This window comes from Monodelphis domestica, chromosome 3 (genome assembly GCF_027887165.1).
Source record: "Monodelphis domestica isolate mMonDom1 chromosome 3, mMonDom1.pri, whole genome shotgun sequence".
Lineage (NCBI taxonomy): Eukaryota > Metazoa > Chordata > Mammalia > Didelphimorphia > Didelphidae > Monodelphis > Monodelphis domestica.
The window spans coordinates 35,232,116-35,304,204 of record NC_077229.1 but is presented as its reverse complement, the minus strand read 5'-3'; the positions used below and the strand labels follow the sequence as shown (position 1 = coordinate 35,304,204).

General features: G+C 44.2%; 1 long non-coding RNA gene across 2 annotated transcripts; it reads left to right on the top strand.

Moving 5' to 3' along the window:
* The first annotated feature begins 15,740 nt into the window (after positions 1–15,740).
* LOC130458209 (uncharacterized) lies at positions 15,741–45,578 on the top strand. 2 transcript variants are annotated; one of them, XR_008917301.1, is made up of 3 exons: positions 15,741–16,604; positions 29,255–29,646; positions 44,592–45,578. It is a non-coding gene; the product is annotated as an uncharacterized LOC130458209 (long non-coding RNA). The 2 variants fall into 2 exon arrangements; XR_008917302.1 differs by lacking the exon at positions 15,741–16,604 and adding an exon at positions 22,978–23,897.
* Positions 45,579–72,089: the final 26,511 nt, after the last annotated feature.

Genomic DNA, 72,089 nt, shown 5'->3' with positions numbered 1-72,089 from the left:
CACAAGACCTTCCATCTCTGGACCTGGCTCTCTATCCCCTCAGCCACCTACCTCACCATATTTAAAAAAACCTTTACCTTCTATCTTAGAATTGATGCTTAGTATGGATTCTAAGGCACAAGACTGGCAAGGACTAGGCAATGGGAATTAAGTGACTTCTCAATCCACTGAGCTACCCAGCTGCCCCCTGGACTAGACAATGTCTAAGGTTGTTTCCAGATGAAAATCTTAGTGATTTCCTACCTGTCTCCATCAAAAACTCTTTATTCTGACTAAATCTATCTCTTCGTTACCCCTGTTGTTGTTGTTCAGTCATGTCTCACACCCTGTGACCCCTTTTGGGATTTTCTTGGCAAAGATCCTGGAGTGGTTTGCCATTTCCTTCTCCAGCTCATTTGGCAGAGGAAGAACTGAGGTAAACAGGGTGAGGTACTTGCCCAGGGTCACATAGCTTGTAAGTGTCTGAGACTGGATTTGAACTCAGGGAGAGGAGTCTTTCTGATACCAAGCCCAGTACTTAGCCACTGCTCCACCTGCCTGGAACCTGCCATAGTAAAGACCTAATAAATATTTCACTCATCCATCCATAAATTAATTTGTTCTTTCATTCATTTATCCCTTGCCAAGGCATGCCATATGAATTCTAGATTCTCCATCTTTCCTCATGAGATTTCCTCCCACTGGTGAGGTTATACAGTCAAATCCTAGGCAGCAAGGCACAATGGAAAGAATAATGGTTTTGGACTCAGAGATCCTGAATTCAGGTCCTTTTCCACTCACCACCTGTATGATTTTAGGTAAGTCATTTCCTCTCTCTAGGTCTTAGTTTCTATTTCTGTAAAATGGGAAAGGGGATGAACTTAAATATCCTCTGAGGTCCTTTCCCAGCTCGAAAAATCTGACTCTCTGATTCTAACCATCCTTCAAAGTATAGCTCACATCTCACTTTTCCCCCCAAAACTGCCCACAGATTCCATTCCACATAATTTTAGAATCATCTGAACCATTAGGAAGATATACTTTTCTGAGAGGGATGGGGAGGAAGGGGAAAGAATGCAGATCAGGTTTCCCCATATGTCACACACTCACACACACACACATATACACACACACATTTTTTAAACCCTTTCCTTTCTTAGAATCAATACTAAGGATTAAGAGCCAGTCCTAGAGATGGGAGGTTCCTAGATTCAAATTTGGCCTCAGACACTTCCCAGCTGTGTGACCCTGGGCAAGTCACTTAACCCCCATTGCCTATAAAAAAAAGAATCAATACTAAGTGTATCAGTTTCAAGGCAGATGAGCAGTAAGGGCTAGGCAATTGAGATTTGCCCAGGGTCACACAGCTAGAAGTGTCGGAGGCCACATTTGAACCCAGGACCTCCTGGCCCCAGACTAGGATCTCTATCTACTGAGTCACCTGGATGCCTCTTCCTTGTATTTCCTAAATAGCTCAGGGTTCCTGTCATTCATTTTGGTCCAAACATTTTTGTATCAGACATTAATGGTTTATATAATGTCAAAATCTCCTCAAATTCTTGGGAAGGAAGTGCTTGGAATTTGGGTCTTTTGGCATCTCTGTGAAAGCATTGAAGGTAAGCCAGCCCCATGGAACCACAGCATGTCAGAGACAGAAGGCAGCCGGAGGTCCTTACACATCCACAGAGAAGAATCCCCTTCATCCAATGGCCCCTCACAGTTCATACAGTTCCTACTTGAAGGCAATGCTCAGGAAATACTTGCTGGATGCCCTGAATTAATTAGTTAATCAATGGCCCCAGTGAAAACTTGGTTGATGCCTGTCCAGAGAGCAGTACCCAGAGAGGCAGGAAGATGAGGAGGTTTTGCCTCTTGAGAGAGGCTCCATTGAATGAACTGGACATGTTTAGCCTTCCCCTGGACCCAGAGGCAATCATTGCATCTCTACTGGTTGTACCCTTGTAAACCCAGAACCCAATGCGGTGCCTCACAAACAGTAAGTGCTTAGTATAGGCTCTTTTGGTTGATTGAAAATATTTGAAAGTTTGTCAGGGAAAGAAAGATTGAGAGGGAGATGGATACAGACAGACACAGAGACAAAGAGAGACACACACAGAGACAGAGAGGGAAAGAGGAAGAAAAAAAGAATAAAAGGATGGAAGAGAAGGAAGAAGGAAGAAGGAAGGAAGGAAGGAAGGAAGGAAGGAAGGAAGGAAGGAAGGAAGGAAGGAAGGAAGGAAGGAAGGAAGGAAGGAAGGAAGGAAGGAAGGAAGGAAGGAAGGAAGGAAGGACCCCAGAGGGGCCAAAAGAATCACAGAACTCTGGATGTAGAACTGGAAAGGGTATCAGAGGTCATCTAGTCCAAGCCTCCCATTTTATAGATGGAGTAACTGAGGTCCAGGAAAGCTAAGTACCCTGTCCAAGGTCACATAGGTAATAATTGGCAGGGACAATTACTCACCTTGGAAAAAGGATTCTTCATTTTACAAAGGAATGAGATTCCTTTAAGACTCAACTCTAAGGCCTGCCTGCACATTTATATAACAGGCTGCTACATTTTGTGAAGTGTGTGTACCCATGTGCTCCTGAAAAGTGGATTATAAGTTAAAATGTTCTAAGTGGAGTCCAATTTTAATTACTCTGGAGGAGTTTTCTATTTAAAGGCAGCTGTTAAAGGCAACTAGGGGCACAGCAGAAAGAGGGCTGGGCTTGGAGACAGGGACACCTCAGTTCTAATCTAGCCTCAGATACTAATTAGGTGACCCTGGGAAAGTCATTGAAACTCTGTATGCTGGATTATTGTGAAAATCAAATGGAATAATATTTATAAAACATTTAGCACAGTGCCTGGAACACAGTAGACATTTAACAAATCCTTCCTTCCTTCCTTCCTTCCTTCCTTCCTTCCTTCCTTCCTTCCTTCCTTCCTTCCTTCCTTCCTTCCTTCCTTCCTTCCTTCCTTCCTTCCTTCCTTCCTTCCTTCCTTCCTTCCTTCCTTCCTTCCTTCCTTCCTTCCTTCCTTCCTTCCTTCCTCCCTCCCTCCCTCCCTCTCTCCCTCCCTTCCTCCATTCCTCCCTCCCTCCCTCCCTCCCTTCCTTCCTTCCTTTCTCCCTCCCTTCCTTCCTTCCTTCCTTCCTTCCTTCCTTCCTTCCTTCCTACCTTCCTTCCTTCCTTCCTTCCTTCCTTCCTTCCTTCCTTCCTTCCTTCCTTCCTTCCTTCCTTCCTTCCTTCCTTCCTTCCTTCCTTCCTTCCTTCCTTCCTTCTTTCCTTCCTTCCTTCCTCCCTTCCTTTCTTCCTTCCTTCCTCCCTTCTTTTAAAAATCTCTTTGTCATGACTTTCTCAAAGGAAAGAATTCACTTGTTGGGTGAATAGACCATTCATAATTTATCCATGCTACAGATTAAATTAAGCAATGGAATAAAGGCTATACATGGAATGAGAAGACTTGGGTTTGTATTCTGCATTGGGCATTTGTTGATTCTGTCACCTTGGACAAATGACTTCACTTCCTTGAGCTTCAATGTCATCCTCTGTAAAATGGAGCAATTGGACAGACAATATAGTACACTTGAAAGTGCAATTTGTCATTTTAAAGAGTAACTAAGCTTATTGAACTACATGACAGGCAGTGTGGATCAATGGAAAGAGCAATTTATTTACTGTTGGATGACCTGGTTTGTTCTGCCATTTGCTAGCTTTGTGCCCTTAAGCAAATCTCTCATTTTCCTTCTCTATAAAATGGGGGACAGAAGGTTGGGGGCAACTCGGAGGTTCAGTGGATTGAAAGTCAGGATCTGGTCTCAAATCTGGCTTCAGCCACTTCCTATCTGTGTGACCCTGGGCAAGTCACTTAACCCCCATTGCCTAGCCCTTACCACTCTTCTGCCTTGGAACACAGCATTGATTGTAAGATGGAAGGTAAGAGTTAAAAAAAAAATAAATGAAATAAAATGAGGGGGGTTAGACCTCCCAATGTTCCTTCCATCTCTAAATCTATTACTTTACACACCTGAGATCCTTCCCAGGTTTTTTTATATAACAGGATTTTTAGAGCATATAATCCTTTAATTTTTCTAGAAATCTTATTGATACTCTCAACCAGAAGTGTCCATGGACCAATGTAATCTGGAATGGGAGCATCAGCTCATCCTAATTCTCCCAACAAAGGCTTGGTGGCACTTCCTGAAAGTCCTTTAGAGGTTCCTGAAATAGGGCAATTTTCCTGGACAACCAAGGGGACCCATACAGATTGGAGGAAAATATAACCTCCACAGTTCTGAGATCCTGCAGATGGGCAGCGCTGCCTCTCCTACCAGAAAATACGAACAGTGTTTAATGAATATGCACAAGGATTCATTAAACATGTCCCCATGTGGCTGAACAAAAGACTGTTCAAAACCCCCAAGCCATTTTTTAAAAGGAAAAATGTTATAGTGATGAGCCATGGAAGCTAAATATGCCACAAGCAAGAAACAGCATATATATGTGTATACACACACACATAATTAAACACACACATATATACAGACACACATATGAAAATACTTATATTTATATATATATATATACACACAGAGATACACATCTATATTTTCAGCTTTATGTCCTTGTTATTTAATGAGGACTTAAAGAGGTCATTGAATCTCTTTGAAATGAAGGATGAACAACAACATTTAATGAGGATTAGAGATTGTAATGAATGATGGTGGTGGTCAGTGTAGTGGTGGTGGTGATGATGATGATAATCTGATGATGATGAAGGTGATGATGATGAAAATGGTGATGGTGGTGATGGAAGTGATGATGTTGATTTTAATAAAAATGATGATGATGGTGGTGGTGATGAAAATGGTGATGATGATGGTGGTAATGAAGGTGATGATGTTGATTATAATAAAAATGATGATAATGGTGGTGGTGATGAAGGTGAAATGATGATGATGATGGTGGTGGTGGTGGTGATGAAGGTGATGATGTTGATTATAATGAAAACAATGATGATTACGATGATGATGATGGTGGTGGTGGTGGTGATGAAGGTGATGATGTTGATTATAATGAAAATGATGATGGTGGTGGTGGTGATGAAGGTGATGATGTTGATTATAATAAAACAATGATGATGATGATGGTGGTGGTGGTAGTGATGGAGGTGATGATGTTGATTATAATGAAAAATGATGATGATGATGATGGTGATGGTGGTGGTGGTGATGAAGGTGATGATGATGAAAATGATGATGGTGTTGGTGGTGAAGGTGATGATGTTGATTATAATGAAAACAATGATGATTATGATGATGATGATGGTGGTGGTGGTGATGAAGGTGATGATGTTGATTATAATGAAAATGATGATGATGGTGGTGGTGATGAAGGTGATGTTGGTGTTGACAGCTATAATGAAAATGATGATTATGAAGATGATGGTGATGAAGATGGTGGTAGTAATAAAGGTGATGATGATGTTGAAAACTAGAGAGCGACAGTGCTCTTCTGTTCAGCCCTAACTCGAGAGCCCAAAGATCATCTAGACATTGCTGTTTTCTCTCTCAGTGTACCCTTCAATAAAGGCTATCCTAGCAACAAAATCTCAAGTATGTTCAGTGATGCCAGGCTACAGGAAGCCTTTGAACTCTGGACACAGGGAGGTTAACAGACTGGTCACATAACTCCCCTCTGGGAGGGATAGACCTTGAGCATACATCTTCCTGTCTCTCAAACTGTTCTAATATCTAAACAGCTATAAGAAGTCCTACATAGTCCTCTTCCTCAGTCTTGGAATGCAGTGGAAAAAGCAGGGTAGGTAGATTATGGGCAGTTAGTGGTACAGTAGCTAGAGTGTCAGGTCTGGATTACTAAGGCAATAAATAGGAGACTAAATTTGAACTCAGATCTGCTTGACTTCAGACCCAGAATCCCAAGAACCCTCTGGGGAGCAGTTTCTTCATGGATAAGATAAAGGGGTCAGACCCAGAGGGCCTCTAAGGCTCCTCTTTGTATTAAATCTCTGATCCGATGATCTTTGAGGTTCATTCCGAGATTATGTGATTTATCAGGATCAAATTATAACGGATGGGCCCAATGTCCAAAATATCTGTAGCAAATGAAAGATTTCACGCAGGCTCTGAAAATGCACTTGTGAGAGTGTGGCTGTCAGACCCCAGAACACCCCTCCTCCATCTCGCTTCTGCTCATGGAAGGTCATTTTGCTGATCCTAAAGAATCCAAGTTATTTGGACTTTATTTTAATAAAGTCCCCAGGCCGCCTTGTAGGAAACCACCGTCATGCAAAACAAGATGTTGAGTTTGCATTGAGGATAGCAACAAGATAGGGGGAAACTCTTATTCATCCCAATGGGGTGTTTAACTTGGAAGATTGATTTCAATTACTTTCCAGCACCTCCTGGCTTCCCGAGGAAACTGCAAGGGGCTCCAGACCCTCCATCCTACTCCATATGGGCAAATATTTGCCCTTGCAATTATGGCTAATGCTACTACAATTGCTATTCCTCCATTTTATTATCTATTAAGAGCCTAGCACAGGCTAGTTAACCAACTAATTGCAGGCCCAAGTGACCTCTTGAGTCTCTGAAATAATGGGGCAAGTGACTGGTGACACATTTAAGTCATTCATTTCTGGCATATATTTGCCACTCAACTGTGTCCTTCTAAGCAAATGGTACCCTTGGTTTGTCCAAGGGCAAAGAGACATGGCGCTGAATTATGAAACTGACCGCCTGAAGATTTCCTGTGTACCTAGTTACAAGATTAAGAGCTACGTGGGTTCGAGTCAAGAACACATGTGATAACCAGTGGCATCGTGCGTCGGCTATGGGAGAGGGAAGGGTGGTGCGGGGGGAGAAGGAAAAGAAAATGATCTTTGTTTCCAGTGAATAATGTATGGAAACGACCAAATAAAATAATGTTTAAAAATTAAAAAAAAAAAGAGCTACATGGGACCCTGAATATCATCAGTTCTATGTAACTGGAATGGGTCTCACAAGCCAGTCAATCCAACCCCTCCTTTTATAGAGGAGGAACGCAAGGTTCAGAGAAGGAAAGAATATCCAAGGTCACGTGGATATATTAAGGGCTGGAGCTGGGATTTGAACTCGAGTTGACTAAAGCAGCCCTTCTCAAGACCACTTTTTACTTTTTTAGAACCCTTACCTCCTCTCTTAGAATTAATATTAACTCCAAGGCAGAAAAGTGGTAAGGGGTAGGCAATGGGGGTTAAGTGACTTGCCCACGGTCACACAGCTGGGAAGTGTCTGAATTCAGATTTGAATCCATGACCTCCCGTCTATAGGCCTGGCTCTCAATCCACTGAGTTACCAAGCTTCCCCCTCTTTGAGGTTTTCTTGACAAAGATACTGGAGTGGTTCACCATTTCCTTATCCAGCTCATTTGACAGATAAGGAAACTGAGGCAAACAGGTTTAAGCGACTTGTCCCGGGTCATACAGCTAGTGTCTAAGGCTGGATTTGAACCCATGAAGATGAGTCTTCCTGACTCCAGGTCCAGCACTGCTCCAGCCACCTGCTTTCCCCCCTCCAAAGCCACAATGGATACTGTGTTTTCCCACTTACAACCCTAACTAGAGCAAGTTGACCAGGGCTCTGTCCCAGACATTGAATTTAAAGAGCACAGAATGTACTTGTAGTTCCTTGGTGACTTCCACCATCTCATCCTAACCAAGAATCCCTCAAAGGAGTCTCCTTTAACAGTGGTCTTGAGTCAAGGTCCTGGGGTCTCTATTTTCCTACTATGGGATAGCATCATTCTCCCTACCTCCACTCAAGTGAAGGAACTTTTCCAGTTGCCCCAGGCACAGTTCTTGGGTATGCTCTGCTTCCATCTTTGTGTCTTAGCTCACAATGTTCACTATAATAGGACCTCTTCTCTCTCTCTGTCTCTGTCTCTGTCTCTTTCTGTCTCTCTCTCTCTTTCTCTGTCTCTCTCTCTTTCTCTCTCTGTCTCTCTCCGTCTCTCCCTCCCTCTCTCTCTTTCTCTCCCTGTCTCTCTCTCTGTCTCTCTTTCTCTCTCTCCCCCTTCTCTCTCTCCCCCTCCTGCCCTCCCTCCTTCCCCCCTCTCTCTCCCTCCATCTCTCTCCCTCCGTCTCTCTCTCTCTCTCTCTCACTCTGTCTCTGTCTCTCTGTCTCTGTCTCTGTCTCTGTCTCTCTCTCTCTCTCTCTCTGTCCCTCCTTCTCTATCTGTTGAGATCCTCCCTTTAAAGTCTAACTCAATTGTGGCTTTTGTCCAGGAAGCCTTTCCTCATATCAGTCTCACTTAGCATAGTGCCTGGCCCTTCAATAAGAACCTCATCCTTTTTCATTCTTTCATGCCCATGGTAGTAACAACCTTTCCCCTTAGAATTCATATAATGCCTTCTTCTAAAGCACCAAACTGGTGACATTATACATCAGAATTAAGATGGGGTGTGTTATCCCTCTACTTTACTATCAATTCTGTGAGGGCACACACTGTATTTGATCTAAGCTTTGCATCTTTTCCAGGTATCTGCACATAGTAGGTGCTTAATTTTGCTCTGTGTGTGTGTGTTGAATTATAGAGGGATATGCTATAGTCACCAATGGATCACAGGGGCAGCTAGGTGGCACAGTGGGATAGAGCACTGTGCTTGGAATCAGAAAAATTCAACCTCATGAGTTCAAATCTAGCCTCACACATACTAGCTATGTTACCCTAGGCAAGTCACTTAAGTCTCAGTTTCCTTATCTGTAAAATTAGCTTAGAGAAGGAAATGGGAAATCATTCCAATATTCTTTGTCAAGAAAACCACAAATGGGGAGGGGGCAGCTGGGTATTTCAGTGGATTGGGAGCCTAGAGATGGGAGGTCCTGGGTTCTAATCAGGTCTCAGACATTGTCTAGCTATGTGACCTTGGGCAAGTCACTTAATTCCTTTTGCCTAGCCTTTGCCTTTCAGTCTTAGAGGCTAGATTTAGCAAGGGGGGGACCTGGGTTTCAAACCTGGTTTGGACACTTATTAGCCATGTGACCCCAGGCAAGTCACTTCACCCCCATTGCTTAGCCCTTATGGCTCTTCTGCCTTGGAACCAATACACAGTCTATTCCAAATTGGAAGGTAAGGGTGAAGAAAAGAAAAGAGAAAAGAAATGAGAGAAGAGAAGAAGAGAAGAGAAGAGAAGAGAAGAGAAGAGAAGAGAAGAGAAGAGAAGAGAAGAGAAGAGAAGAGAAGAGAAAGAGAAGGGAAAAGAGAAGAGAAAAAAGAGAAGAGGAGAAGAGGAGAGGAGAGAAGAGGAGAGGAGAGGAGAGGAGAGGAGAGGAGAGGAGAGGAGAGGAGAGGAGAGGAGAGGAGAGGAGAGGAGAGGAGAGGAGAGGAGAGGAACAACAACCTGAACCATAGGATCATACATTTCAAGTTGAAAGAGACCACACCAGTCATCAAGTGTAACCACCATATTTTATACATAAGGAACCTGAGACCCAGAAGGGTGAAGTGACTTGTCCACAACTGGAAGTGTCTGGGGGCAGAATTGAAACTCGAGTCTTCTTGACTTCAAGTCTAGCCATTTATCCGGCCCCCAAGCTGCATCTCAAACCTGGACTCAATGGTCTCTGAGGTCCCCCTCTTGCTCTGTGACTGTGTGTCTGAGGCAAAGAATCAGATGACTCCAGGACTCTACTATGTGCCAGTGTTTCAGCAAAGTGCAAAAAGAAGGCTTCTCTGATAAGAACAACAACAGCTCCCATCCCTGAAGCATTCTTTTTTTTTTCTTTTTTAACAGTTTCCAAAGTGTTTTCCCCAGCACCAGTTTGTTAGGGAGTTTGGACCAGTAGGGTTAGCCTCCAGGGAGCACAGGGAGTCAGCCATGCCTTCCCATGGACTCCTGGGCTGGACTCTGGGGGCCTTCTTTGGTGAGCACTTAATTAATTAGTCCTTTTGTTGTAGATGGTGCCTGATGGTGGGAAGGGGGAGTTGGTTGGAAAGTCCCTCTGGTTTTCTTTTGTTTGTCCTTGTCTAGTATTGATAGCATGTACTGTATTTCATGATGCAAAGAGCTCTCCAAGCATCATCCCCTCAAAGAATCCTTAAAAGAGGCTGGGGATGGGACAGCTACATGGCTAAGACCCTTCCTGGCTGTGTGACCCTGAGCAAGTCTCCTAACCCCCACTGCCTAGCCCTTACTGCTCTTCTGCCTTGGAACTGACACTCAGGATCGATTCTAAGACAAGGGTAAGGGTATTAAAATAAATTATATATATATATATATATATATAGTAAGAATTGAAATAATATTTCTACCCAGATATATATTTTATAAAGTTTATTAGAAAGGGTAGACGATCATTCCTCTAAGTAACCCTTCCTCCTTCTCTTCACTTGCTTGCTCTGTTCCCCACTTCTTCCATCTTCCTTCTCTTCTCGCTTCTCCCTCCTCTCAAGCCCCAAACCTTGACTGTTATTGACATACAGCCCTTACAGGGATGCAAACCTGGTGCAACTGTGTTATGTCAGGAATGTTTGATGGACAGGTCAAGCTACACAGGAGGGGGAGGCGATGAACTTCCTTGACACACACACACACACACACACACACACATATATATATATATATAATTTGTTTTTAAAAGAGGTTGGGGCAGGGGAGGACATAATGGTGGAAAGAAACGTAGGATAAGTAGAATGAACCTTTCTTTCCAGTTGAGGAAACTGAGGTTTGAAGGAAGGAAATTTTTAGGAATGAGCTGAAGACAACCCAAAGGGCAATCAAGATGGTAAAAGGCTTGGCCATCACATGATTTGAGAATCCATTCGTCCATCTGGGACGATGGGTCCAAACCGAAGGCGTCCTTGGTGGGCTTCCCAGTGATGCTGAGATGCTTGGGAAGTCCCATGAGCCCATTCTGGCTCTGCTTGTTCTTATAGCCTGGAGAACACAAGTTGTCCTTTCAATGAAAGCAGTAGGGGAGATCTTTTCTCTGCTCCTGCACGAGCCTCCTAAATCCACCAGCTCTCAAGTAGGACAAGAAGGAAATCTTTACAGCTCTGGGTTTGGAATTCTAGAAAGCAAAACAAACAAAAACCAGAATATTGTTCTGCATGTTTGGAAAACAATAAGCCAGCCTCCGTGCTTTACCAGCTCCGGCTCCCATCCTGGCAATGCTCTTCTCAATCTAGAGAGGATGGGTCAAAAGTATTAGTGCACTTCTGGCTATTGGAGCCTTATAAAGCCAAATCAAATTAGCAAAACTGCTCTAAGACTTCTGGACAGCCAGCATTGATGCCATGAAACAGAGTCTGCATTTTCTTGACTTAATTCCTATTTTCACGGGAATTTTGAACCCCAGCTAGCTACGTGTCCCCCTTTAGATTTCAGGGGATCAGCACCCTAATGCAATTATCAATAATATGGAAATAGGTCTTGATCAATGACACATGTAAAACCCAGTGGAATTTCATGTCAGCTACAGGAGGGGGGTGGAGAGAGGGGAGGGAAAGAACATGAATCTTGTAACCACAGTAAAATATTCTAAATTAATTAATTAATTAAAAATTTTCAATTAAAAAAAGATTTCAGGGTATCAGGGGTAGCTGGGTGGTTCAGTGGATTGAGAACCAGGCCTAGATATGGGAGGTCCTGGGTTCAAATATGGCCTCCCTCTGACACATCCTAGCTGTGTGACCCTGGGCAAGTCACTTAACCAACATTGCCTAGCCCTTACCACTCTTCTGCCTTGGAACTAATACATAGTATTGATTTTAAGATGGAAGGTGAGGGTTTTAAAAATAAGATTTCAGGGGATTCCATATTGGGACATCTTTCTAATACTATCAGCTCAAACTCCCACTTAGAACCTCTATTGTCCTCTATATCAATGATTAATTAAGATATCTTCATTATCATTGATTACTGCCACCAAGTGATTTTTCTAAGGCAGCTCCAAACATGTCACCATCACATTCAATAAATTCCAGGGGCTCCCTATGGCCTCTAGGATCAAATACAAACTTCTGTTATTGCAAATTGGTAAAAAATATTGGAGGTTAATTAGTTACCATTTTGCATCCAATAGCTTTTTGTTGTTGTTGTTTTTTTTGAACCCTCACCCTCTGTCTTAGAATCAATAGTTCATATTGATTCCAAGGCAGAAGAGTAATCAGAGCTAGGCAATAGGGGTTAAGTGACTTTCCCAGGGTCACACAGCTAGGAAGTGTCTGAGGCCAGATTTGAACCCAGGATCTCCCACCTGACTTTCAATCCACTGAGCTTCCTAGCTGCCTCCATCTATCTACTTCTGAGTTCAATCAAACAGGTTGGTACTCAAGGTCTTCCCAGGTGTACTGGGTCCCACGGCCGCCAAACTCTGGCATAGACTCCAGTTTTTGCACGTTGGCTCAATCTTCCATCCTCTAGAAGTTCCTAAAGGAATCGCCAACTCCAATTCTCTTTCACCTGAAAGGAAGAAAGACGAGACCACTCAGCTATAAAGGTGACAACAGGTACTGGATCTTTTTGCCTGCAACTGAATTGCCAGCCCTTAGCATGGTACCTGGATCGCAGTAAGTCCCTAATAAATCCTTATTCCCTTCTTCCTTCCTCCAAAGCCACATGGCTAGCAATTGAGGAAGGTGAAATGAATGATGAAAGGAATATCTGGTGAAGAGCTTGCCTAGCTGCAAGCTGCCCTGGTCTGCTTTTGTAAGCCAGGTAGAATGGGGGAATTAAGGCAGGAGAAGTCCAGGGAGGTGGAAGGTTGGCCAGCCTTCTCCCCAACCCCTGAAACTTCATAACTGTTGTTAGAGAATGCTTTGCCAATTTCATTCTCCGCCATATTTCACACATCTCTGGTGTTCTCTCCCCATCCTAATGGTCTTGGTTGTAGAATATAGCATCTGGGCATGCTAGCAACAATAGTCACTAAATAACTTTGGCCACCCCCAGAGCCCCCCAACGCTTCTCAATCTTCTGGGCTCCGAGTCCCAAACTGGATGGTTGGTTCATAGAGGGAAAGGTTCAAATGTCAAAGAAAGAGATCCACGAATGAGCTTTTAAAATATTGTGATGATTGTATTTTAGACTAATTGGTTTTCTTTGTATTCCTGTGGATTTTTTCTTTTGTATTAAAAATGGTAAAAAAAAATGATATTGGGAAAGGGGCCATAGGCTTCATAAGGCTGCTCCAAGGTTTTTATTGTTTTAAAAATGATTTATTTATTTGAATACCCTGACCTTCCATCTTAGAAGCAATATTATATATTGGTTCTAAGGCAGAAGAGTGGTAAGGCCTGGGCAATCAGGGTTAAGTGACTTGCCCAGGATTATACAGGTTTATACAGCTAAGGTCAAATTTGAACCTGGGACCTCCTGTCTCTAGGTCTGGCTCTCAATCCACTGAGCCCCTAGCTGCCCCAACTCAAGGGTTTTTTGATGCAGAAACAAGTCAAAAGATCCTGAACTAGTCCAATCTCCTTAAAAATGTGAATTATTTTATATCATATTGGGTACCATCTCAAAGGGTAAGGAGGGGAGGGAAGAAGGGAGGGAATTTGAAACTCAATTTTTTTTAAACCTTTACCTTCTGTCTTATAATCAATGGGGGTTGTGACTTGCCCAAGGTCACAAAGCTAGGAAGTGTCTAAGGCCAGATTTGAACCCAGGACCTCCCATCTCTAGGTCTGACTCTCAATCCACTGAGTCACCCAGCTGTTCCTTCAAAAAATTTAAAAAAGAATATTTAAAATAGTTTTGTCATTGGGGGGAAAAACAATATATGTTTTTCATTTTTTGCTTTTTTTAAATTAAAAATTTTTTTTGTTGTCATGCAAAACCCACTTCCAGTTTGGTCATTGTTGTAAGGGCAAAGTCATCTATAACCAGAATCCCAAAATAAAATCAAAGATAAACTGATGGGAAAGATGACTCCAACAGTTCTTTCTCTGGAGATATATTATTAAAAAAAAAGATATATTATTCTCAAGAGATATATATTTTTTTAATTTTTAAAAAGAAGAAAAAAATTTGTGAGTTATTATGAACTAACCAGCCATTTAGAGCACCAATCCCAAATTAGAGGCTTGGAATTTAGGCAGCCTGGTGTGTATTGGCAGGGTCCTGAATTGGCAGGCAGGAAGAGCTTAGTTCATATCCTGTCTCTGACTCTTACTAGCTCTGTGACTGTGGGGAACCCAGTCCCCTTTTCTGAACCTTGTTTCTTCTTCTGTAAAATGGGGGTAATAATAATCCCTATTCCCCAAGGTTGAGATGATGAGATGATGTTGCAAAGGCAAATTGCTCCAATTAGAGGGAAGCCACTCTGAAGGCTGGGGATATCTCACTTTTCAATGTGTATCCTCAATGGTTAGCATATGTTGAAGAAATGTTTCTGCTTTCCTCCTTCCCTTCCTCCCTTCCTTTCTTCCCCCCTCTCTCCCTTCCCCCCTCCCTTCTCTCCTCCCTCCCTCCCTCCCTCCCTCCCTCCCTTCCTTCCTTCCTTCCTTCCTTCCTTCCTTCCTTCCTTCCTTCCTTCCTTCCTTCCTTCCTTCCTTCCTTCCTTCCTTCCTTCCTTCCTTCCTTCCTTCCTTCCTTCCTTCCTTCCTTCCTTCCTTCGTTCCTTCCTTCCTTCCCTCCTTCCTTCCCTCTTTCCCTCCTTCCTCCCTCCCTCCCTCTTTCCTCCCTCCCTCCCTCCCTCCCTTTTTCCTCCCTCCCTCCCTTCCTCCCTCCTTCCTTCCTTCCTTCCTTCCTTCCTTCCTTCCTTCCTTCCTTCCTTCCTTCCTTCCTTCCTTCCTTCCTTCCTTCCTTCCTTCCTTCTCCTTCCTTCCCTCTTTCCCTCCTTCCTCCCTCCCTCCCTCTTTCCTCCCTCCCTCCCTCCCTCCCTCCCTCCTTCCTTCCTTCCTTCCTTCCTTCCTTCCTTCCTTCCTTCCTTCCTTCCTTCCTTCCTTCCTTCCTTCCTTCCTTCCTTCCTTCCTTCCTTCCTTCCTTCCTTCTTTCCTTCCCTCCTTCCTTCCCTCTTTCCTCCCTCCCTCCCTCTTTCCTCCCTCCCTCCCTCCTTCCTTCCTTCCTTCCTTCCTTCCTTCCTTCCTTCCTTCCTTCCTTCCTTCCTTCCTTCCTTCCTTCCTTCCTTCCTTCCTTCCTTCCTTCCTTCCTTCCTTCCTTCCTTCCTTCCTTCCTTCCTTCCTTCCTTCCTTCCTTCCTTCCTCCCTTCCCTCATTATTCTTTCCTTAAACCCCCTCTAGATGCTGGATATTGTTCTTTTCCAGGCCTCTCTGGCTTCCAGCATTCTCTGTGCCAAAGCAGGCCAGGCCCCACTGTGGTTACCCGGCTGTTCACCCCTTCATAACAAGCAAGAGCTGGGGTTCTGTCAAGATGCTTATTTCGAGGAAAATTTCCTTGTTCCTTTGCTGCCGTTCCTGAACAGCAGCTGGGCAGCCACTGAGTGCCCTGAGACGGGGGAGCCACCCTTGGCTTGGAGTCGGTCCTTCCCGCTCGCTGCCCGCCTTCTCCCTCCGTCCCCCGGCCAAGGGGAGCCCCTCACTTCCCCCGAGTGCTCCCCAGGGCAGGCCCCTCCCGGACGGAGAGCCCATCAGCTTCTGAAGGGCCGTTTGGAGGCTGCTCCCCCTCCCCGCGGGAAATCCCTTGGGTTCGCGGGCCTCATACATTATGGATGGAGCCTTAATGGAGGCAGGCTGCAGAGCTGGGGCTGCTGAGGCTCCCAGCACGAGTCAGCGGCTGCCAGGTCGACACGTCGGTGGCTCTGGCTGTCTTGTGCATGCCAATTAGGTTCTAATTTGATTTCTGTTCTATCAGTACGAACCCCATTAAAACCCAATTCTGCTTATTACCAACAGCTTTCTTTAAATGAAACGGCTCTCCCTCCAAGGACTTTTCCAGGCAGCAGAGGCAGAGCGGGCTGTAATTAGCGGGTGTGCTGACAGCGGGGGCTGCTCCTCTGGGCGCCCCTCTTCAGGAGACCCCGGGAGACAGTCGGTGCCCGCCCGCGGCGGGGCCGCCGCTGCTGCTGCCTCACCCACTGCTGCGGGCTCCTCCGGCTCCATCCCGGAGGGCAGCCTCAGTTTCCCTAAGCACTCTCCACCCTGCAGCTTGCTAGAAATTCCTTCAGAAGCCGGAAAGAGAGCTGTGGGCTAGGCGGATGGGGCGGCAGGGCCAGGCAACGTGGAGGCGAGCTTAGAAATGTCCAGAGTACTTTAGCTATTCCCGGTTCACATCGATGTGTTACTCATACAAGGCTTTAGAGGAGGAAGGGACCTTAGGCATTGTTGTTTTAAATTCTTACCTTCTGTCTTAGAATCAACACTGTAGATTGGTCCAAGGCAGAAGAGTGGGAAGGGCTAGGCAGTGGACTTGTCCAGGGTCATACAGCTAGGAAGTGTCTGAGGACACATTTGAACCCAGGGCCTCCTGGTCTCTCGACTTGGCTCTCAATCTACTGAACCATCCAGCTGCCCCTAGACCTGAGGTATTTAATCCCATTCTACTCTTCTATCTTTCAGAGGAGGCCCTCAGAAGAGTGATTAAAGTCCTAGAATCATAGATTTGGAGTTAGGAGGAACTTTACAGGTCATCTCATCTGTCCTGACCCCTCTCTTACAGATAAGGAAACTGAGGCTCATTGAAGGTAAATTGACTTTTCCAAAGTTATAGAATCATAGATTAAGAACCAGAAGAGAATTTTGAGGTCATTTCATCCAATCGCTCCTCTTCCCCTATGAGATGAGAACAAATTATTACAAGTATAACAATGAATAATAATTCTCATTTTAAGAAGATGAGAAGGATGAAAAAATCATAGAAATAACAGAGGAGGAAGCCAGCCACCATGTTGGCTAGAAGGCTGGCCTCAGTACTAGAAAGATCTGAGTTCTTTTCTATGACTGCCATGAAACCTTAATTGTTACTTCATTGGCCTGGGCCTGACTTTCTTCATTCGCCAAATGAGGGGATTGGATCAAATAATCTCTGACATTCCTTCTAGCTTTCACTTTGTGACCCAAGGATCCTAAATTACTTAATTCCTCAATGCCTGAGGCAAATCTCTAAGATTAAAATCTATAACATGTAGAGGGAGTTTCCATGCTGGGAGTCCCCCTGCATCATTCCCCTCTGATGAAATCACAATTAGATTTATTTATATAGCATTGTATAAAGTTTTCAAAGTAATGATGATAATGATGGTGATGATGATGGTGATGGTGATGGTTATGGTGGTGATGATGATGGTGATGATGGTGTTAAGGGTAAAATTAGAGTTCTTGACTGAATATATTATACTAGTGGTCGCCAGGGATTTAAATTTCAATCCCAAAAAAATACTCAAGTCAGTTTGGGATTTTTATGGTGGTTTAATTACAATAGAAGGAAGCAATTAAGAAGAAGGAGAAGAGGGTAAGCCAAGGGAAGTTCAGAGGCCTTGGCCAAGGAGCCTTCTAAGAAGATTAAATCTAGCTCGGTTTCCAGCCACAAGGCCTCTCCGAGATAAGGGGCCTCCTAGGAGGATAATGCTTTTCAGGAGGTCAAGGAAAGGAGGAATCAGCCTTACCACTGACCAAGGTTGCTCAGGGAAGACACCTTACCTAAACCATGCTACAGAGTCAAATGCCTCAAGCACGCTGAGATGCAGCCGAGAGAGAGCACAGGAAGTGATGTGAAAATTATAGGCAGTTCTTTACATCACTTTCTGCATCTCACATGTACCAATGGTAGCTTAGGCTTGGCTTAGGACCGCCCAGGGGTCAGTCAGTTGTTTCTGATTTGTCACTTGCTAGCACATGCCAGTCATAGGCCTTCCTCCCCAACATTTAATCCTTAAGTAGGGGTGTATATATTCCTGGTTGCTAGAATTCTAAAGACTAAGCAGGGTGGAGTCAATCTAAAATTCACAATGGTGGTGATGGTGGTGGTGATGGTGATGGTGATGGTGATGTTAGTGATGATGATGGTGATGGTGATGATAGTAATAGTGATGAAGGTGAAAAAAATAGTGATGAAGGTGGTGGTGGTGGTGATGGTGATGATGATGATGATAACTCAATATTCAATCTAGTGAAAGAGTTAAAAGGTCGGCCTTAGAATTGGGAGAATCTAGCTATAAGTCCAACTCTGACACATCAAGTCAACAAACATTTAGTAAATAGCTATTATGAACCTAGGGAAGCTAGGAGATACAATGGATAAAACATCAGACCTGGAGTCAAGAAGATCTGAGTTCAAATCTGACCTTGGGCATTTACTAGCCATGTGACCCTGGGCAAGCCACTTAACTCAGTTTCCTCATCTATAAAAAGAGCTGGAAACAGCAAACCACCCAGTTTGCCAAGAAAACCCCAAATGGGGTCATGAAGAATCAAACATGACTGGAATGACTGAAAAAAAAACAAACAAACATGGCTGAGGTGGTTTGCTCCTATCTCTGGACCTGGCTCTCAATCCACTCAACCACCCAGCTGCCCCCCCCCCCCCATGTTACAAGTCCTCCATAGCTAGAAAGTATCTAAATCAGGACTTGAACTCATATCTTCATGACCTTCAAGTGCAGAGCTCTATCCATTGTCCCTCAAACTGCTTAGTGTAGATGGTGAGGGTCAGTGACAGCATTCAGCCTAGGTATTTTTCAGTCCAAGACTAGCTCTCTATTCTCCACCCCATACTCCTTCTATATTCACCTAAACTGTGGTGAGTCTAGAGCTGACTACAATTCTCAGCCAACTGGAAAAAGAACCTGCTGGTGCCCCATCAATGTCAAAGCTGTCAGCTCTGCTCTGAGAGTTTCCTCTTTCCCCCAAAGAGGGACACTGATTCCCCATCAGGGCACTAGTGGCTCCCATGTTCCATTCGGTTCTGATGAGGCATGACTGCTTCTGGGCTTCCAAAGCTGGGCTGGCTCTCAGGGAAGCCTCGGGGACTAAGGTGGGAGTTTCAAGGATCTCAGCAAGAATGCTTCTCCACCAGATGCTTCGGGCCACTGGTTCATAGCTGCTGAGAGATGCCAGAAGTAAGAGGATCACTTCTGTTGGTCCCCTGCAAACTCAGCTCTTTGCTGTGTACAAATCAATCTTGGAAGCCCCCAATCAGAGGCTGTCCTTATACATCACCCAATGAGCTCTAAGTGTCTTCCCCCCCCCCCCCCCCCCCCGGCTCTGCAACAAGAATGAAGCAATCCAGTTTTCCTCTTCAGCATAGAGAATGATAGGCATCCCTGCCAGCCAGCATCATCTCCAAACACATATCTATCCAGCTGTTTGGGATGAAGTACTGTGGTCATATGGGAGGGCCCTCCTATGGCTGGGAAGCAGCTCAGAGCCTAAAGGACATGGGGGTTTGCTTCTCCTGGGCCATGGATGGTAGCTAAAACCCACCATTTCCTCACTGGGGCATGCTGCCTTGCTCTCTGAAACATGGGTGAGTTCCAATAACAGCTGATTCATACATAAACGGCATTCCCTTACATCTAAAACTCCCCTCCCTCCTTTGTTTTTCTTTGTTTAACCCTTATCTTCTGTCTTAGAATCGGTACTGTGTGTGGGTTCCAAGGCAGAAGAGCCATAAGGGCTAGGCAATGGGGGTTAAGTGACTTGCCCAGGGTCACACAGCTAGGAAGTGTCTGGGGCCAAACTTGAACCCAGGATCTCCCATCTCCAGACCTGGCTCTCAATCTCCTGAGCCACCTACCTGCCCCAGCCTCCTTTGGTCTTACAAAGGAATTTTGGGGTGACTGCAGCCTTTTCCCTGTAGTTTCCCTGATTATCTCTTTTAATTAGTCCTGGTTTTGCTTTTGCTTTGTCTGAGATCATGGTTGCTACCCTTTCTTTCTTTAACTTCAGCTGAAGTATAATTGATTCTGCTCCAACCCCTTATTTTAATTATTTGTGTGTCTTTGTATTTCAAGAGTGTCTCTTATAAAGAACATATTTTTGGATTTTGGTTTCTAATCCATCTTGCTATATGCTTCTATTTTATGGGTGAATTTGTCCCATTCACATTCAGTTATTATTACTATGTATTTCCTTTCATCCTATTTTCTTCTGTTTATCCTTCTCTTTCTCTTTTTACTCCATTCTTCCTCAAAAGTCTGACTTGCTTGACCACTACCTCCTTTAATATGACCTCCCCTTTATCACCTGCCCCTTCTCTTATCCCCTTCCCCTCCTATTTCCCTGTTGGGTAAGACAGATTTCTATACCCAACTGAGTGTTTATGTATGTGCATACATATGTTGGTGTGTATGCATGCATACATGCCTATGCTCAGGCTCACACATACATATATGTGTGTATTATGTATATACATATATATTCCTTACTCCTTTAAGTCTGATGAGAGAAAACTTTAAGCATTGTCCATGCTCCCCATTTTCCTTTCTACTTTCAAAGTTCTTCCTTGAATGCCTCTTTTATGTGAAATAATTTCCTCCTTCTTCTCCCTTTCCCCTTTTCCCAGTGTATTCCCTCTTTCTCACCCCTGCATTTTTTTATCTCAACATAATCAACTCACTTGTGCTCCCTATCTATATCAATTCCTTTTGATTAATAACGATAAAGTTCTTAAGTTAAAGTAGCATCTTCTTATATAGGAATGCAAATATTTTTACCTTATTGTCCCTTTTGATTGTTCTTTCATGTTTACCTTTTTATGCTTCTCCTCAGTCTTGTATTTGGAAATCAAATTTTATATTCTGCTCTGATCTTTTCATCAGGATTACTTGAAAGTCCTCTATTTCATTAAATATACACTTTCCCCCATTAAATGATTATATTTCATTTTACTAGATACATTATTCTTTTTAATAATCCTAGCTCCTTTGTCTTTTAGAATAACTTTCCAAGCCCTCTCCTTCTTTAATGTAGAAGCTACTAGATTTTGTGTGATCCTGACTATGGCTCCATGATATTTGAGTTGTTTTTTTTTTCTTTTTTTGGTCTGGATTCTTATGATATTTTTTCCCTCAATCTGGGGACTTAATATTTCTGAGAATTTTCATTTGAGGATTGCTTTCAGAAGGTGGATGTCTGATGGAGTCTTTCAATGTCTATTTTAACCTCCAGATTTAAGTATCAAGTTTTCCTTTATAATTTGTTAAAATATGATATCTAGGCCTTTTTATTATGCCTTTTAATTAGTCCAATAATTCTTTAAAAAATTTTAAAAATAATCTTTACCATATGAATAAGAATTGATGCTAAATATCAGTTCCAAGACAGAAGAGCAGTAAGGGCTAGGCAACTGGGGTCAAGTGGTTTGCCTAGGTTCACACAACTGGAAAATGTCTGAGGCCATAGCTAATAATTCTTAAATTATGTCTCCTCGATCTATTTTCCAAAATTATACCATCCAAATTGTCCCTCTCACTCTGTTCTCTCTCCTCCCCGAGATGGTAAGCAATTTGGTCAGGGTTATCATGCAAAACATATTTCCATATTGGTCATTGTTGTATGAGATATCCATTTAAAACCAAAACCCTCAAATAAAAACACAAATAAATTAAAGTGAAAAATGGCAGACGTTCATCTACATCCAGCTCCAACAGTTCTTTCTCTATAGGTGGATAGCATTCTTTGTCACAAGTCCTTCAGAATTATCCTGACTTTTGTACTGCCATTGGTCTTTGATGACTCCAGGAGAGTGAGGCTAATGGCTTTTTGCAACTCTGCCTCACTTCAATCCAATTGACAATCCAAGTCAAGACATAACCTGGGAGGTCACTGATCCTCTTTGAAAAGGAAGGATGAACAACAACTACAGACAAGGCAGTTTGCTAATTGCTGGACATACAACAGGAGGCAAAGACAGTCCCTGCCCTTGAGGAGCTCAAAATCTAATGGGATTATACTTCTATTTGGGACTGGATGGATCATTAAGATTTTCCTTAGCCAGATCAGATCTATTTCTCTCTGCACTTCCCTCCCCTCCCCTTCTTCCACATGACAGCCTTTCAAATATCAAAGACAATAAAGCTGTTCCTCTCCCTCCTTTCTCTCCCAAGTTTTTCTTCTCTAGTTTCCACACCCCAAGTTCCCTCAATCAATCCTCATATGGCTTGGTTTACATGACTTTCCCATTAGAATATGAGGCCCTTAAAAAGAGAGAGAGAAGGAATGTGAGCTCCTTGAGGACAGGCACTAGGTTTTTGTGTTTCTTTGTACCCCCCAGTACTTACCATAGTGCCCAGCACATAGTCAGATCTTAGTAATAATAGTTAACATTTATATAGTGCTTACTGTGTGTCAGAAAGTGTATTAAGCACTTTACAGATATCTCATTGGATCCCCACAACAAGCCTGGGAGGCAGATGTAATTATTATCCTCATTTTAAAGATGAAGAAACTGAGATGAACGGAAGGTTAAGTGACTTTTCCAAGGCCACCCAGCTAATTGAAGCTTGATAGCAGTCATCAGATCAGAAATCTCTAGAGCTGGAAGAGACCTTAGAAGTCATTGAGTCCAACCCTCCTATTATATATATATATATATATATATATATATATATGTATATGTGTGTGTATGTGTACATATATATGAGAGAGAGACAGAGAGACAGAGAGAGGGAGACAGAGGGAGAGAGAGAGAGAAAGAGAGGGAGAAGGAGAGAGAGAGACAGAGAGAGAGAAAGACAGAGAGAAAGACAGAGACGGGGGGGGGAGAGAGAGAAAGAGAGGGAGAGAGAGAAAGAAAGAGAGACAGAGAGACAGAGAGAGACAGAGAGAGGGAGGGAGGGAGGGAGGGAGGGGGGAGAGACAGACAGAGACAGAGAGAAGGAGACAAAGACAGAGACAGAGAGAGAGACAGAGAGAAAGAGAGAGACAGAGAGAAAGAGAGAGAGAGACAGAGAGGGAGGGAGGGAGGGAGGGGGGAGAGACAGACAGAGACAGAGAGAAGGAGACAGACAAAGACAGAGACAGAGAGAGAGACAGAGAGAAAGAGAGAGAGAGAGAGAGAGAGAGAGAGAGAGAGAGAGAGAGAGAGAGAGAGAGAGAGAGAGAGAGAGAGAGAGAGATCAAACATATATTAATTGAATGCTCTGTGCCAGGCTCTGTACATGAGAAAACAGACCCAGAGAGTTTAAATGATTTGTCCAGAGTCAAAGAGCCAATAGTGTCTGAGACAGAATTTGAACCCAAGTCAGCAGCTCTCATCACTGTACCATGCTAACTTGTGATGAGAATAAAGTCTCCTGCTTTATTTCTCCTTTCTCAATCAGGATAAGCCCTCATCCTTCTCAGGCAAAGCCTACTAGATGATAAACTCAAGCTATGGGCTGGGGGTTTGACTTTTTTCCTTTGACACGGGTTATCTCCCTGTATCCTCCCAGCCTTCCTGAGAGGGAGGCGGCAGACGGTCCAGAGGAGGAAAGGGTCCCAGAGGTTACCCAGTTAGTTCCTGCAAAGCTGGATTAGAAGCCAGGTCGGATTCTGTCCTGTGTGACCACACTGCCTTCTTTGGGACAGCCTCCAGGCCCTCCATCTTTGATCCAGAGCGGGAAGAAAAAGGATGAGTTGAAGCATCTTCAAGCCCACTTGGCGCTCTGACTCACACTTCTCCGGGAGCATCTGTTCAGAGAATATTTAATGAATTAGCTGCAGGTCAGAGGCCAAGTTACCCAGGCAGCCCATCGCTGGGCAAAGTTGGAGTCAGAAGCTTGGCCCAGCAAGCAAGGGTTGTCCACCCAAACCACAGGAAATGGCTTAATGACCAAGGATCAGGACCAGGCTCCTCCGTCTCTGATTTGCTGAGTGTCCTGAGCAAATTGATGAACCTTTCCCCAACCATGTTAGGATGGGAAAGAGAATGTCAGAACTGGGAGGAATCTTAGAACATGGGATGTCATAGCAGGGAGAAGACCTAAGAATCCAGACCACAAGAACTGGGAGAAAAGAAGGAAGGAAATGAACAATATTAAGCACCTACTATGTGCTAGGTATTATGCTATATCATTTGATACTCTCAACAGTGCTGGCTTGTAGATGTTATTATTCCCATTTTAGAGTTGAGGAAACTGAGTCAGAGCAGTCTGAGTCTGGTTTTAAATTTGGGTCTTCTTAGAGCTCTATCCTCTATGCCCTTTAGCTGCTCTTTAGATAAGAGGAACTTTAGAAGAGAATAAGTATTTCTAGAGTGCCTACTATGTGCTAATCACTTTAGAACACAGAGTATCTATTTCCGAGTGCTTACCATTTCAGGGAGGTAAGGGGAGGGTGAATGTAGGATGGAGGGAGAGGCTTTAGAACTCAAACATTTAAAAAAAAAGAAAAGAAAATGTTTTTATGTGTAACCAGGGAAAAGATTGTTAAAAATAATTAAATGATTTATTTAATTATTAAGATTTATTTAAATATTAAAATGTTTCAATTATTTAAAATATTTTAAAAAGTTTAAGAACCCAGAATAGCAGAGCTGGGAGGAAGAGACCTTCAGACAAAGACTGTCAGAGTCTGGATCAACATTAGAACAAGGAATGCCCCAAATTGGGAAGCTTGTTGAAGCATGGAATGTTAGGCCATCCGTGTGCGGCAGACCTGGGCAGGACATCTTCAGGGGTGAGAATGGATGAGATAATCCCTGTGAAGTGCTCAGAGTTCCTGAGAACCCAAAAAATAAGTATGGAATATGATTAACATCAGCACAGAGAAGGAGGTGGGAAAACCGGTTAGGGGATCTGAGAGAACAGGAATGGCTGGGCTGGATTCTGATTGCCCAGAAGGGCAATGGGCGCACTGAGCCAAAGATCACTGGGTGAATGTTGCATATGTAAGGAGTGCCATATTAAGTTCTGGGTATCCCATTTTAAAAGGGCTATTAAAGTAGTAAGCTGCTTAAGGAGACAGAGAGCCACATCCAGAGATGGCAGGTCCTGGGTTCAAATCTGACCTCAGACACTTCTGACTCTGGGTAAGTCACTTAATCCCCATTGTCTAGCCATTACCACTCTTCTGCCTTGGAACTGATACTAGTATATTAATTCTAAGACAGAAAGCAAGGTTGTTGCTTTGTTAAAAGTTGTGGATCATACCTATAGTGACTAGCTCAGTGCCCAGCACACAGTAGGAGCTTAAGAGCAAGGATAGTGCATTTATTTAGTGCCTACTATGTTCCAAGCATTAGATATAAAGAAAAGCAAAAGGCTTATTTTGTAATGGAGAAAATGGAGAATCCAGCACACAAGAAGGAGAGGAAAGCAGGGGTAAAGGGAGGTACCTGCAAGGGACCATGGGCAAACTCCAAGAATCTGAAGCAGTGACAGTAGAGGAATGAAGGATGATGGCCAGTCTGGGCTCCTGGAGAAAATGCAGGACCTCACCACAAGAGCAGGGGACCATCAGGACAAAGGGATGTTTCAAGGGGAGGAAGCCACAGGGGCAGAGTATGCAAGTCGGAAGAGTTGGAGGCAAAGAGAGGAGGGAAATGCTTGTTGACTGGTGGATGGAACACTGATCTCTGAAGATCTGAAATGGTGGGAGATCCAAAGGACAACAGAATGGCAACTTACAAGTAAAATCAGTATTGTAACATCCTCTTCATAAAGGTCTATGTTTGGGGGGTAGGGTTCAAGATGTCCTTCAGAGAACATGTAGCAGAGGTAGCTGGGTGGCTCAGTAGATTGAGAGCCAGGCCTACAGATGGGAGGTCCTGAGTTCATATCTGGCCTCCTACACTTCCTGGTTGAGTGACAATGGACAAGTCACAACCCCCATTGCCTAGCTCTTACCACTCTTCTGGCTTAGAACCAATACATAGTATTGACTATAAAGTGAAAGGTAAGGGTTGGAAGGAAGAAAGAGAGAAAGAGAGAGAAAGAGAGAAAGAGAGAGAAAGAAAGAAAAAGAAAAAGAAAGAAAGAAAGAAAGAAAGAAAGAAAGAAAGAAAGAAAGAAAGAAAGAAAGAAAGAAAGAAAGAAAGAAAGAAAGAAAGAAAGAAAGAAAGAAAGAAAGAAAGAAAGAAAGAGAGAAAGAAAGGAAGGAAGGAAAGAAAGAAAGAGAGGAAGAGAGAAAGAAGGAAAGAAAGAAAGAAAGAAAGAAAGAAAGAAAGAAAGAAAGAAAGAAAGAAAGAAAGAAAGAAAGAAAGAAAGAAAGAAAGAGAGAGAGAAAAAAAGAGAATGGAAGGAAGGAAGAAAACATGTAATTGGAAGGTATTATGACCATTCAGTGATCATAAAGGATAAACAAATGATGGCTGGCCAGTGACCACGACATATTAAAAAAATCTAAAAGAAAGTGAGGACAGCTAAGTGGCATGGCAGATAGAGTTCTTGAGTTCAAATCTGGTCACAGACACTATTAGCTGTGTGACCCTGGACAAGTCATTTTATCCCATTAGCCTCAGTTTCCTCTTCTGTCAAGTGAGCTGGAGAAGGAAATGGCAAACTACTCTGGTATTTTTGTCAAGAAAACCCCAAATAGGGGTTCCAACTGACATGATGATGTAACAACAACCTCTATGACCCTGGGGAAATTTCCTTATGAATAAGCTCTGACATTCGCTGTTCTAAAGTCCCTCCCAGTCCTGACATTCTCTACTCTAAGAAATTGTTATGTAGTTGGTGTAAACATTTTTTTGTTAGTTTAAAATAAGCAAGGAAAGGAACCGCATATCATGACCATATCTGTCTGGGGGAGTTAGAAAATTTAAGGCAAAAAAAGCCCCAAACCACTTTCTAGTCCTGATTCCACAAAGATGGCTCTTGTGAAGATGGTAGAATAGCCACATTTCTCAATGGGAGAACAATTGATGTTTATAGTTCTAATAATAACAAGGGATAGAGAGGACCTAGAAATTTCTTCAAATGAATAGGGAATTTCCAAGGAGGGAAACTTCCTCTTCCATTACAAGTTTGTATCTTCTCTGCAACTTAAAGAATTTTAGTGAGTTGCCTGGAGAACTGAAGGAAAGGAGAAAAGGAAAAACACTGAGGCAGAAGCTACTTTGTGCCAGGGCCTGTGCAAAGTGCTTTACAAGCACCATCTCATTTAATCCTCACAGCAACCCTAGGAAGTAGATGCTATTATGATTCCCATTTTATAGCTGAGGAAACTGAGGCAGGCAGAGGCAAAATGACTTGCCCAATGTCACCCAGCTAGTAAGTGTCTGAGCTGAGTTTAAACTTGGGTCTTCCTGATTCAAGTCCAGTGCTCTATCCATTGCACAACTTAGCTGCCTTCAGTTACTTAAACTGAGATCATACAGCCATAACAACAACAATAATGATGGACAGATAGATAGATGAAGAAATAGACAGGTAGATAGAATGACAGACAGACTAGACAGAGAGATAGACAGATAGATACAGATAGACAATAAAAGCATGGATGGATAAATAGATACAAGGTGGATAGGTACATAGATAGATGATGGATAGATCTAAATTAGAAAGATATAAATAGGTAAGTAGGTAGATAGAGGAATGGATAGATAATGAAGAGGTAGCTAGAGGGATGGGTAGATACATAGACGAAAGGTAGGTAAATAGGTGAAGGAATAGAAAGGTAAACAGAAAGTAGATAGGAAGGGAGAGATAGATGATTGATAGATATAGATTAAATAGATATGCATATGTAAGGAGTGCCATATTAAGTTCTGGGTATCCCATTTTAAAAGGGCCATTAAAGTAGTAAGCTGTTTAGGGGGACAGAGAGCCACACCCAGAGATGGCAGGTCCTGGGTTCAAATTTGACCTCAGACACTTCTGACTCTGGGTAAGTCACTTAATCCCCATTGTCTAGCCATTACCACTGTTCTGCCTTGGAACTGATACTAGTATATTAATTCTAAGACAGAAAGCAAGGTTGTTGGATACACATACAGATGGATAGATGGATGGATAGAAAGATAGGTGGATGGATGGATAGATAGATGGAGAGACAGACAGACATAAATGATAGAAATGGGTAGATAGGTAGATAGACAGAGGGTGGATGGATGACTAGATAGATAGATGGATAGATAAGATAGATAGATAGATAGATAGATAGATAGATAGATAGATAGATAGATAGAAGGATGGAGAGATAGATAGACAGACATAAATTAGAGAGACATGGGCAGATAGATGGATAGATAGATAGATAGATAGACAGACAGACAGACAGACAGACAGACAAATTAATAAATAGATGGATGGACAGATGGATGGATGGAAAGATGGAGTGATGGATGGACAGATGGACAAATGGGTGGATATCCAGATGGATAGATAGATAGATAGATGGATGGATAGATAGACAGACAGACAGACAAATTAATAAATAGATGGATGGACAGATGGATGGATGGATAGATGGAGTGATGGATGGACAGATGGACAAATGGGTGGATATCCAGATGGATAGATAGATAGATAGATAGATAGATAGATAGATAGATAGACAGATAGATAGAGGCTTAAACTTGGCCTGGCCTGGCCTGGACTGGACTGCACAATTCATTGGCATAGACAATCCCTAGATGAGGAAAAGACCTCTCTCAATACATGCTAGTACCTTTGTCTGAAATCAGGCAGTCTCAGAGATTTCCCTAGCACTGTGGTCCTGGTGCCTCATCCACTGATGGCCTAAGTGACTTGCCCCAGTCACAGAGCAGTCTAGCCAGAGGCAAGGATTCACCATGGGCATAGTCATCATTGTCACAGCATCATCCTTCTAACTTAGGATCATTGGATCAAAGATACTGACTTTGACAAACAAATGTTTTCTCAGTCAGATCGGCTATCAAAGGGCCCCATTGGCAGCTTCAGGACAGTCTCCGACACAGGAAATGCTGCTCAGTTGAGTGTGCGGGGCTGCCTCAGCAGGGGACTTTTTTCCCGGTTCTCTCACTTTCTTAGGAAAATAGTTTTGGCTCCTGGAACTGTAGCTTAATTAAATTCAGTTGGCTGGATCCTTTCAAAGCCTGTTCCAGGTCACCACCAGCCCTCGCAGATGCCGGCATCTTCCTTGCACAAATGTGTGAGCGAGAGCATTTAGGCAGCGCCTGGCAAGATAAGACAGGCATTCTTCAGTCCCCAATCATACAGTCTGGGTGTGTTGCGAGGCAGGAGGCGAGGCAGGAGGCCAAGGGATGTGTGTGTTCAGCCCCTCTCCTCTGCCAAACTCTAAGAGGATGATGGGGTAAGAGCTAGAAAGGTGGAACTACATTAGAGTAGATGAACAAAAGCGACAGACTCAAGAAAATGGATCTCTCCATCTGGGCTTCAGCAGCCCAGTGATGGCGGGTGAGGTTCCCAGGGCCATGACTCATCTTCCACCAACTACGTGGGTTGGGGTTTTGTTGTTTGTTTGCCAGGAGTTTGCCAGGGCAGGTTTTCTCCAGTGACCCAGTTCTCCCCGAAGAGAAGATTTGTTCCAGGGCTCACATCAGCACTTGGGAAATCCAAGCCCTCCAATACCAGCCCAAGGCACAAAGGGAAATTAAAAAGAGGGAAAATCTTCCTCTGCCTCAATTATGACTTCATGGTTCCTGGAAAGAACTCATCAGTCAAAAATTCTACAAGTTTGACACCGTGGGCCATTTTTATAGCATCATCAGATTGGAGATCTGACTGAAATCTGGAAGGACACTTGGAAATCATCAAGCTTAACCCTTTTATCTTGCAAATAAGGAAACCAAGGCAGCAAGAAGGCACTTGCCAGGGTCATATGCTCAAGGATCAGTGAGAAATATGAATCATGAGGAGGGTAAGTGACTTGATTAAGGTCATATAAGAAGGAAGGAAACAAGCAACTATTAATCACCTACTGAATACCAGGCACTGTGTTAAGTAGTTTACAAACATTTTCACATTGAATTCTCATAACAACCCCGGGAGATAGTTATGCTACTGTCATCCCCATTTTACAGTTGAGGAGACTTTGACAGAACACAGTCAGTGACTTGCTCAGGGTCATCTAGCTAATAAGTATCTGAGACAAGATTTAAATTCAGGTCTTCCTGACTCTATTGTACCACCTAACTGCCTTAGGACTGCTCTGCAGTCCTCTGAATAAGCATCCAGTGCTTTTTTTCATTATAGAAAGGATCGGAAAGCTTTCTCAATAGACAGAATTATGGGCCTGGGAGTCAGAAGAACTTGGGTTTAAATTTAACTTTAGACACTTCCAACTTTTGTGACTCTGGGCAAGTCACTTAACCCCTATTGTCTAGCCCTTACCAATCTCCTGCCTTGGAACTGATACACAGTAGTGCCTCCAAGACAGAAAGTACAGTTTCTTTTTTTTTTTTAATGAAAGATGAGCAACAATAACAACTCTATTTACTTTGTATATACCTACTTATAATTAATTATCTCCTCTACTGGAGTGTGAGCCCCCAGAGATTGTCTTTTTTTCCTTTCTTTGTATCACCAGCCTTTAGCATAGTGCCTGACACATAGTAAGTTTTTTTTTTAAACCTTCTTTTACCTTAATAGCAATTTTAAAAGAGCTGGGAGGTATCTAAAACCACATTTGAATCCAGGATCTCCTGTCTCTAGGTGTGGCTCTCATTCTTCTCAACTACCTACCTGTCCCTCCTTCATTTTTAAAAACCCTTAATTTCCATCTTAGAATCGATATATTGTATTGGTTCCAAGGCAGAAGAGTGGGAAGGGCTAGGCAATGAGGATTAAGTGACTTTCCCAAGGTCACACAGCTAGGAAGTATCTGGGGTCAGATTTGAACCCAGGAACTCTCATCTCTGGGCCTGGCTCTCAATCTACTGAGTCACCCAGCTGTCCCCTGCCCATCATTTCTTACTATTTCTTATAGTGCTCCCTCACAATCTTTTGCCACAACTTGTTCAGCCATTCCCCAATTGATGGACATTGCTTTGGTTTCTAGCTCTTTGCTCCCAATACTTTAGATAGAGAGCTGCTATCAATACCTTAGAACATGCAGGTTCTTTTCCTTTTCCCCTAATTAAAAAACAAAACAAAATATCACCTTCCATCTTAGAATCAATACTGTGTATTGGTTCTAAGGCAGAAGAGTGGTAAGGGCTAAGAAGGGGGGGGGTTAAGTGACTTGCCCAGGGTCACACAACTGGGAAGTGTCTGAGGACAGATTGGATCCCAGGACCTCCTGTCTCCAGACCTGTTCCCCTGATCTTAATAAAAAGCTTCTTAACTGTCTTGCTCTTGAAGGTACTTACTAGGTCACTTGTATTATGATATTTTGGCATCTTAGCTCCCTGTCAGACCTTAAGCTCTATGAGACCACAACTAACTGATCAAAACTTCGCCTTTCCTAGAGCTCCAAGTATACTACCCTGCATACAGTAGGTCCTTTCATAATTGTTGAATGAATGGATTCAATTAGATCTCACAAGCATGTATTGATCACCTCTCCTATACCAAACATTGTCCTCGGCTCTGAGGATAGAAAAAGAAAAGCAACAGACCAGTCCTGGCCTTATGAAACTCCTATTCTACTGAGGAAAAGCTCCCCCCAGATGTGCTCTCTCCTGGTTGTTGTAGGACCTTCCTTTAAAAGCAGCATGGGGGTCTCCTCTGACTTGCTGACTAACCCTGACCCCGATCAAGTTCCAATGATGCTCTTCCCACTGAAGCATATTATGAAACTAGCTGCCTTTTACACCCTGCTCTAAGATTCCTAAAGACCTCTGGAGGCAGCATCTCTCTGGAGTTGCACAGCTGCCATGTTATCTTTTCCTCATTTTACAGATGAGGCCAAATAGCTATCTTGTAGGCATTCCATTAGAAAGGATCAGAGATGGATGAGATTTGAATTTTGATGGGGCCAATTTCAAGTCTGAGTGCCCTCTCCAGCCAGCCAGGCTGACTCTTCTTTTTCTTCTTTATTTGTTTATTTTTATCATCCCACAAAACACACTTCTGTTTTGGTCTTTATTGAAAGAGCAAACTCATACAGAACCTGAGCCCCAAATACTAAGTACCAAATGCTAACTCTAACCCTAACCCTAAATTCTTACCCAAACACTAAGTACCAAATATTAACTCTAACCCTAACCCTCACTCTAACCCTAACCTTAACCCTCACTCTAACCCTAACCCTAATCCTAACCTTCACTCTAACCATAACCTTAATGCTAAATTCTTCCCCAAATACTAAGTACCAAATACAAACCCTAACCCTAACCCCAACCCTAATCCTAACCCTATACCTAAACCTAAACCTATCACTCTAAACCTAACCTTAACCCTCACTCTAACCCTAACCCTAACTCTAACTGTAACCTTAATGCTAAATTCTTCCCCAAATACTAAGTACCAAATATTTACTCTAACCAGAACCCTAACCTTAACCCTAACTCTAAAGCTCAATCTAACCCTAACCCTAACTCTAACTCTCACTCTAACCCTAACCTTAAACTTAACCCTAACCCTAAATACGTGCCCCCATACTAAGTACCAAATACTAACTCTAACCCTAACCTTAAACTTAACCCTAACCCTAACCCTCACTCTAACCCTAACCTTAAACTTAACCCTAACCCTAACCCTCACTCTAACCCTAACCCTAACCCTAACCCTAACCCTAACCCTAACTCAAACCCTAATCCTAACTCTCACTCTAACCCTAACCGTAACTCTAACCCTAACCTTAACCCTAACTTTAACCCTAACCTTAACCCAAACCTTAACCCTAATCCTAACCCTAACCCTAACTCTAACCCTAACTCTAACCCTAACTCTAACTCTAACCCTAACCTTAACCCTAACTCTAACCCTAACCTTAACACTAACTCTAACCCTAACCTTAACACTAATCCTAACCCTAGCCCTCACTCTAACCCTAACCAACCCTAATCCTAACTCTCACTCTAACCCTAACCCTAACTCTAACCCTAACCTTAACCCTAACTCTAACCCTAACCTTAACCCTAACTCTAACCCTAACCTTAATCCTAATCCTAACCCTAGCCCTCACTCTAACCCTAACCAACCCTAACCCTAACTCTCACTCTAACCCTAACCCTAACTCTAACCCTAACCCTAACTCTAACCCTAACCTTAACCCTAACTCTAACCCTAATCTTAATCCTAACCCTCACTCTAACTTTTACCTTAACCCTAAATCCTTGCCCCAAATACGAAGTACCAAATATTTAACCCTAACCCTAACCCTCACTCTAACCCTAACCCTAACTCTAACCCTAAATTCGTTCCCAACACTAAAATGGGAAAGATCATCTGCTTTGTCTTTTTAAACCTTTTTTCTTACTTCTTAGAATCAACATTGTGTATTGGTCGCAAGGCAGAAGAGTGGTAAGGGCTAGGCAATGAGAGTTAAGTGACTTTTCCAGGGTCACCCAGCTAGGAAGTGTCTGCAGCCACATTTGAACCTAGGACCTCCTGAAGATTATCTGCTTTGAACCCCATCCATCCATCCAACTCCAGTGGTTCTTTCTTTAGAGCTGGAGAATGTTCCCCATCAGATTACAGTCTGGCTCTTCTCTAGGGATGTTTAGGCTAATGGCTGCTTATACTTATGTGTATGTCATTGAGTATGCATGTGTTTATGCATGTGTGTGTGTATGTATGTGTGTGTGTATGCCTTGTGCACATATGTTCTGATGGCCATTTGGCACAATCCTGATTCGAGGCTCCAAATAAACTGTGAGTTCTTTGAGGGCAAGGTCAGGGATGTCAGCTTCTGAGTACCATGGCTGTCCTAATCCTGGCTGCTCTGTTGTTCTAAGCCTGGAGAGGAGACAGGCCATTCTGCCTCCTTCCTCCATCCCAGGTCCAACTCTGATCATCATGTGTTCCCATGTGTCAGGCACTGTGCTAGGAGCTGGAGATAGAGATAGAAGGAGAGGAAGGAAGAGAAAGAAAAGGGGAAAAAAGAAGAAGAAATGAAGAGAGGAAAGGGAAGGGGAGAGGAGGAGGGGGAGAAAAGAAGAGAGTAGAGGGGAAAGGGGATGGGAGGAGAGGGGAAGAGAGTAGGTAAGGAGAAAAGAACAGAGACAAGGGGAGAGGAGAGGGAGAGTGGGAGGAGAGAAGAGAGGGAGGAGGAGGAGAGAGAAGGGGAAGAGAAGAGAGAAGAAGAGGAGGGATGAAGGAGAGAGGAGAGGGGAGGGGAAAGAGGGAGATTAGAGGGGAGGAAAAGAGGAGAGAAGAGAGGGAAAAAGGGAGAGGAAGAGAGGAGAGGAGAAAAGAGTTGAGGGGAGGAGAGGGAAAGAGAGTAGGTGAAGAGAAAAGAGAGGAGGGGAGAGGAGAAGAGGAGGAGTCTTTGCCCTCAAACAGATTCCAATCTAATGGGAAGGGAGCTGACACACACATAAAAAGCCATACAATAATACACAAAGCCCTTAGAGCACAGCTTCTCCAGAGTAGCTCTAGCCTCATAAAAGTCTGCTTGAGTGTTGTATCTTATCATAAATACTTAAAGGGCCTGGTACATAGTAGGCACCTAATAATGTTCCCTTCCCCTTCCTTTGCTTGTTAGGGGAAGGTGTTAACCATTGAGGAGACCAGGAAAGGCCAGGACCTGAGCTCTGAGTTCTGTAGGGATTTAGGGTTTCTAAGAGACAGAATGAGAGAGCACTGGCTTGTTTTCCCTGCAGAGACCCAATAAAACAGCCTGGATTTAGAAGATCTAGATGAAGATCCTTATGTTGCCTCTTCTGGCCTGAGTCACTTACACTTTGGGGGCCTCAGTTTCCCCTCTTGTGGCACAGAGGGGTCAGACCAGATGACTTACAAATCCCCTTCCAATGCTAGGTCTATCAGGAAAGGAGGAGGTGGCTGGTTGCCAAGTTCTCAGGGGGGCCTTGTCAGTGCCCCCAGCCTATCCCACCCCCATGTTAGCCCTGTTTACAGAGCACCTAGCTATAGGGCCCTCTCAGCAGCCAAAGACAGACCTTTCCACCCGGGCTCTATTTTCAGATCATGGAACCCTCCTGAGAGAGAGACTCCCCTCGCCCTTTGCCCAGGTCCCCTTCCCCTACCCCAGGCAAAAGATCAAGAGAAAATGGGAGGCTGGATCCTGGCCTCGAAGTTTCACACACTTTGCCATCAGTGCCCAGAGGCCTTTTTTCTTTTTTCTTTTCTTTCCCCTAAACTGTCCTTCCAAGCCAAGTTGTTGAGTGAATCGTAAAGGGAGAGAATTCCAAGAGTGTGAGCTTCACTGTGGTTCCCAGGACAGGCCTCAGCCAAAACAAACCTCCAGGCTGCCAGGATCAGTGACTTACAGAGGCAAGCTCAGACCTTGGCTGCCTAGTGCTGCTGGCTGGCCCCTCGCCTCTTCCTCCTCCTCCTCCTCCTCCTCCCTCCGGTTGGAACTCTTTCTTTTCCTCCCTCCCTCCCTTACTTCCTCCCATCCTCCCTCCCTCCTTCCCTCTTCCTCTCTTCTTCTTCTTCTTCTTCTTCTTCTTCTTCTTCTTCTTCTTCTTCTTCTTCTTCTTCTTCTTCTTCTTCTTCTTCTTCTTCTTCTTCTTTTTTCTTCTTCTTCTTCTTCTTTTTTCTTCTTCTTCTTCCTCTCTGTCTCCTTCTGTCTCTCTTTTCTCTTTGTTTCTCTCTGTCCCTTTCCCTTTCTCTCTTTCACTAAGTCTCTCTTTCTCTCTTTTCCTCTGTCTGTCTTTCTTCTCTTTCTCTTCTCTCTGAGTCTGATTTTCTCTCCCTTTTTCTTTCTCATTCTCTCTCTCTTTCCCTGTCTCTCTCTTTCTTTCTCTGTCTCTCCTTCTCCCTCTCCCTGCCTTTCTCTTCTCTCTGTGTCTCTCCCTCTCCCTCTTTCTCTTCTTCTCCTCTCTCTTCTCTGTCTCTCCCCCTCCCATTTCTGATTTGTTCTCCCTTCCCTCCCCCTCCAAAGTCTCCAGAAGAATGAGGGTCATCTCTGCAGGTCAGGAGAGAGATCCTTTGGACTGGTTTCTGCTCCTTTGGGAAGGTGGGGGTGGGGTGAAGAGCAAAATGGTCTGGAAGCTGAAGAACTGGGAAGGCAGAGTTGGAAGGGAGGCTGGGGCTGATGGGAATGACTTATGCACAGCTTGTATCCTGCCTTACAGCACTTCAGCCCAAACCAAACACTAAAGCTTGAATGGAACATAAATGTTTACTTACTATAGTCATGGGAATTAGCCCAGGCAGCTGTGGGGCAATGAAGAAAGAGGGGAAAAAAACACCCTCTGGATTTAGAGAGAAAGAACCTGGTTTTAAATATCAGGAGAGGTAGAATTTGAACTGAGGACTTCTTGATTTCAGATTCTGTGCTCTATTCACCATGCTTTTCAAGAAATTAGGTCTTACCCTAAAAAAAAAAATCAGCACTGAACAGGGGCCCCTGTAGAAGATCCTCTAAAAGCCCCTAGGCTAAAAAATGCTTAACTACAGGCTAGGTTATTATTATTTTTCTTAGCCAGGCAAAGAAAACACAAGGCAATTCTCTTCACTCAGAGAAGTATATGGATCTACAGACTTATGGCATTAGCCTTCATGGGGTTCCTCCCTAAAGTGGGAAGAATTTGACATTGCTAGAGAATCAGCCAAACCCTTCTGGTGAGTCCCAGGGAGCTGTTTGGTCCTCTAGACTAGAGTTGAGACCTCTGAATAGAGTAAAGTTATCCAGGAACTCTTTCCATCTGGTGAATTCCACCTGCCCCAGAGACCTCTATGATTCTCCTCACCAGTCCCTCTCCCTCTTATCTTATCCCAGCATTGAATCACTCCCACCCACTGCTGCCTTCATTCCTACTCACAAGCTGCTGCAGAAAGCTGGAGAAAAATCAAGCAACTGTGCTGACCACATCCCTACAAATTTATGGTACATAATCTCAACTGGGCACTCACTGCTGCAAGGCAATTCTTGTACAACTCTATTGATTCACCATCCCATTCACTCAGCAGCTTTTCTAAATCTTTTCATCTATCTCCCTTCAAACCTCCCACAGCTTCTCTTCTACTCTCCTCTCAGCTTTGAACACTGGCTTCATATTTCATTGAAAAAATTATAGTAAATCTGAGAGCTCCCTCTTCTTTCCTGTTGAGTCTATTATTTCTCCTTTACATCTCCTTTCTTCCTTTGACACTGCAACCACCTTCTCCAAGTCTTTTTAAAAATTTTTATTTTAATAACAAATTTCCACAAAAGTTTTCCAAAGTTATATGATTTATATTGCCTCCATTTCTTCTTCCCTCCTCCTTCTCAGAGCTGACAAGCATTTTAGTCTGGATTATTTATACATGTATAATCAAGCAAGACATAGTTCCATACTATTCATTTTTGCAAGTGAATAATATTTGAATTGATCTTCCCAAAGTACAGGTCTGGTCATGTCACCCCCTACTCTTCAGTCAGTCATTTTTCAATCCTGCCTGACTCTTGGTGATCCCATTTGGAGTTTTATTGGCAAAGAGACTGAAGTAACTTGTCTTTTCCTTCTCCAGCTCATTTTACAGAGAAGGAAACTGAGGTGAATAGACAGACTTAAGTGACTTGCCCAGGGTCACATAGCTAGAAAGTATCTGAGGCAAGATTTGAACCCAGGACCTCCCATTCTCTAGTTCTGGCCCTTCTTTTCTTGTCTTTCCAGTCCTCTTATATCTTATCCTCCCCACCCCCAACAATCTCTGTGGTCTAGTCACCTGAAGTCTCTTTGCTGTTCTTTGTACCAGACACTCTCTCTCCCAAATCGGAGCTTTTTTACTAGCCATTCCCCAGGCTTGGAGTTCTGTCTCTTTTCCTAGCCATCTCCCAATTTTCCAGACTCCTTCAGGGCCCAGCTAAAACTGTACCTTGTGCAATGCCAAAAGGCCTTCTTGATCCTCCGCCTCCCACCACTGATGACCTTCAACTTATCCTGCGTGTATCTCGCCTCACTCAGTTCTTGGTCCATTGTCTGCCCCTTTAGGATGTAAGCTCCTGGAGAACGGGCATGTTCTGGTGAGTAGTGCATGAGTCTAGAATTTATTAAGCACCTACTATGTGCCAGACACTGTGCTAAGCTGGAGACACAAAAGAAGGTGGATGCTTCCAGCTTTCAAGGACAAGAAACTCCCTGCTGGATCCAAGAGACTCAGTCCAGGGATTCCTCTATTTGTTGGCAAATGCCAGGCCCTCCTCTGCTGGGTCCAGAAGGCTTGGTCCAAAAATTCCTTCATCAGTTAGCAACTGCCACTCCAGCGTTGGCAGCAGCGTCTGAGCTTGGCCCTGGAACTCATTGCCCTCCATCCACTGCCATCTCTGGCGCCACGTGGTACCCAGGAAGGACCCTCTAACACATGGCTTCTTCCTCTGGGGAAACAGATCCAGTGTGTGTGTGTGTGTGTGTGTGTGTGTGTGTGTGTGTGTGTGTGTGTGTGTGTGATACTGAGTGTAAGCATGCATGTGTGAGAGTATGTGAGTGCATGTATGTGAGTGTGAGTTGAATGCATGAGAGTGATTATGAGTGTATATGAGCAAGTGTGTGCATGTGTGAGCATGCATGTGAGCATGAACATGTGTGAGTGTATGACTTGAACAAGTGTGTGAACATGTGAGTGTGAGTATGTGAGTATATGAGAGTGTGAGTGTGAGTGTGCATGTGTGTGAGTTGAATGTGAGAGTGTGTGTTAATGTATGTGAGCATGCATGTGAATATGAACGTGTGAGTGTGAGCGTGCCTGTGAGTGAGTGTGATTGAGTGTGTGAATATGTGAGTATATGAGAGTGTGAGTGTGTGAGTGTGCATGTGTGTGAGTGTGTGAGTGCATGCATGTGAGTGTGAGTTGAATGCATGAGAGTGATTATGAGTGTATATGAGCAAGTGTGTGCATGTGTGAGCATGCATGTGAGCATGAACATGTATGAGTATATGACTGAACAAGTGTGTGAACATGTGAGTGTGATTATGTGAGTATATGAGAGTGTGAGTGTGTGTGCATGTGTGTGAGTTGAATGTGAGAGTGTGTGTGTTAATGTATGTGAGCATGCATGTGAATATGAATGTGTGAGTGTGAGCGTGTCTGTGTGAGTGAGTGTGATTGAGTGTGTGAATATGTGAGTATATGAGAGTGTGAGTGTGCATGTGTGAGTGTATGAGTGCATGCATGTGAGTGTGAGTTGAATGTGTGAGTGAGTATGTGAGCATGCATGTGAATATGAACATGTGTGAGTGTGAATGTGAATGAGTATGTGAACACGTGAACGTGAGTGTATGTGAGTATATGAGAGTGTGAGTATGTGTGAGCGTGCATGTGTGTGAGTTGAATGTGTGAGAGATTGTGTGAATGTATGTGAGCATGCATGTGAATATGAACATATATGAGTGTGAGCATGCATGTGTGAGTGAGTGTGTGAACATGAGTGTGTGTGATTGAGTGTGTGAACATGTGAGTATATGAGAGTGTGAGTGTGAGTGTGTGAGAGCATGCATGTGAGTGAGTGTGTGAGCATACATGTGAATATGAACATGTGTGAGTGTGCATGTGTGATTGAGTGTGTGAACATGTGTGCACTCATGTAAGTGTATATGAGTATATGAGAGTGAGTGTGTGTGAACATGTGTGAGTGTGTGCGCACGTGAGTGTATGCGAGAATGTGAGCGTGTGAGTGTGTGTGAGTGTGTGTGTGTGTGTACACACATAGCCCAGGTGCATGAACTGAGCATGAGCCAATAAATCCTGGTCAATGAGGTGTTAAAGGGGCAGGGCAGTGCCCAGAGCCAGGGGGCTTCACGCTGTATCAAAGACTTGGAATGTAACACTTTCTTAAGGACACTCAGGAGGGGTACAAAGAGGCCCTGCTCGGGCCAGCTGGGCACTCCCTTATTGCCCACGACTTTCCAGGAGGAATCAGAGTCATTAAATGTTAGAGACCAGAGACATTCAACTTTCTCATTTATTAGGAAGAACCCAGAAGCGCAGGGGAGGGAGATCACTTGCCCAAGGTCACACAGCTAATAAAGAGGCAGGTGTGGGGTGCAAATCCTGCTCCCCTGACGCCCATTCCAACATTCTTTCCACTATGCTCTTGCCTGCTGCTTCCTTGACCCAGCCTTCTCCTTTGTCTTTGCTCAGGTTACTTTCTCCCTCACTACTGCCTCCCACCCCCAAATCCTGAGAGAAAGGTCTCCTCTTCTCTCTTCCCTTTTGTAAATCTTCATCCTTCAAGGCCCAGTTCAAATACACTTCTTCCAGGAAGCTTTCCCAGACCACTTTGGGGAGCAGCATGGTCTGCAAGGATTCCCAGCTTTTCTTCTTTTCTTGTCCTGGACTCTCTCCATAGTTTGTCTGATGACTCTAATAATATATATTTTTTAAACCCTCACCTTCTTAGAATCAATACTGTATATTGGTTCCAAGGCAGAAGAATGGTAAGGGCTAGGCAATGGGGGTCAAGTGACTTGCCCAGGGTCACACAGACACAGAAAGTGTCTGAGGTCAAATTTGAACCCAGGACCGCCCGTCTCTGGGCCTGGCTTTTAATCCACTGAGCCACGTAGCTGCCCCTCATAGTGTTTTTAAATGCATAAAATAAAATGCACAGAATTACAGAGACTGATTACAATTAAATATAATGGTCAAAAAACATTTTTTCTAAAGTTCATCACCACTACCGTGGTTTATAATTTTTTTCCCCCAGCTCATTTTACAGATAAGGAAACTAAGGCAAACTGGGTTAAGTGACTTACCCAGGGTCACATAGTGTCTTGAGGTCAAATTTGAACTCAGGTCTTTCTGACTCCAGGCTCAGAATTCTAACCCCTGTACCTCCTAGCTGCCCCTACCATAAACAAGCTGGGCTGATGTCAGACAAGCCACTCACCAATCAGGGTGTCAGTTTCGTCCTCCATAAAGCCTTTCCTGGAGGACTCCAATCTTTTTTTATCTCCCTCAGTCCTAAGAACGGGTCTCTAAAGTCTCTCGTGTTTCTATGACTGTCAGAAGCTCCTAGAAGTCACAGTGGCATCCATGTGTGGAGCATCAGATGACACACAGCGGGCTCTGTTGGCAGCTGCTGCTGGGATGAGGCTCTGTGGAGCCTTCAGGATTTCTCTTCCTTCTCTCCTCCATCCCCATCACTTTGTCAAGTGATTGTTTGCAGAAGTGCTAAGAAAATCCATGTGACTCTGTGTCTGAGCATTTCTGAGATATTTATGCCCCATAAATGGCACGGTTCTTTTTTTTCCCTCCCCGCCACCAAAAAAGGGCTAAATCAACAGTTCTAATCAGTCTAATGGAGAGAGGCCTCCCTAGGACAATGAGTGAGTGGACTTCTATTCCAGGGCTAGTCATGGCTTTGCCCAGGCACAAATGGTTCCCTTGTGTTCTCCCTTACCCAACCTTTCCCCAGCTTCCTTCGGAGCAATGTTAGGGGAAGTCCCTCCTGATCTCCATCTTTGTCCAGTTATTGGCAGTCTCTTCCCTCTTGACATCATTCAGTATTTCTTTTGTTAACTACCATTTTGCCTCTCCAGGCATGTTGCCATAGAGATCTGACGGGGCTGGATGATGTCTGGATCACAGCATAGAAACATCCCCTAAGTTTCTAGAGGTTTGGGATCCCTTTGGAGAGGAACCACCTCAGAAGCTGAGGAGAGAAGGGAGAGATCCAGATAATGAAAACAGGAAACATCTCTCCATCCAGCTCCCCAATTTTTTTACCTGCTGAGCCAACAGGTAGCAGAGGGACTCAGTGCTTCTCCTCACAACAGAAGATGAGGAAGGACCCCTTATGATGGCGGAGCCTGTCTGAAGGTGGGGAGAAATGAGAGTAAATTTGATCAGAATCCCCAGGATTGGCAAGAAGCCTAGAGTCCAGACTAAAGATATCCCCTGTTCTCCTCTCTTCCCCCCCTCATCCCTGGAGCACCGCCCAAGAAGAACCTGAGCTTTCCTTTACTCATCCAACCAGTTCCTTGCCCATTTTGCCTCGAGAGATGGGAAGAGAAGGATTGTGGGGAGGGGAAAAGGGGGAGAAAGAGATTCAGCTCTCCATGCATAGCCACCATGACCTGCAAGTGGAAACCTGCTCCTAGAAATGCTTATTTACATTTCAATGTTACTTGAAGCTGCTATTAAATAACAACATCATTTATAATGATTTTAGTGGAGGGCACTAAGTGTGTGGTTCAAGATTAAGAGAGGCAAAATGAACTCAAAAGGGAAAGGAGATCTCTCTTTGCTCGGCCAATTAAACGGAGCATTTCTGCAGAGATTTGGCGATTTCTGAACCTATTCATACCCAGGATGCTTTTCAGCTGGGACAAAGACTTAACAAAGAAATGAGCCAGTAGTAGTAAGGGTTTGATTGGTATCTGTAAGGGTTCAAGAAACCAACCTGCACAGAGCCAACCCCATAATCATCTCAGCTGTATGTAGTATTGTCCCAATGGTGGGGGCAGCTAGATGGCGCAATGAATAAAGCACTGAGTGTGGAATTAGGAAGACTTGAGTTCAAATCCAGGCTCAGCCACTTACTAGCAGGGTGACCCTAAACAAGTCACTTAACTCTGCCTTAGTTTCTTCATCTGTAAAATGGGCTGGAGAAGAAAATGGCAAACCATTCTAGTATCCTTGCCCTAAATGGGGCCACAAAGAGTTGGACATGACTGAAACAACTCAACAATGACAAATTCCAATGGTATCTTCCAAATGTAGGGAGAAATCAAAGAAAGTCCCCTGTATATCTCCATATTTTAGACGGGAGTCACCCAGGATGGGCCGCCATCTGCAATGTGGGAGGGAACATCCAAATGGATAGATCACACACCCATTTGGGTAGCTGAGGTTACTTGGTATTTACCTGTGCTCATGTTGGATCCCCCAGAAGAATGGAAACTCCCAAAGAACAGTGATTGTGGCCGCCATTTGCAATGTTGCTCATGTTGGGTCCCCCAGCAGAATGGAAACTCTCAGAAGTTTCATTTTTGCCTTTGGGTGTCCCCAACACCTAGCACAGCACCTGGAACCCAAACTGAATTTCTCTACGGTTATGTTCACCCATCTCTAAAAGGGAGGGCATTAACGCCTGCCCTTTGGTGAACTCCCAGCAAGAAAGAAATCATCAGAAGCTCTTGGCTAGTTCGGGGAAAAGAAGTTGCCATATAAATTATTCATTCTTTATTTGAAAGGTAAGTTCGGTTCAGGGTAATGCATGTTGGCAGCAGCCCTGTAAACACCAAGGAATTACCACAACATTCTAGCATAATGCTTTGAACCTCATGCAGTGTTTCCAACACAGGGGAAATGACTGTTGATTTGGGCTCTGTTTGAACTAAGTTAAAAGCATCGCCTTATCCAATCACACCGAGCTCGGATAGAAGTGGGAAGAGGAGCAGACTCCGCATCGGAAGGACCTGAGTTCCAATCCTGATTCTAATACCTATTGGCTGGATCACCCTGAGGAAGTCACTTAACTTCTGTTTGCCCCAGTTTCCTTATTTGTAAAATGGGGATCACAATCCCACTTAAATCATGTTGTTGTTTTTCAGTCATTTCAATCATCCAACTCTTTATGACCCCATTTGGGGTTTTCTTGGCAAAAATTATGGAGTGGGGGAAAGCTGGGTGGTTCAGTGGATTGAGAGCCAGGACTAGAGACAGGAGGTTCTGGTTCAAATCTGGCCTCAGACACTTCCTAGCTGTGTGACCCTGGGCAAGTCACTCTACCCCCAGTGCCTAGCCCTCACCACTCTTCTGCCTTGGAACCAGCACTAAGTATTGATTCTAAGATGGAAGGTAAAGGTTTTTTAAAAAAGATCCTGAATCGGTTTGCCATTTCTTTCTTCAGCTTATTTTACAGATGAGGAACTGAGGCAAATATGGTTAAGTGACTTATCCAGGGTCACACAGCTAGCAAGTGTCTAAGACCAGACTTGAACTCAGGAAGAGGAGTCTTCTTGATTCCAAACCCTCTGCTCTGTCACCCAACTCACCTGCTGGGTCACTTAACTTCTGTTTCAGTAAAAATGGGGATCACAATCACACTTAGCATCGTTTGATCTTGATTTCTTCCTTTTTAAAATGAGAGAATTGAATTCAATAACCTCTAAGGTCCCTGCTAGTTCTAAGTCTATGAGCCCACCCTAAATCTATTATTTTATAGATGAGGAAGTCTGGAAACATTGAGCAACTTCTTCAAAGTCATATAAGCACAATTCAAACCCGAGTCCACTGTTCTTTGCCAGTAATGATGATCAATAATCTAAATCTGAGTCTAGATGCACCAACACTTGGCTGGTGAGTCCGTGGAGTCTGGAATGAGGAAGAACTAAGTTCAAATCTAGTTATAGACATTGACTAGCTGGGTGACCCTGGGAAAGTCCCTTAACTTCTGCTTCCGTTTCTCTGATGGAAAAATGAGGATAATAGCAATTACTTTGCAAAGTTGTTGTGGGGATGATATAAGATAATAGTTTTCTACTTAATATACTTGAGGCAGCTAGGTAGCATGGTGGATAGTGATCTCACCTTGGAGTCAGGAGGACCAGAGTTCAAATCTGACCTCAGATACTTCCTAGTTGTGGGATCCTGGGAAAGTCACTTCATCCTGTTTGCTTAGCCCTTGCTCTTCTGTCTTAGAGTTCTTCCCAGGACAGAAGGTAAAGGCTTTTGTTTTTTTAAGTTCTTAGTATAGTGCCTAGAACACAGTAGGTGATTAATAAATGCATGTTCCCTTCCCTTCCCTTCCCTTCCCTTCCTGCCCCACCTTTGCACTTTGAGCTTGAAGATATCCATTCTTTTCAGTAACTTGCCAGGAGCTGGTCTGAGATCCATGGAGATGTTATCACTCCCCGTCCATCAACAGAACCATGACCTGCGGACAGCCCACAGCAAGAGGAGCCTTCAGATTCCCCTGCCCCTGAGCTAGGCTGCACTGGCTGCCCAGGATCTCAGAGGGGAGGGAGGGAAATTCCTCCCCTGGGACGGGACAGAGCAGCTGGTGGAGGGGAAGGAGCCCATCCTGAGCTTTAGACAAAGCCAGTTTACAGTTGGGCGCCTGAGGAAGACACATTCTGACTACAGTGGACTGGACTGGCTGTGGAGCCTCAGTTGTGACCAACAGGTCAGGGGCAAGTCCCAAGATCATTGATTTCAAGCACCTTGGAAGTCATCCGGGCCAACCCTGACATGTCAAAAATAAAGGATTCAGCCCAGAGAAGTGAAGGACTTTGCTCAAAGTAGGATTTGAATCCAGGACCGCTGTCCCCACATTAATATGAGTACATAATGAATGTTCCCAATTCCCAAGAGTCTCTGCTGTGGAGTGTTTTTGGTTAACATAATCAAACTGAGCAGCAGCTAATATTTGATAATGGGAAGAGAAAGAACTAAGCACTTATTAAGCGCCTATCCTGTGCCAGGTGCTTTACAAATGCTATTTCTGGATCAGCTAGTGAGCCATGTCTAGAGAGGACGGCCTCAGTTCAAATCTGCTCCTAACAATGTCACTTGAGCCCAGGTGCCTAGTCCTTGCCTCTCTTCTTAGAATGCATACAGAGACAGAAGATAAAGGCTAATAACTGGGTGTATTTGTATACAGACATAATTTCATTTGATCCTCAGGACGTACGTGTTATTTATTATGCCCATTTTACAGATGGGGAAACTGCTATGAGAGTTAGACATAATTTCCAATCCAGCCTCAGATACTTAATAGCTGTGTTACCTTGAGTAAGTCATTTAATCCTGTTTCCTCCACTGTAAAATGGGGATAATTATATAGTACCTAATTCCCAGGGAGATTGTGAAGTTCAAATGTGATAAAGTACTTAGTTCAGTGCCTGACAGCGCTGTATAAAGTCTATTATTATTATTAATAAATGCTATGATTATATTTACCCAAAATTTTTCTCTCTCTCCCTCTCCCTCCTTCCTTCCTTCTCTCTCTCTCTCTCTCTCTCTCTCTCTCTCTCTCTCTCTCTCTCTCTCTCTCTCAATCTCTCTCTCCCTCCCTCTCTCTGTCTGTCTCTATCTCTGTCTCTCTGTCTCTGTCTGTCTGTCTCTCCCTTCCTCTCCCTCCTTCCCTCTCTGTCTGTCTGTCTGTCTGTCTGTCTGTCTGTCTGTCTGTCTGTCTGTCTCTCTCTCTCTCTCTCTCTCTGTGTCTCTCTCTCCCTCCCTTCCATCCCCTCTCCCTCTCTGTCTCTCTCTGTATCTCTGCCTCTCCCTCCCTTCCTCTCTCTCTCTGTCTGTGTCTCTCCCCATCTCTCTCTCCCTCTCCTTCTCTTTCTCTGTCTCTCTGTCTGTCTCTGTCTCTGTCTGTCTGTCTCTCTCCCTCCTTCCCTCCCTCTCTCTCTGTCTGTGTGTCTCCCCCCCTCTCTCTCCCTCTCCTTCTCTCTCTCTCTCTCTCTCTCTCTCTCTCTCTCTCTCAATCTCTCTCTCCCTCCCTCTCTCTGTCTGTCTCTATCTCTGTCTCTCTGTCTCTGTCTGTCTGTCTCTCCCTTCCTCTCCCTCCTTCCCTCTCTGTCTGTCTGTCTGTCTGTCTGTCTGTCTGTCTGTCTGTCTCTCTCTCTCTCTCTCTGTCTCTCTCTCCCTCCCTTCCATCCCCTCTCCCTCTCTGTCTCTCTCTGTATCTCTGCCTCTCCCTCCCTTCCTCTCTCTCTCTGTCTGTGTCTCTCCCTATCTCTCTCTCCCTCTCCTTCTCTTTCTCTGTCTCTCTGTCTGTCTCTGTCTCTGTCTGTCTGTCTCTCTCCCTCCTTCCCTCCCTCTCTCTCTGTCTGTGTGTCTCCCCCCCTCTCTCTCCCTCTCCTTCTCTCTCTCTCTCTGTCTCTCTGTCTGTCTCTGTCTCTGTCTGTTTGTCTCTCTCTGTGTGTCTCTCTCCCTCCTTCCCTCCCTCTCTCTCTGTCTGTGTGTCTCCCCCCCCTCCCTCTCCTTCTCTCTGTCTCTGTCTCTCTGTCTCTGTCTCTCTCTGTGTGTGCCTCTCTGTCTCTCTCTCTCTGTCTCTCTCTCTTCCTCCCTCCCTCTCTTGCCTCATCATCTCTTCCCTACTCCCTCTCCATAAATATGTGTGCCTATATACATACATGTGCAATTATTCTAGGTAGTGAGACACACATCATTCTGAAGATGGCATTCTGTGTCCTGTCCCTCAGCCATTTCCAGAGCTTTGCACCATCAGCCGGTGGTGGCTGGACCTTTTCCTCTTGCTGTATTATCAGGCAGGAGGAGCAGGGCGTTCCCTTACTATTTCAGTGTTCCTACATCCAGGTTAGTGATCAGCTCAATTGCCAATTGACATCAAGTCAAGTGAAAACTCTGATGTGAATTGGCACCCCGGCCAGCCAGGGACCTGGGGAGAAAGGAGAAGGGAGAAGTTTCCTTCCCTCTACATTTTTTTAAACCCTTATCTTCCATCTTAGAATCAATACTGTGTATCGGTTCCAATGCAGAAGAGTGGTAAGGGCTAGGCAATGGGGGTTAGGGGTTAAGTGACTAGCCCAAGGTCACACAGCTAGGAAGTGTCCAAAATTCAGGACCTCCCCACTCCTGGTCTGACTTTCTATCCAGGGAATCTCCTAACTGCTCCTCCCCCCTACATTTTTATGCACACTCTATTTCTAGGGCAGCTAGGTGGCTAGGCTAGAGCACTGGACCTTTGGAATCAGGAGGACTTGAGTTCGAATCTAGCCTCAAATACTTACTAGCTATGTGACCCTAGGCAAGTCACTTCACTCTATTGTCTTCGGTTTCATAAGCTGTAAGATGAGCTGGAGAAGGAAATGGCCAACCACTCCAGTATCTCTGCCAAGAAATCCCTGAATGGGGTCACAAAGGTTTGGATGTGTCTGAAAAATGCCTGAGCAATAAAAGCTATTTTGGGGGGCCCCCAGCTATTCCAAACGTCTGCATTTGCCTTTTGTGAAGAGGGGTCAGATGGTGCAGAGCCAGGAGAAGAGAAATTGGATAACTCTTCTCTAGGAAAGGATATTCCCACAAATCCTCACTCAGCACCCTGGAAGTGCCTTAGCTTTTGCATAATGTAAATTCTTATTTAATGCATGTGCTGGCTCAGTCTATGTTCATTTGTCTTTATGTCCTTAATATGCCAAGAGGCATCGGTGCTGTCTGTCTGGATTGGAAGCTCCTAGAGAGCAGGGACCAAACAGAACACAGGACAACGGCGCTTGTCTATCTGCCATCATCCTCATTTCAGTGGAGGGCATTGGGGGCAGAAGAAGGAGTCACAGGACCTGAGTTGAAATCTCAGCTCTGCTATTCACAACCAGTGTGACTTTGGATAAGTCACTTTATCTCTATCCGCCTCCGTTTCCTCCTCAGTAAAATGAGTGGTTAGACTAATTGAACTCAGTGGATCAAATGAGGTATAGAGCTTAGCACACTATGTGCCTGGCACATAGTAGGTATATAATAAATACGTCTCTGATCCCTTCTAGCTCCAGGGGGGATGTCACCCTAGACAGACTATTCTATCAAAAGAAGACTAAGAAGTATACAATTTGAGTCCACACTTAAGTGGACAGAGTATAAGTAACACACTTTCCCTGCTGTTCAGTCATTTCAGCTGGGTCCAGCTCTTTGTGACCCCATTTGGGGTTTTCTTGGCAAAGATACCCGAGTGGTTTGCCATTTCCTTCTCCAGCTCATTTTACAGAGGAGGAAACTGAGGCAAACAGTGTTAAGTGACTTATCCAAGGTCACACAGCCAGTAAGTGTCTGAGGTTGGATTTGAATTCATGATAATGAGTCTTCCTGACTCTGAGTCTGGTGCTCTAACCACTGAGTCACCTACTTGCCCCCTATACTTTCTACAGGAAGTCTGAATTACGGAGGAATAGTTATCAGAAAGAGGTGCAGAAAGACTGACTCTGGACTCAGCCTGAGAGGAGGAATCAGTATTTGATATCAACTAGCCAGTGATTTTACTGATCTCAGCTGACCAGTCACTAGCCAGGACCCGTGGCCTCTGCTAGTGCCTCTCGGGACAAGGGGTCTCTTATCCACAAGGCACTCAAGGGACACTGAGGGTGCTCACTCTTCCCTGTTCTTTTCAAGTGACCACTTCTGTAGTCCTAAGCTCCCTCTGTGCAGGGGAAGATCAAGGGGAATTTGTTAGAAGGCTCCCTCCATGGGCAGCTGGCTAGCTGGCTGGCTCAGTGGATAGAGGGCCAGGTCTGGAGACAAGAGGTCCTGGGTGCAAATTTGACCTCAGACACTTCCCAGCTGTGTGATCCTGGGCAAGTCATTTAACCCCCATTGCCTAGCCCTTACTGCTTTTCTGCCTCAGAACCTATACTTAATATTGATTTAATACAGAAGGTAAGGCTTAAAAGATGATAAATCTATAGATGAAAAGGACCATAGAGATCATTAAGTTGGACTTCTTTTCCAGATGAGGAAACTGAGGCGAACAGGAGTTAAGTGACTTGCACAGGGGTACACAACTAGGGAGCGTCTGCGGCTGGATTTGAACTCTGGAGAAGCCTTCCTGACTCCAGCCCAAGAACTCTCCCCTCTTTGTCACTGAGCTGCCCCACAGTACAAGTGTAGCTTCTCTAAAGGAGCTCTGCTCCCTTTGTCCCTCCCCCTTTCAAGCTTGCTTTTTCAGCTACATTCTCCTTCTTTGGGTTAGAGATTGATTTGATTCCCGCCCATCTGAAATTGTAGATCAGTGACATCTGAGTGTGACTGCCCCCCCCCCCAGCACACACACACACACTCACACACACACACACACACACACACACTCACACACACACTCACACACTCACACACTCACACATCCTTTCTTTGGCTTCCTTCAAACACATCTACTCCAATTACAAGGAGCTGCCCAGCCCCTCCCCCACTTCCCTTTTTTACCTTCCCCCTGCTCAACCCTTGAAGGAGAATTCACTGTCCCCCTCTGAGGAAGTCCCCTGGGAACTCGGTGTCAGAAGGCGCCGGAGACAAGGAAAGCCCAGAAAGAGCAAATGAGATAATCAAAAGAATTACAGTAATTGCTTTCTCCTTTTCCTTGTCCCATGATGTGGACTGCCCAGCATCCCCCTCTCTTTCTCGGGTGGGCATACTCTCATATGTTCTCCTCCCCTCCCCCAAGAGTCCTCCCTTCTACCCCCCTCTTTACAATTCTCCTCTCTCCCCCTTATTCCCTCCCTCCCCCCTCTCTCTTGTCTCTCTCTTTCTCTCTCCCTCTCTCTGTCTCTTTTCCCCCTCTCCGTCTCCCTCCCTCTCCTTCAATCTTTCTCTTTCCCATTCTTTTCCTCCCTCCCTCCTTCTCTCTATCTCCATGACTCTCTTCCTCCCTCCCTCCCTCCCTCTCTCTCCCCCATCTTCTCTTCTTTCTCTCTCCCTGTTTCTCTCTGTCTGTCTGCCTCTCTCCTCTCTTTTCTCCTCTCCTCTTCTCTTCTTTCTCTCTCTTCCTCCCTCCCTCCATACCTCTGTCCCTCTCTCTCTCTCCCCCTTTCTTTTTCCCTCTCTCCCCCCTCTCTCCTTCTCTTTCCCTCTCTCTCCCCCCTTTCTTTTTCCCTCTCTCTTTCTTTCTCCCTCTCTTTCTCTCTGTCTCTCTTCTCCCTCTCTATCTCCTGCCCTCCCCTTCAATCTTTCTCTCTTTCCCATTCTTTCCCTCCTTCCCTCCTCTCTATCTCTATGTCTCTCTCCCTTCCTCCCTTTCTCTCCCCCATCTTCTCTTCTTTCTTTCTTCCTCTCCCTCTGTCTGTTTCTCTCTGTCTGTCTCTCTGTCCTCTCTCATCTCTTCTCTTCTTTCTGTCTCTCCCTCCCTCCTTTTCTCCTTCCCTCCATACCTCTCTCTCCCTCCCTCCCCCTTTCTTTTCCCTCTCTCCTTCTCTCTTCATCTGTCTCTCTCTTCCCCCTCTGTCTCTCCCTCCCCCTCTCTGTCCCTCCCTCCCTTCCCCTCTCTGTCTCTCTCTCCCTCCCCTTCTCTGTCTCTCCCTCTCTTCCTCTCTCAGTCTGTCTGTCTCTCTCTCCCCCTCTTCCTCTCTCCCTTGTCTCTCTCTGTCTCTCTGTCTCTCTCTCTCTGTCTCTGTCTCTTACTCTTCTCTCCCTCCCTCCCTCTCTCTCTCTCTCTCTCTCTCTCTCTCTCTCTCTCTCTCTCTCTCTCTCTCTCTCTCTCTCTCTCTCTCTGTCTCTCTCTCTCTCTGTCTCTCTCTCTCTCTGTCTCTCTCTCTCTCTGTCTCTCCCTCTCTCCCTCCCCCCTCCCACTCTTCCTCCCTTCTCTGCTAGGCTGGAACATTCAGCGGGAATATGATGGATGATCACCTGTCACACTTTGTTTATTATAATTCAGACAATCAATTACACATCTCCAGCACCAGGCCGGCCCCCAGGAAATTTACATGCTCAGCACAAACCAATGTGAAAATACAATCTCATTTGCCAAATGCTTCCCTTCCTGGGTCTGGCCCGATGATTGCAGCCTGTGTTTGCTTCCACAGTCATGTACAGCTGACGGTGTCATCATTTACTGCCTGGCACAGGTCATGTAACGAAGCCTTCATTTATTGTCTCTCGGCTGGGCCAAGGCTGGGAAGGGATGGGCCCAGCGGGGCTCCCAATGGCCGGGTTCTCTGGCCTCCCCTTTACCATAACAACCTCCAACATCCCATGGGGGCGGGGCCTATGCTCCGGAAGGCCTCCCCCGAGTTCGAATTGCCTCCTGGTCAGGCAGAGCTGACCTCAAATGCTGGGGGCTCAAATTAGACAGGACAGGAGTAGAATTGGTGGAGACAGAGACAGACAGAGACAGACAGAGAGACAGAGAAAGGAGATAGACAGACAGACAGAGTGAGAGAGAGAGAGAGAGGGAGGAGAGAGAGAGAGAGAGAGAGAGAGAGAGAGAGAGAGATGAGAGAGAGACAGAGAGAGAGAGGAGGGAGAGGGAGAGAGAGAGGAGAGGGGGGTGGAGAGAGTGAACATGCTAATTACCAGACTCTTTATGGTGCTTGCAGATTGGTAAAGTGACTAAGAATCTGTGATAGGATGAAGATTATGCCCCCATTTTACAGAAGAAGAAACTGAGGGTCAAAGAGAATTAAGATAAGGAGGAGAGAATAGACAGGAGAAGCCAGGAAGGAAGAGAAGAGAAGAGACTGGACTGCCTTTACTTGCTTTGGGACCTGGGACGAGTCCCTTCATTGATGTGGACCTCACTTTCTCCATCTCTAATAATAAAAGGTTTGGATTAGATCAAAGGATCATGGTATCATAGACTTGGGCCTGGAAGGGATCTTAGGAACCCTCTAGTCATAGAATCATTGATCTAGAGCTGAAAAGTATATTAGAAACCAACTAATCCAACTTTTTCATTTTTGCAGATGGGAAAACTGAGGCCCAATGAAGAAAAATTACTATCACACAGGGGGTAAATGGCAAAAATATGATTGGCACCCAGGGCCAATTTCCACTGTAGCACCCCATCTCCTAGTTTTAAGGTCCTTTCTATCTGTAATGTTGAGTGATTTGCTTTTCTATCTTCTACTTGGGTAAGAGAGAAGGAGGAGAAGGAGGAGGTGGAGGTAAAGGTGGAGGAGGAGAAGGAGGAGAAAGAGAAAGAAGGAGAAGGAGGAGAAGGAGGAGAAGAAGGAAAAGGAGAAAGAGAAGGAGGAGAAGGAGAAAGAGAAGGAGGAGGAGGAGAAGAGGGAAAAAAGGAGGGAGGGAAGGAAGGAAGGAACTTTTATTAAGTTCTTACCATGTGCAAAGCACTGTGCTAATTAACAGGAAATTCTGACAGCCCCATGCTCTCAGAGAACTTCAATTCTGCTGAGCAGAGACAAACTCAGGGGAGGTTCTGCTCTACGTCCTTTGGGAAAGTCCACATGGAGGTGAGGGCGCAGCAGCAGGGCAGATGTAGAGGGTTCTTTTAACACCAATTGCTCTGATTACATGATATCTGTTTCTGCTGTTGAACCATTTAACCCCATCTTCCTGGGAGAGGTGGAAGTGTATTTGGGTGTAAGAGATGTCTCTGTCCTCTCCAAGGAACATTTAACCTCTACCATTAAAGTAGTGGCTATGTACTGATGAGAAATGGGCATCTCACCAACAATCTGAACTATTTAAAAGCGGAGAGAGCTGCCCTGGGGAGATAATGGCCCTTCATTGGAGAACTCCCAGCCAAAAATGGATAAGTACTTTGGGGGGCATGTGATAAAGGGCAGGTAATATCACCCCTCTGGGCTTCATTATCCTACTCTGCACAGTGAAGAGACCAAATTCCTTTGAGGTCCTCTCCAAACCTGAAATTCTATGACCTTTCCCAAGCCACTTACCTCTTAGAGTCAGAAATCTGGGCTCCAGTCCCATGGTCATTATTTACTAACTGTGAGACCTTGTGCCAGTCACTTAACTATTCTCTGAGCCCCAATTTCCTCAGCTATAGAAAAGAGATAAACATCTCTGTCTAGCTTATCTTGCTGGGTAGTGGTGATGATCAAATAAATGGATGAGTGTAAGAGTACTTTGAAAGCTTCCAAAACCCCCGTAAACAGGAAACATTGCCTTAACTAATCAAGCAATCAATTTAATGTATTTATGAATGCATAATAGTGGTGTAACAAATCTGGAATGCTTTGACTCTCAGGAACTTCCCAGGTTGTCATTCACGTCAGGACAAATAGCCCTAAGTGTGTTCCTGACCAAGAAAACATTATTTACCTGAACACCCAGTGGAGAAGATGACTTGAATAAGACATAAGGTACCTTGAGCAGCAGCTCCTAAATCCCCGTGTTTCTCCTGCATTTGCCACCCGGCTGTGGAGCTCATTTTTGTCAGAATCCACTAAGCCTGGGGTGTCGGTCTCAGACACCAAGTGTAATAGCACTAGCTGACATTTAGATAGAGATTTAAGGCTTGCAACCCTACATATATTATGTGAAGATCATAATTCTTGAGCTGAAAGGGATCATGGAATTCATCTAGGCCAGCTTCCCTCATTTTGCTGATGGGGAAACTGAGTCCCAGAGAAGTTAACTGACTTGCCTGAAGCCACCCAGAGAGCTGGGATTCCAAATCGGAACCTTTGATCCCAAGGCAGCATGCTTGTCATTATTTCATGTTTCTTTGACTAGTTGGAACCTCCTCAAAACAATTTTGGCAGGTAGTCCCTGCCAAAGATAAGGAAAGTTGGGTGTCAGAGGTATGAAATGACTTGCCCAGGGTCAAATAACTAGCAAATGTTAGAATCTGAATTTAGGTTCTGTTAATCCCAAATTTAGCTCACTTTCCACTATATCAGTAGGCTGCAGGCTCCTCTTTTTTCAGTGTCTAGCCCACTATAAGACAGCTACGGGGCTTGAGACTGCACAGGAAGACTCAACTTCTCAAGTTCAAATCTGGTCTCAGACACTTACTAGTTGTGTGACCCTGGGTAAGTCACTTAAACCTGTTTGCCTCAGTTTCCTCATCTGTCAAATGAGCTAGAGAAGGAAACCTGGGCAAGTCACTGAACCCTGTTTGCCTCAGTTTCCTCATCTGTCAAATGAGCTAGAAAAGGAAACCTGGGCAAGTCACTGAACCCTGTTTGTCTCAGTTTCTTCATCTGTCAAATGAGCTAGAGAAGGAAACCTGGGCAAATCACTGAACCCTGTTTGCCTCAGTTTCTTCATCTGTCAAATGAGCCAGAGAAGGAAACCTGGGCAAGTCACTGAACCCTGTTTGCCTCAGTTTCCTCATCTGTCAAATGAGCTAGAGAAGGAAACCTGGGCAAGTCACTGAACCCTGTTTGCCTCAGTTTCCTCATCTGTCAAATGAGCTAAAGAAGAAAACTGGGGCAAGTCACTGAACCCTGTTTGCCTCAGTTTCCTCATCTGTCAAATGTACTGGTGAAAGAAATGGTAAACCATTCCAATATCTTTGCCAAGAAAACCCAAATGGGCTCACAAAGAGTCAGAGATGACTGAAAACTGACAGAACAACCACACAGACCACTTGATTTGTGATTTAGGGCAAGGTGTTTTTTATTCCTTGTGCCAGGAATGCTGTCCCTTGTCTCCTGGTCTCTTTCAAGTCCCAGCTAAATTTTCACCTTTTATAGGAAATCCTTCTTAATCCTCTTTAATTCTAATATGTTCCCTCCATTGATTAGCTCCAATTTCTTCTGTCTATGGTTGGTTTATTTAAAACCTCTAGCTTCTGATTTAGAATCAATGGGGGTTACGTGACTTGTCCAGGGTCACACAGCTAGGAAGTGTCTGAGGACAGATTTGAACCCAGGACTTCCTGTCTCTGGGCCTGACCCTCAGTCACTGAGCTAATAAATATGCCTCTAGCTATGACTTTTTTATACATAGTTGTTTATATATTATCTCCTCCCTTAAACTAGGAACTCCTTGAGCAGGGACAATATTTTGCCTTTCATTGTACCTTCAATATTTTGTCCAATGGCTAGAACCTAGTAGTCTCCTGATGAGTGTCTGTTGCCTACCTGACTGTACCTCATTGTCCCCAGCTGTAAAATTAAGTAGCTGGACTCAAGATCCCTTCCACTTCCATCATTCTATGATCAGAAACTCAAGTACTGTGATAATTCCTGTATAAACCAGATCAGATTGTTTGCCCTCTCCAAGAGAGGGGAGGTATGGGAGAGAGGGAGACAATTCGGATTTTATCATTTCAGAAAATGTATGTTGGAAATTGTTACTACATGTAATTGGGAAAATAAAATATCTTTGAAGGAAAGAAAAAGAAGTTCGTGATCTGATTGTACTTTGCTTTTGCTGCTGTATTAAGTCTTAGAGTTTGCCCAGGTTGGGTTAAAATTTGCAGGGCACAAAGGGACTCTCCCTCATCCCTACCCCCTGTTGCCATCAGGGCAGAAGGACTCCTGGGATTGCTGTACCCTGGACAGAGAGGTGCCAGTATGCCAGCCCACCGGAAAGACAATCCCTCTACTGAGTGAGACCTTGTTTGTATCTCCTAACTGGGGGCTTTGAGCTTAGGCTGGGTGATTGCGGTAGAGATCCAAACATTGTTATGTTATGTTCATCTTGATTGTTTCGGATTGACAGTGCAGTGCTGTGACAAGTGCCCTGGATTGGGGGCTCATGAAGCACCTGAGCTCAACATCAGCCCTTGGGCACTTGACTCGCTCTGTGACCCATCCCCTTCCATCTCTGGGGTTTACAATCTCCTCAGTCAGATGGGGACAAGGAATCCTGCTAATATCTACCTCACTGGGTTGTTGGGAAGCTCCTGGGTGCCAGCCACAGTGGCAAGAGGCTTAGATCAGGAGGAGTTAAATTCTAACCCAGCTTCTGATTTGGAGTGCCTGTGTGACTTTTGGGCAGATCACTGAGTTTCTGTGGACCTCAGTCTCCTCATCTGTAAAATAAGGATGCTAGGCTTCATGACCTTCTCTGAAGGCTTCTTTTAGCTCCACACCTGGGCTCCTCTGACCTTGGGCACTCCTGGGTCTCAGTTTCCCTTATCTTTAAAAAGAGGGAGTTAGACTTCATGCCCTGGGAGGGAGGTCCCCTCAGCCTCTAGACCCAGGGTGCCCAGGCGAGGGCTCTGTTAACGAAAACACATCGCCCACTTACTCTTAATAACAGTCTCTTAATTTATCCTGCCTCTCACAGGGTCACACACTCCCTAAGTACTCAATTAATCTTAATTGATGACTGCCCTAACTAATTGGACACTGGCCTGAAGGAAGCAAAAGGGGTGAGAACTCGGGACTCGGCAGAAACACACAGACCCGGGAGAAGATTCAAGAATACAGAGTGGGACAAGGGCCAAATGAAGCCCCTCATTGGTATTTTGATTGAATGTAAGGAGTGTAGAGATAGAAAGATGACTCCCGCCATGTATTGGTTGTTTTTCCTTCTCTTCCTCCTCCCCCTCCTCCTCCTTCTTTCTCCTTCTCCTCCTTTTCCTCCTCCTTCTTCTCCTCCTTCTCCTCCTCCTTTTCCTCCTCTTTCTCCTTTCTTCTTCTCCTTCTCCCCTTCCTCCTCATTCTTCCTTCTCCTCCTTCTCTTCCTCCTTTTCCTCCTCCTCCTCCTTATCCTTTTCCTCCTCCTTCTTTTCCTCCTCCTCCTCCACTTTCTCCTTCTCCTTTTCCTTCTCCTTCTCCTCCTTCTCCTCCTCCTTTTCCTCCTCTTTCTCCTTTCTACTTCTCCTTCTCCCCCTCCTCCTTCTCATTCTTCCTTCTCCTCCTTCTCTTCCTCCTTTTCCTACTCCTCCTTATCCTTTTCCTCCTCCTCCTCCTCCTCCTCCTCTTTCTCCTTCTTTTCCTTTTCCATTGGGAGTTGTTGTTTTGTTCAATCACGTCCAACTCTTCATGACCCATTAGGAGTTTTCTTGATAGAGATACTGGATCGGTTGGCCATTTCCTTCTCCAGCTCATTTGACAGATGAGGAAACTGAGGCAAAGAGGGTGAAGTGACTTGCCCAGAGTCACCCAGCTAGTTTGCCATTTCCTTCTCCAGCTCATTTGACAGATGAGGAAACTAAGGCAAACAGGGTGAAGTGACTTGCCCAGAGTCACACAGCTAGTTTGCCATTTCCTTCTCCAGCTCATTTGACAGATGAGGAAACTGAGGCAAACAGGGTGAAGTGACTTGCCCAGAGTCACCCAGCTAGTTTGCCATTTCCTTCTCTAGCTCATTTGACAGATGAGGAAATTGAGGCAAACAGGGTAAAGTGACTTGCCCAGAGTCACCCAGCTAGTTTGCCATTTCCTTCTCCAGATCATTTGACAGATGAGGAAACTGAGGCAAACAGGGTGAAGTGACTTGCCCAGAGTCACACAGCTAGTTTGCCATTTCCTTCTCCAGCTCATTTGACAGATAAGGAAACTGAGGCAAACAGGGTAAAGTGACTTGCCCAGAGTCACCCAGCTAGTTTGCCATTTCCTTCTCCAGCTCATTTGACAGATGAGGAAACTAAGGGAAACACAGTGAAATTGCTCTTGCCAGGCTTAACCAGGTTATAAGGGTCTGAGGCAAGATTTGAACTCAGGAAGATGAATCTTCCTACCTCTAGTCCCAGCACTCAATCTCCTGTGCCATCGAGGTTCCCTCTTTTCCTTACTCTTTCTCATCATGACTTAAATGAAGGAACAAGGTATGTCTAAGGATTATAGATTTAGAGCTGGAGGGACTTTAGGAATAATCAGTTTTCATCCTGCTATTTTAAAAAATCTTTAGTTTCCATTTTAGAATCAATACCGTATATTAGTTTCAAGGCAGAAGAGCAGTAAGAATTAGACAATGGAGGTTAAGTGACTTGCCCAGGGTCACACAGCTAGGAAATACCAGAGGTCAGATTTGAACCCAGGACATCCCATCTCCTGGCCTGGCTCTCTCTATTCCACTGAACCACCCAGCTTTTCCTTCACTCTGCCATCTTAGGGAGTCTTGGAGAGGTGAGGCAATGTTCCCAGGTACATGGATGGCAAAGAAGAAAGCTAGGATTGAAACCCAGGTTTCCCCACTTTGGATTATATCAGGCTGTCTATATAAAAACTGGACACTGCATTGGTGAATTCCCTTGGCTATCACTGGCTGATGAACAGACTGTATTCTCTGGATTGGGCTGAAAATATTCATTTCAGCAACATGTACAGTGCATCAACTATGCACCAAAATGCACAGGGCCAGGCACTGGGAATACAGAGGCAGAAATAAAGACAAAAACTGGCCGCAAGGGGTTAATATTCTATTAGGGCTATGGAAGGGGCAGGTAGGTGGTGCAGTGAATAGAGCACAAGGTCTGGAGTCAGGAAGACCTGAGTTCAAATTTGTCTTAGACACTGATTAGCTTTGTGACCCTGGGCAAGTCACTTAACCCTTTTTATCTCAGTTTCCTCATCTATCAGATGATCTGGAAAAGGAAATGGCAAACCACTCCAATATCTCTACCAAGAACACCCCAAATGGGGTCACAAGTTACAACAAGAAAGGGCTATGGAAAATGAAATACAAAATGGAGATAAGCTTGGTTTGGGGAAGGCAAATGGATAAGGAGTACTGGTCCTGGAGTCTAAGGCCCTGGGTTCAAATCCTCTCTTTGGCATTTTCTGCCTGTATTACCTTGGAAAAGTCACTAACCTACTTGGATGTCAGTAACCTCACATCTAAGAGGCAGCAGCAATATGACTTTCCAAGTGGATTGAGAATCAGGTCTAGAGATGAGAGGTCTTGGGTTCCAATCTAGCCTCAGATGTTTCCAAGTTGAATGACTCTAGGCAAGTCACCTAACTCCCATTATCTAGCCCTTACCGCTCTTTTGCCTTGAAACCAATATGCTATTGATTCCAAGAAGGATGGTAAGGGTTAAAAAAAAAGCCCCATGTAAAATGAAGGCATTCCATTAGATGGACTCTGGGATTCTTTCTAGCTCTTGATCTAGGATTCTATAAGTGCCCCAGTATACAAAATAATTTCAAGAGAGAGAAGAAATGAGGATTTGAAAAGCCAGAGTTGAGGGAGAAGCCTCTGGTGATCACTGACTGGTATTTACAAAGAGCTTCCTTTCCAGAGTTGATCACAGTGCCTGGCACATAGTAGGTACTTCCCAAATGCTTGTTGGTTGGTTGAATATAACTTTTTTGATGATTATTTTATAAGTGAGAAGGGTATAGTGACTTATCCACAGACATGTGGCTAATACACATAGGTGGTAGATTTTCTCTCCCCCCCCCCATATCCAGCTCATCATCCAAGGGGCCCCATGCCAGCAAGATGCCGTGCTTACAGAGAGGTGAATCTCAAGTAGGTTTAGTTGTATGCCAAGGGCACTTGTTGCTATTAAAACAGTTCATCCTCTGATAGAGGTTGGCAGACAACCCAAAATGAATCATTGGAGTGGTTCAAAAATTCCAGGGGAATTCCCCCCAGGGCTTTTCCTGACTCTGTGGCTTGGGGATCTCTCAGGCTGGGATTATTGATTTCAAGGTTCTCCTGGTGGGATTCAATGACCCACACAGCCTGAGGCTGCTTGACAGCTAATGCCCAAAGACAATGATCTATCTGGGGAAGCTTTGACAACAGCTGAGACCACTGGGAAGGGCCAACAACATGGCAACCAGCTCTAGACCTCAGAGTCTTCTGCTTCCAACATATGGGCAGACACCCCTTTGGTTCTCTCCTTCCCCCTGGGAGGTAAAGAGGAACAGTGAACGCCAGATTGAAGCCACACATCCATGGACGACTACAATGTCAAGAGAGCCCTCATGCAACTAGTCAAATAGTCTGGCTTGAACAAAACTAATGAAGCCAGAGGATTCGTGCCTACGTGGGCCACTTGGCTTAACTCCGTGGGTATGGAGCATTTTAAGCCTGACTGCTTCTCTTGAGTGAAGATGGTAGTGGTGGTGTTGGGAGACTGCGAATGGTGATGGGAAGGACCTTAAAACTGGGAGGACCCTTAGAACAGGGGATGTCAGAGCTGCAACAAAGCCTTAGAACAGGGAATGCCGAAGCTGGAAGGAGCCTTAGAACAGGGGATGTCAAAGCTTGGAAGAGGCTTAGAACAGAGAATGTCAGAGCTAGGAGGGGGCTTAGAACAAGGGATGTCAGGGCTGGGAGGGGGCTTAGAACAAGGGATGTCAGGGCTGGGAGGGGGCTTAGAACAAGGGGTGTCAGGGCTGGGAGGGGGCTTAGAACAAGGGATATCAGGGCTGGGAGGGGGCTTAGAACAAGGGGTGTCAGAGCTTGGAAGAGGCTTAGAACAGAGAATGTCAGAGCTAGGAGGGGGCTTAGAACAAGGGATGTCAGGGCTGGGAGGGGGCTTAGAACAAGGGGTGTCAGGGCTGGGAGGGGGCTTAGAACAAGGGATATCAGGGCTGGGAGGGGGCTTAGAACAAGGGGTGTCAGAGCTTGGAAGAGGCTTAGAACAGAGAATGTCAGAGCTAGGAGGGGGCTTAGAACAAGGGATGTCAGGGCTGGGAGGGGGCTTAGAACAAGGGATGTCAGGGCTGGAAGGGGGCTTAGAACAAGGGATGTCAGAGCTGGGAGAACCCTTAGAACAGGGGATGTCAGAGCTGCAACAAAACCTTAGAACAGGGAGTGTTGAAGCTGGAAGGAGCCTTAGAACAGGGAATGTCAAGGCTGGAAAGAGCCTTAGAACAGGGGATGTCAGGGCTGGGAGGACCCTTAGAACAGGAGATGTCAGAGCTGGGAGGGGGCTTAGAACAGAGGATGTCAGGGCTGGGAGGGGGCTTAGAACAAGGGGTGTCAGAGCTTGGAAGAGGCTTAGAATAGAAAAAGAGCTGGGAGGGGGCTTAGAACAGGGGATGTCAGAGCTTGGAAGAGGCTGAGAACAGAGAATGTAAGGGCTGGGAGGAGCCTTAGAACAGGAAATATCAGGGCTGGGAGGGATCCTGGTGCTACAGAACAACCCTTGTTCTGGACCAGGGTCTAAATGCTAGCTCTGCTTCTTACCCTGCCTGGTTAGTCACTGTGCTCTGAGCTGGCCCATTGCCCCTCCAACCTGAATGAGGTCATTCTGGGCTAGTTCCTCTAAATGTTTGCCTTTCTCTTTATTCTCCTCCCATTGCCAGTCATCTCACAATCTGAGTCCAAGCCAATAAAACCCCCTGAAAACTGTTCACTCATCCTCACTCTGTGCAAACATGAGTGTAACTAACCCCCAAATCAATGCTTTATAGTTTTAGAGGCCCCCAGCCGTGGCTAGAGCTATTCTTGGCATCACAAAGCCCTGGGTTCAAGTCCTGCCTCCTGTACTCCTTACTGACTGTGCGAGTGAGGACAAGTGGCCTCACCTCTCATGGACCGCTAGCATCTGACCCAAGTCACAGAGCAGACTCCACAGAATAAAACTTCTCCGAAGGGTGTACCGCGCATCAGTGCAATCACAGGTCACCTAAAACCAAACCAGAAACAATTCAAAAAGTGAAGCCAAGGAGCCAAAGGGCCCAGGCTATAACAGGGATCTCGGGCTTCCCAGCTGGAAGGAATCTAAGCCTCAGTCTTGGTGTTCAACCCTGAGCTCTACAAAGGAGGGAACCGAAGGACCATGTCTGAGATCACTTTGAAAGGTGTGAAAAGCTCGCTGTTTTATAGAGGGCCCCATAAAGCTTGGGGGGTGCTGTGGGCAGAGGGGGGGTGTTCATGTCTAGTTATTGCATGAGGTGTCCTAGGGAGCTCCCAGCTTCCACTGATCCAGTTCAGAAACTGAAGTCCTTCTGTGAAACTTCTCCAGTCATAGGGAGCTGCCCAGAGAAACCAAGGAGCTGGCCAGGGTCCCATCATCCATTCCTCCTGCCTCTAAAGCCGGCTCTCTATCTATTACTCCATGATACCCACAGTGGAAACCATGGTCAAATGTAATCTACACAGGAATGTAATGGATCAATCAACACGTTATGTGTTGTGCCCATCACATGCCAGGCATTGGGCCAAGCACCGGGGCTACAAAGAGGCAAAAAAATCAATCTATCAATCAATGAATCAATGATCCACAACAGTCCATGTCCTCAAGGAATTCACATTCCAATGAAGGAGACAACATATAAATTGGTCTTCTCTCTGTCTCTGTGTGTGTCTCAGTCTCTGTCTCTCCTCTCTTCTCTTTCTCTTCTCTCTTTCTGTCTTTCCTCTTCTCCTCTTTCTCTGTATTTCTCACTCTGTCTCTATCTTTCTCTCCTCTCCTCTTTCCTCTCTTCCTCCCTCCCTCCCTCTCTTCTTCTCTCATTCTCACTCCCCCTCTTTCTCTCTTTCCTTTTATCTCTTTCTTCCTGTTTCTCTGTGTTTCTCTTTCTCTCCTCTCTCCCTGTTTCTCTCTTCTCTCTCCTGTCTCTCTTTCCTATACTCATCTCCCTTTCTGTATATGTACTATTTTTACATATGTGTATACATAGACATGTATCTCTGCCTACATATACATATATTTTTTAAATTTATAAATATATGTATAGAAGGCACTAATTTTTATATAGTACCAATTTTTATAGGGCAGGTAGATGGCACAGTGGATAGAACACCAGACCTGCAGTCAAGAAGACCCGAGTTCAAATTTGACCTCAGACAGGATCCTGGACAAGTCACTTAACCCTGTTTGTCTCAGTTTCCTCATGTGTACAATGAACTGGAGAAGGAAATGGCAAACCACTCCAATATCTTTGCCAAGAAAATTCCCAAATGGGGCCACAAAGAGTCAGAATCAGCTGATAAGATTGAGCAACAAAACCAAATATCTATCTATATATTCATATGTGTGTTTAATATAAGTATAATTTTATATAATTTATATTTATAAAACACACTTATATTTAGATAGTTATATAATACAAATATGTGTTTATAGAATTTATATTTATATTTGTGTATTTAAAATTTTTTTTAAACCCTTACCTTCCATCTTGGAGTCAATACTGTGTATTGGCTCCAAGGCAGAAGAGTGGTAAGGGCTAGGCAATGGGGGTGAAGTGACTTGCCCAGGGTCACACAGCTGGGAAGTGTCTGAGGACAGATTTGAACCTAGGACCTCCCTTCTCTAGGCCTGGTTCTCAATCCACTGAGCTACCCAGCTGCCCCCATATTTTTAATTTTTAAAAAATTAAAAAAACTTAAATTTTAAATTTAAAAAATTTTTAATTTTTACAAATATAAATTTTTTTAATTTAAAAAAATTTTAATTTTTAATTTTTACAAATTTCAAGTTTTTAATTTTTAAAATTTCAAGTTTTAATTTTAAATGTTTTTAATTTAAATTTAAATTTTTTAATTTAACATTTTAAATGTTTTTATTTAAATTGAAAAATTAAAAATTCTTAGAATATTGAATTTTTTAAATTTAAAAATAAAAATTATATATAATTTTAATATAGTATAATCTATTACTATGATAATATAATAAAAATAATCACTTAAAATAAAATCCAAATGTTAACATTTTATATTTATAATAGAATTATATGTATAGTTATATAAATGATACAAATAATACTTATGTGATATAGATATATTTATAAAATATATTTCTCTACATATAAACATATAGATAGGCACACAACATACTAATAGGGCTATACAGAGTAGATGGAAGGCAATCTCATTGCAAAAGGAGCCAGCTGAAGACAATGACAACCCTCTGCAGAAATCCTGTAGCATGTGGCTAGCTGAGCAGAACGCTGGCTTCCACGCCACTCCATCCTGGCATTTTACCAGTGGTCCAGGCAAGAACTAAGCTGGCCAGTAGAACTCAGTCCCTTTGTCAAAGGAAAAGGAAGTGTGAATTGGGCAGAAATGACAGATTATAGACTTGGAGCTGGAAGGAGGGTCCAAGATCATTAAGCCTCACCTCTTCATTTTACAGATAAAGAAACTGAGGCTCAATAAAGTTGAATGACTTCTCCAAAAGGATCCGGAGAATGAAGAGCAGAGGACAGGTTCAAAGCCGGCCAGACCTGGCATCACCGACTCTTCCACACAGTGAGTTGGAGAAAGAAGCCCCAGTTGGAACCCTCTGCTTTCAAGTTAATCCTGGTTTAGTTTTTACCAAGCTGTATTTCTTTGATATGGCGACCCAAGAGGGTGATGGACGGCATGCCCAGCTGGCCAGTGGGGACAAATGTGGAAGCAAATGTCATGGCGAGGCGAGGCGCCTTCCACACCTTCCAGCATGGCTCCATCCGGAAACCCCAGAGCTAACTGTGACCCGGCCGAGTAGGTGGTTCCCAATTTAGTTTCATTGGAGGGGTGCTGAAAGGGCCTCCCACACACATCCCAGAATGTCGCCCACACCTTCCGGCCATGGTGCCTGGAATTCCCATCAGCCCTCATTCCTCTGGGCAAAGACACTGTATCTGTAAGCTGCAAGTGTTAAGATTTATGTGCTACCTTGGAAGGGTAATGATACTTGCTCACACCCTTTAAAACATTCTGCTGGATCGTTTTAGCCAATAGTTCATAAATAAGGCCCTGGGAGAATAGGTGACAGGCTGGATCCTTTCTTCTAGAAGAGGACAGTGATGGGATAAGAGACACTATTTTTAAAAAATCTTACCTTCTGTCTTAGAATCAATTCTAAGATAGAAGAACAGTAAAAGCTAATCAGTGAGGGTTAAGTGACTTGCCCAGGGTCACACAACTAGGAAGTGCCTGAGATCATATTTGAACCCAGGACCTCCTGACTCTAGACCTAGTGCTGTATCCACCAAACCACCTAGCTGCCCATTGTAGAACTATTGCAATAAAATTGCTTTCTTTTGAAATCCTATTAATTTTATTTTCTGTGTTTAAAAAGATGTAATTCTGAGAAGGGGTCCATCATCTCCATCAATCATTAAAGGGGTCCATGAGCAGAACCCCTGGTCTAGAAGACCTCTCAGGTCTTTGATGGCTCTGACAATCTGCCTTTGAGTGGCAGTGGAGAGAGAGCCCTGGAGGGAAAACCTGGATTTCACTCCTGATTCATTCACTTTAGAAGTAACAGCTCTTTCTAGGTTTCTTTACAAAGGAAATTTAGGCTAGCCACCTTTATTCTTTGCACCTGTGTGCCCCTATGAGACATGCAGGGGGTGGGGGCTGGTCCCTAAGGCCTCTCCATGATGCCCAGCACTGAAAGCTGAAGAGACTTGATGCCATTTTACATGAAGCTACAATGGCAAATAGGAAGAAATCTGACTGCCCCAAATGGCTGCACATAGTAGGTGTGCAGCAGCCCAAAATGCCTGAACCAGAGCCCCCTGTTTCCTCTTCTATAAAATGATGGGATTGACCCAAATGACCATTAGGGTCTCCTCAACCTCTAAATATGTTCTCTGATTTTCTATGTTATAGCACAGCTGTAACTTGAATTCATGTCCTTTGACTCCAAGACCAGGTTTAGAATTAATTTGGCACCTTAATGTGTGATCCAATCACCTCATCTTAAAGATGAGAAAACTGAGAACCAGAGAAATTAAGTGATGGGCAATAAATGCCAAAATCATAATTTGAACCCAAGGCCCCAAACTCCAAACCTACAGACAAGGAATTAGAACTAATAACAAGAGTTAAATTTTATGTAGCATTTTAATTTTTACAAAGTTTTTTACATATATTATCTCATTTTATCCTCACAACTGTGGGAGATGGGTGCTATTATTATCTCCGTTTTATAGATAAAAACACTGAGACAGGGTAGAAGAGACTTACCCAGGATCACATAGCTAATAAATGACTGAGACCAGATTTGAGGTTGGGTCTTCTTGACCCCAGACCCAAAGAACTCTGTCAACTATATCACCACCCCTGATAAAACTGCCCTTTGGTCTCACTTTCTTAGTTGCCTCAACCATTATTTTAAGAGATACCCCCTGCTACTTTACTTACAGTGTGACTCTCTGAGTTTCTCTTCCTCTTTGACAAATGTCAACCCTTTTTCCCTTCTCCCCTTTTTAGCTCCCCTTTAAGGGTGGTCTTCTACCACTAAAATGTTAGTTCCTTGAGGATGAAGGATCATCTTCCTTGTATTTATGTCCCTAGCATTGGCACAAAGTAAGTACTTAATAAATACTCCATCTATCCATCTGTCCATCTGTCCATCTATCCATCTGTCCATCTATCTATCTATCTATCTATCTATCTATCTATCTATCTATCTATCTATCTATCTATCTATCCATCCTTCTATCCATCTATCTATCCATCCTTCTATCCATCTATCTATCTATCTATCTATCTATCTATCTATCTATCTATCTATCTATCCATCCTTCTATCCATCTATCTATCCATCCTTCTATCTATCTATCTATCTATCTATCCATCCTTCTATCCATCTATCTATCCATCCTTCTATCCATCTATCTATCCATCCATCCATCTATCTATCTATCTATCCATCCATCCATCTCTCCATTTGTGTCTCTCTTTCTCTGTCTGTCTGTCTATCCATCCATCCATCTGTCCACCTAGCCATTCATCTCTCTCTGTATGTTTATCCATCCATCTCTTCATTTCTCCACCTTTCCATCTATCTATCCATCCACCTCTCCATCCGTGTCTCTCTATCTGTCTGTCTATCTATCCATCCATCCATCTATTCATCTCTCTCTATCAATCCATCTATCTATTTCTAGCCATCTCTCCATTCACTTATCTATCCATGCATCCATCAATCATCTACATAGCTTTCTATCCCTCTGCCTATCTATCTGTATCTATGTGCTTCTCACTAGCTATCTATCCATCTACCCCCTACACATCTATCTCTGAAAATTGGGAAAATCAAATTGGTTCTCTTTTGTTATTGATTCCTTTCTGTTCCACAGCTGACATTTCTGTAACTGCCAAAGTCATGTTTCATTTGTCTCAGAGTTCAGTTTGGAAATCCAGCTTTCCTGTAAATCACTCATTGTCTCCGAGTTCAGTTTAGGAGTTCAGATCTCCTGCTAATCACTATTCTATCCTTGCCTCAAGGAAATCTGTTATCCTTGAGGGATGCAGGTGGACACCAGGGAGTTCGGTCTGATCTGGTCTGTTATCCAAGGAAGTCTGGGCTCTTATCGCTAAAGTGTCCTTGCAGGTGGACTCAAACAATGAACATTTCTTAGCCACAGGCTGGAAGGAGGGGTTGTTGCTAGCTCTTCATTCCCAGTTTCCCCAGTCAATCATATTGTTCCTCATGTCTGTGATGCCACAGGCTATGTAATCAATTTGCTCTATCCATCTACGATGGCTTCTATTCTGAGTGCTCCTCCTTTTGTACCTGGTCTGGAGTCTGGAAGACTCATCTTCATAATTTAAAATCTGGCCTCAGACACTTACTAGCTGTGTGACCTTGGGCAAGTCACTTAGTCCTGTTTGCCTCAGTTTCCTCATCTGTAAAATGAGCTAGAGAAGGACACAGCAAACTAACTGTGTGACCCCAGTCAAATCACTTAACCCTGTTTGCCTCAGTTTCCTCATCTGCAAAATGAGCTAGAAAAAGACATGGCAAACTAATTGTGTCACCCCAGTCAAATCACTTAACCCTGTTTACCTCAGTTTTCTCATCTGTAAAATGAGCTAGAGAAGGACACGGCAAACTGTGTGATCCTGGACAAGTCATTTAACCCTATTTGCCTCAGTTTTTTCATCTATAAAATGAGCTAGAGAAGGCATTAGCAAACCAGATGTGACTCCAGGTGTCACTTCACCCTGTTTGCCTCAGTTCCCTCACCTATTAAATGAGCTAGAGAAGGATATCTTTGTCAAGAAAGTCCCAAAATGGAATCATAAAGAGTCTGACATGAGACTGAAATGAATAAAAAACAATAAGTCCTTCATTTGGAGTTTTAGCTTGGAGGAGAGCAAGACCCTGTTTACTGGCAGATTTGCACTTCTATCAATTGATCATGCTTGAGTTGCCTTGGTTTACCTTTATTTCAATCATAACATCTCTATCCATCTGCCTGTATATTCTAAAACCCTATTTTGTTGTTTTTAACTTTTTTTCAATTATATTTGGAAATAATTTTTGATGATGGTTTTCTGACATTTCATGATTCAGATTCTCTCCCTCATCAAGGTAGTAAATAGTCTGATATATGCTATATCAGTGCTTTCATTCTGCCTCTCTCTCTCTCTCTCTCTCTCTCTCTCTCTCTCTCTCTCTCTCTCTCTCTCTCTCTCTGTCTCTGTCTTTTTATTTGTCCATCCATCTTTCTCTCTCCATTCATTCATCCACCCATCCATCCACCCATCCATCCACCCACCCATCCATTTATCCATCTATCCATCCATCCATCCACCCACCCACCCATCCATCCATCCATCCATCCATCCATCCATCCATCCATCCATCCATCCATCCATCCATTTATCCACCCATCCATCCACCCATCCATCCATTCATTTCTCTTAGGCCCTTTGACCTGCGTCCACTCCTGTGACTCAACTCTGCTGTCTCCACTTGAATGATGCCTCCTATTTATTTCTGCTAAAAGGAGTCGGCTGCATCCCTTCTTCGGAGGCAGCCTCACTTAGTTATTTATTGATACCTTGTACTCCTGCATCAGCTGCATGACATCTAGACACCCAACCGGCTATGACTTCACTCTACTCAGATTGCAATTAACCAGCCTCCTGGCTAGCATATTTACTTACCCAGAACTATTTTGGGTGGGTGCTCATAGACGGTGTACACCCTGCAGTATTTGGTATTTGAGCTGCGAGGATTAAGCTTGATTGGAGTAATCTGTTAATAAACAAGCCTGGAATATAGATGGGCCTTGCTGGGGAGGGGGGGTACCCACACATTCATGTCCTTTCCCAGGTCCCTAGAGTAGATGATCTCCTGGGAGTGACCTCATCAGGATCTACAAGCTAGCACTGCTGCATTGCCCAATTCCCAAATGTTCCCCCCTCTTTCTCCATTCTCTTCTCCTTTGCTCTAGTCTCTAGAGAAGAGGTCCTTCTCTTTGCTAAGGCTTTCCCTGCTGCCTGTCTCCCCAGATATCCTTATAATCTCACCCCTTTCAATCCCCCCCTCCATAATTTCCCACTTTTTCACATCTCCTGGCGAGTGATTGTCTTCTATGTTTAAAAAAAATAACATCATCCCTCAAGCCTACCATCCCCCCAAATTATCATCAGATATCTCCCCCCTCTTCAAAGTCAACCTCTTTGGGGGGGGGCAATTCTCTACATGCTTAGCCCCCATTTCCCATTTCTTGCTCACTTCTCAGCCCCTTTCCATCTTGTTTCTGAGCCCATCCCTTGGCCGTCTCCAAGGGTACCCGTGATATTCTTACTGCTAAACCCAATGGCCTTTTCTTAATTAGCATCCTCTTGACCTCTCTACAACACTGGACACTGTCCACTACCCTTTCTCTCACCATTCCTTAGCTTAGATCCCCATTCCATTCTCACTGTACTCACTCTTCACTCTCTAGACTTCTCTATCCCACAAGGTTAAGACCAAGGTTATCGTCTCCCACTAGAATGTAAGCCCTTCAGGGGAGAGATTGTTCTGTTTTTTGAACAGCAAGATGGAGTCAGGAAGTCTCATCTTCATGAGTTCAAATCTGAACTATCTTGGGGATTTTTTGGCAAAAAATACCAGAATGACTTGACAATTCCTTCTCCAGTTCATTTGACAGATGAAGAAACTGAGGCAAATAGGATGAAGTGTCTTGCTCAGGTCACACAGCTAGTTTGCCATTTCCTTCTCCAGTTTATTTGACAGATGAGGAAACTGAGGCAAACAGGGTAAAGTGTCTTCCTCAGGGTCACACAGCTAGTTTACCATTTCCTTCTCCAGTTCATTTGACAGATGAGGAAACTGAGGCAAATAGGATGAAGTGTCTTGCTCAGGGTCCCACAGCTAGTTTACCATTTCCTTCTCCAAATCATTTTACAGATGATGAAATTGAGGCAAGCAGGGTAAAGTGACTTGCTCTGGGTCACATAGCTAGTTTACTATTTCCTCTCCAAATCATTTTACAGATGAGGAAACTGAAGCAAACAGGGTAAAGTGACTTGCTCTGGGTCACATAGCTAGTTTACTATTTCCTCTCCAAATCATTTTACAGATGAGGAAACTGAGGCAAACAGGGTAAAGTGACTTGCTCTGGGTCACACAACTAGCAAGTATTTGAGGCTGGATTTGAACTCAAGAAGATGAGTTTTCCTGACTCCAGGCCTGGCACTCTATCAACTATACCACCTATATGTTGCCTGTAAAAAATACGTAATGGATTACAAACATAAGAATCAAGACAAATGCAGTTAATCTGGAGGGTGATTTAGATAGGATAACATCTAATATGTTAGGAAGAATATGCAGGATCTGCTCCATGCTCTACTAGCCTCCCATTTTAACTAATTGTTCTTTCTAAATGCTAAGCTTCTAGTTAGTACCTAAGTATTTTTGAGTTACTAAAAAATTGCACTCATTAATTTTTTTTTGTCCTGCGGCCAAGATCCAATGGCCCCTTGCTGGTTACACCTTTGGCTATGAGTTTTGTTATTCCATTTTTGTTTCTTTGAGTGTCATATGACAATGACTAGCACAATATCCTCCATATAGTGGATGCTCCATTTTATTTTGGTACTGAATCTTTCTTCTCAGAGTTATTGTGAGGATCACATTAGATAATACTTAAAGAAAGTACTTAACATGGGAACTGGTAACAAAAACAATATTGCTATTATTTTCTTCCTTTTTAAAAAATTATTTATTTTGAAATATTTTTCCATGTTTCTGTGATTCATTTTCTCTCCCTCCTCTCTTCCTTCTATAGATTAAAAATTAATATCCAAAATACTACAAGTATTACTTAATAATTTATATTATTTATACATAGATATAATATAAATATATCATATTTATATATTAAATAATAAATAGTTATTTAATAAGATTTATTAACTAATAACTTGAAGCAAAAAGGAAAAATAAAAAGCTAGAGAAACAGAGAGTGCCTCACATGTGGGGGGGAAAGAGAGAGAGGGAGGGGAAAAACATCCAACTATATACACACATAACAAATGTAAACATGAAGATGAAAGGGAAAGGGATGCTGGGAGATGGAGTCCAGGGGTAAAAAATTTTCTAATTACACACTCCCCCCTCCCAGAGCTGACAAGCAATTCCACTGGGTTATACAGATGTTGTCACTTGCTACCTATTTCCATTTTAAGAACAAAATTATTATTAACTTGACCACAGAGGCCAGAATGGGGGAAAGGAAGGATTTCCCACAACTCTTTCCTCCTGGGCCCTCTGGAGTCCATTGGAACTGGGTGGCTGTGAGTGAGGAAGGTCCCAAGGGATAGGGTCCCTAGAACCACTTTGCCTCTGTCCCATTAAATAGTTGTCAATGAATCGATTGCTTAGCTCGGTCCAGTTAAGGGGAAATTTCCCCCATAAACCAAGGGGGGGAGCAGCAGCTTTGTCTCTGAATTCCTGGCTTCATTTGTCATGCTCACCAGAGGGCTGGACACCTGGGTTTGCTCACCCAACGCCATATCCTTTTAGTGTTCCCATGAGCACAGCTAATCCTCCGGACTGAGTCTTCTCAGCTTATTGGGTTGTCTCTTTTAATAGGACAGCCCGGTGACTGTTCCGTGAGAAGGTAACACCAAGCTCATCCATCAACCTCTCAGTCTAAGTTGATTGGTTCTCCTAATGGGATGGAGTGTCCTAAATAAGAAGGAAAAGTATCATTATGTTGGATTGGCTTAACTTGTTTCTGACCATGAGCTACGGTCCCCAGATGAGAATTCAATCAATGAGAACTTCTCAATCCTGAGTGGCGTTGATGGGGCTGGGGGTGGAGGGGGTGGGAAAGGCAATTCCTGATGCCCCCACTAAGCTGTCACAGCTCTCCCTGCTTC